Source organism: Crotalus tigris, unplaced genomic scaffold, assembly GCF_016545835.1.
Source record: "Crotalus tigris isolate CLP2741 ecotype Arizona unplaced genomic scaffold, ASM1654583v1 scf7180000024463.87593, whole genome shotgun sequence".
In the NCBI taxonomy this organism is placed as follows: domain Eukaryota; kingdom Metazoa; phylum Chordata; class Lepidosauria; order Squamata; family Viperidae; genus Crotalus; species Crotalus tigris.
The window spans coordinates 11,600-82,638 of record NW_024100634.1 but is presented as its reverse complement, the minus strand read 5'-3'; the positions used below and the strand labels follow the sequence as shown (position 1 = coordinate 82,638).

The window sequence follows — 71,039 nt, the reverse complement described above, 5'->3', positions numbered from 1 at the left end:
CCTCTTATATTCAACTCAAACACTGCAAGGGAAGGAATTTGGGGGAGAGGCATGAGGGCTCTGGGGAGGGGTCTGCCTGCCCCCCAACTCTTATCCTCTGGCATCTCTCAGGCTCCGACTGTCTGGATAGAACTAACCCTTGGATGCTTTTTCCATCCTCTTTGCAGCACGATGGACACTCCCAGCCTTAGGAGTGAGGAAAGAATTGAGGATCAACCTTCTTGTGGATTAGGCCCTTCCAGCATGTTGGGTCCAAGATATATTTGGTGTCTTTCATTTTTGCTTTTATTATAGAATCAGTAACCTTTTTTTACTATGATTGAGGAATGGAGGAAAAAAAATATATGTTACTAATTGTGGAATCAAAAGATTTTAAATGCTTGTGTAGATCATGGGTTTTAATAAGTATTTTGTATAACCCTTCATGGGCTTTTGCTAATTGATCTTAATGGATTGAGATTAGAGGTTAGAGATAAGGTTTCAGAGATGGGTTTATAGGGAATGGGGTGAGGGAGAGGATGAAGAGTTTCTTGGTTTTATTTTAAGAGAGATTTATAAGTTGTTAATTTTCATTATACTTTTTGGGGATAAAGGTGGGTATTTCTTTTTTTCCTTGTGTTAGTTTTATAAGTTTAAATGTTATCTTCTATGAAACTATTACTAAAAGAAGAAGCCTGCATCCTGAGATGTTTGTCACTAAAATCGTTCATGCATTTTAATTGATTATTGCACAGTTAATTGAACATATATTTGATCATTCAAAGTTTGACAGATAATCAGTATAACGAGTGAAACATTCAGACTCTGATTTTTTTTAATAGATTGTCATTTATGGATTTTCATGCTTTAGAAAAACAGAGCATGAGATCCATTGCACAGCCGGGCTGCTGGCTCCTTTAATAATTGCACTTAGATTATAAGTTTGTCAAAGTTGTTTGCTGAAAATAAATGGGTTTTTTCCCCTCTTACCTGAGTTGCTGCCTGTTTGAAGAGATTGGAAATAGGATTTTATTCTCGTTTTGCTCAGAAAAACCAATTTCACTTTGAGTGGGAGGAAGGGGAGGAACCAAGGCAAAACCTGGAAGGAGCAAGAAGTGAGGGGGGGGGCTCCTGTGTGCTCCTTGGGGAGGAGGCAGCCATTTTGCTTCTGGGTCCGGATCTTTCTCCAGCATCTCCAGCTGATCTTCCACAAAATGGCCGCTTGGTCTTGGCTTGGCAGCAACAGAGGCAGCTTTTCCCTCAGATCCACCTTTGCCTCAGGCTGAGGGCCGAGTGGCTGGTCTCTGGGCCTCATCCAGGGGCCCTTTGGGAGACGGGAGCTCAGGGATCGTCTGGAGCCCTCCTGGCCCCCTTGCAGGAGGGCAGCTTCTCCTGCCTGAGAGGTCCTCTCTGGGCTCTTCAGGGGCCCAGTCGGATGCCCCGGCCCAAGAGGGGGGAGAGCCTCGATTGATGGGAAAGACGTTCCCCATATTATAGTGGATGCTTTCTGGCGAGGAGGAGTGGAAAGGATGGGGTCTGTCATCCCCCTCCCTCTGGACTAGCCCTCTTTGAAAGCTTAAAAAGTAAACTTCAAAGCATTTTGCAAGAATTCAGTAGATATTTCAGCCTGTTCTACTGATTCAAAACTTTTAGAAATTTATTTCTTAATTAGAATATATGACCGCCCAGCTCACATAAGCAGCTCTGGCCAGCCAACACAGTAAAAATATCAACGCAAGAACAAAAGACAATAAATATAATGCACAAAAGAAAAATGTCCACCAAGGATAGACCAGTCAGCCGCAAATTCATTCAATTTAGCTTACAGGTAGTCCTCGACTTACAACAGTCCATTTAGTGACCGTAGTTACAACAAGATTGAAAAAAGTGATTTAGGACCATTTTTCACACTTGCGACCGCTGCAGCATTCCTGTGGTCATATGATGAAAATCTGGATGCTTGGCAACCGGTTCATATTTATGACGGTTGCAGTGTCCTGGAGTCACGTGATCACCTTCTGTGTCCTTTTGACAGGCAAAGTCAATGCAGAAGCCTGATTCACTTAACAACCGTGTGACTAACTTAGCAATTTCAATGATTCATTTAACAACCGTGGCAAGAAAAATCGTAAAATGGGGCAAAACCCACTTAACAAATGTTTCACTTAGCGACAAAAATGTTGGGCTTCATTCTGGACATAGGTCGAGGACAACCTGTAGTGGTTAAGGCACCAGGCTAGAAACCAGGAGGCAGTCAGTTCAAGTCCCGCCTCAGGCCCAAGAATCCGCTGTGTGATTTTGGGGCCAGTCATCCTATCCCCACAGGGTTGTTGTGGGGAAAATGGAGGACAAAGAAAGAGCATCTGGTGTGTCCACAGCCTTGAGTTCTTCATGGAAATGATAAAAGTGGGATATGAATGGACAAACTCTCGGCGTAACTCTCTCCCGATCTCAAGGACGTCTGAAAGAAAACAAGGACTTTACTAAAGGCCAGTGGGGTTCAGCCTGACTCTTCTCCAAAATAAAGAATGTCCCAGTGGTGGATAGTAGAGCCTTAGTCACCTCCTTTCTTGGTAACCTTAAGGACTGCGCTTCAAAAACCGGAAAATGATAAGCCAAAAACTAGAGGAAAAAAAAATAAATCAATTGAGTGAAAGCCTTCTTTGCCCTTTTCCTGGACAGGACTTAGGACCCTGGACCTTGCCCTGTGAGCATGCTCTGCGGACTTTTCTTTGTAATATATGGGCTGTTGTTTGGAGGACTGTAGGTGGCTACATTCAGGGTGGCGTGGGGGTGGAGCCTTACCGGTCATTGGAGGGCCATTTGTTGGAACCTTTCTTGAGAGCAATAAAGGACTCTCTAAAGCAGAGCTGTCAAACTCGCAACGTCACGCAACTTTTTTTCCATTGCCAGCAATGGGGTGGGCGCGGTTTTGGCATGACGGATCCGGCCCATGGGCCGGCTGTTTGACATCCCTGCTCTAGAGACCTGCTTTGCCTTGATGTTTGATAGAAAAGAGGTCTACCCTGCAGGGAGGTTGACAAAAGTTAAGGTTGCAGATCAATGGATAGGGAAATGGAGCCCCCATCACCACCGAATAAAAACAAGGCTTTTCAACCAGTGGTACGGATACTACCTGTGGTACATTGGCACCTGGCAGGTGGTACGCAACCATCCTAGAAAAGTGGGAGTGGTGGAGGGGAATGAACTGAAGCAGTGGCAGCACCGCACAAGCCTGAGCGAGAGATGGCTGGAGCTGCAAGGCTGTCAGCGCTCAGCAGAAGCGCCAGGATCAGCGCCAGGGTCCAGCTGGAGCTCAGCGCTGATCCTGGTGCTTCTGCTAAGCCCTGAAGAAGCACCAGTCAGCTGGAAAGCAGCACTGATCCTAGTGCTTCTGCTGAGCCCAGAAGCGCTGATCAGCTGCAATGTTGCAGCATCTCCAGGATCTTTTTATTTACATTCAGATGCTTGGCAACTGATTCAAATTTATGACGGTCACAGTGTCCCAGGGTCATGTGAAGTGACCAAAACTTGCTGCAACCACCCAGTAGATGGGGGGAATAAAAACCAAACACCCCCCCACCCCCACTGCCAATCCTCAACAGAAATGCTCACAACAATAAAAACTTTGGACAGAAGGAAGAGCGCAGCCGGGTGGGCAGGCAGTTGTCTTGCTCGGCTGTGGCTTGAGGGGGCACTTTTTTCAGTGTCATTGTAACTTTGAACAGTCACTAAGCGAACTGTTGTAAGTTTATTTATTTATTTATTTATTTATTTATGAGACTTATATATCGCTTTAAGTGCAAGCACTCTCTAAGCGGTGTACACCAGTAAGCAATGTATATTTACATTGCCCCCAACAATCTGGGTCCTCATTTTACCTACCCCGGAAGGATGGAAGGCTGAGTCAACCTTGAGCCGGTGAGATTTGAACCGCTGACCTGCTGAACACAGTCAGCTAAAGTGGCCTGCAATACTGCACTCTAACTGCTGCGCCACTTTTTTCCTTTTGGGGGGGGGGGTCGTCAAATTTTTGACCCCTTGCTAGGCGACTGGTGGTATTCGGATATTGCCATATCCTAAAAGTGGTACAGTGGGTGAAAAGGTTGAAAAGCCCTGCCATAAAAAAACATCCAGTTGAAACTGCTGAAGATCTCACAATCTTTGATGCATCTGCCACCAGCCTTTTTATATCTTTGGCTGTATGTTGTGTTGAAGAGTAGCCCGTGTCAGTCCCAATCAGTTGTTGTTGTTAATTGCGAAGTCGTGTCTGACCCATCGCGACCCCATGGACAACGTTCCTCCAGGTCTTCCTGTCCTCTACCATCTTCTGGAGTCCATTTAAGTTCACACCTACTGCTTCAGTGACTCCATCCAGCCATCTCATTCTCTGTCATCCTCTTCTTCTATTGCCCTCAATCTTTCCCAACATTAGGCCTTCTCCAGTGAGTCCTTCCTTAGGTGGCCAAAGTATTTGAGTTTCAACTTCAGGATCTGGCCTTCTAAAGAGCAGTCGGGGTTGATCTCTTCTAGGACTGACCGGTTTGAACGCCTTGCAGTCCAAGGACTCGCAGGAGTCTTCTCCAGCACCATAGTTCAAAGGCCTCAATTCTTTTGCGCTCAGCCTTTCTTATGGTCCAACTTTCACAGCCATACATTGCAACTGGGAAAACCATGGCTTGGACTATAAGCACTTTTGTTGGCAGGGTGATGTCTCTGCTTTTTAGTATGCTGCTAGATTTGCCATAGCTTTCCTCCCCAGAAGCAAGTGTCTTTTAATTTCTTGGCTGCAGTTCCCATCTGAGGTGATCTTGGAGCCCAGAAAAATAAAATCTGTCACTACCTCCATTTCTTCCCCAACTATTTGCCAGGAATTGAGAGGGCCGGATGCCATGATTTTGGTTTTCAGTGGTGGGATTCAAATATGTGAACAGCCGATTCTCTGCATGGATGCCACTTCTGGAAGTCTGTTCTGGGCCTGGGCAAGAAAAAAATTAGCTACCGGTTCTGCCGAACTAGTGCGAACCGGCTGAATCCCACCGCTGGTCCCAATCCATTTCATTTCTGGGTTTTCTGTAGAACCTTGTTCTTTGTGTTATTTTGATCTTTTTGAATATTTTTTAGGGAAATGTCCAAGTCACGTTATTTTGACTTGAAAGAATTTAGCAGGGATAGTTGCACTGGCCAATTGTTAAGAAACCCTCCTTCTTTAGTAGGTATTTTGCAGCTGATTTCTGTTTTAAAGTAGCTTTTGTCCCATTCATCAGTAACTTCATGCTTATATTATGGAGTACGCATTTCTAAATACTCCTTAATTAGATTTGTTCCTGTCATTTTTCTCCTGAGGAATAGTGTGGTTAATGATCCCAAAAGATGATCTTTTCATTTCATTTCGTTTTGTGGAATTAACACGCTGTAATAATCACCCTGAGGAATCATCACAGTAGGTCGTAATTAATGTGAGTTTGAATAAAGCAATATTTAGTATGAATTATCGATTGATACTCGATAATTTAATGTGCACCAAAATCTAGTCAGTGCACTCAAGATCCCGATGGAGCTTGACAGACTTGAACACTGGGCCCTACCTAACAAAATGAAATTCAGTATAGAGCAGTGGTTCTCAACCTGTGGGTCGGGACCCCATTTGGGGTCGAATGACCATTTCACGGGGGTCGCCAAACCATGCGGTCCACCATTTTGTTCCCTTTTCCCTAGCTGTCCTACTCCCTCTTATTGGTGGCCACACCCACTTGGGGGGTCACCACAACATGGGGAACTGTATTATGGGGTCACAGCATTAGAAAGGTTGAGAACCACTGGTATAGAGCAAAGGAAGGTTTTACACAGGCAAGAAAAAACAAATGTACAGGTACACAGATTAGGTGAAACTTGACTCAATAGTGGTAACTGTTGAGTCCTTGGCGGGAAGCAGACACGAGAAGCAGTTGAAGTTCTCAGTTTCCTTTATTCAGCATTCAGCTTACAAGTAGATGGCTTCAGCAGCTCCCAAAACCTCCCAGCTTCTTATATAGACGCTTCCCGGGTAAATGTGTTACTTTTCCCGCGCCAGCACCCGCGCATGCGCACAGGGCTGGCGACAGCCTGTCTGGTCCCGGGCAGCTTTGCACCTGCCCGGGACTGCCCGCAAACGCCCGAGCCGTTTGCAAGGCTCGGGACATAACACCCCTTTCCCCCGGGCTAAAACTACTACCAACATATAATCATTTATTTTATGCAGTGTTCTGCTTCTCAGCGCTCCTATCGTTACCTGGCTTTTGTTTAGCCATCAATGTTATGTAATCCTCTAAGTATTTAGGAGACTTCTTTGCTCTCTGTGACCTTCTCGCTCTGGGTTACTAGCATGAGTTCCCTGACTGGAGGGAGATGTGAGCCTGTTCTCCTTATTTTGCCTTGGTGCCTTCCAAGGACTGTGCCCCAATGCCTGGCCTGCTTGCTTGCCCACCGGCCTCGTCAGGCCAGGGCTTCTGTCACTTTGTGACCTGGTTGACCTGCCTAGCTGTAGACCCTCGGGCCCCTTGAAGTGATAGCCACTGCTGGGCGTCTCTGTTGAACCTCCTAGGTCCATCCAAGACCTGTTAGGAGGTTGTCCATTCCCTGAACCCCGTTCTGTGTCCGGGCTTGTGTGGGTTTCTGTACTTTCCCAAAACTCAGTTACTCCCTGATTTGGGCTAGAGGTGTTGTAGTCGGGACTTGGTTCCTCGACCACCTCCCTGTATGTTTGACCCCCTGTAGAATTTGGGGTAAGGCTCTCTTGCGGGGAATGATTTGTTGGGATGCCCCCGGGTATCCTCCGTGACTGGAGTGCTGTGTGATGTGTGTGGAAAGTGAGTATGCCCCCGGGGTGACTCCCTGGCTGGAGTAGGCGTGGATGCCTGGTAGTTAGGTAGGCTCATAGAATTCTTGTTCGGAGCTCTTGCGGAACCCTGGGATGGGCCGTTTGTGGCTCCATCAGTGGAGATGGGCAGCAGCTCGTGCCCTTCCCTTTGCTCCAAAGGGTCCCCCTCCCCCCCTGGAAACGACCCAGGAGTCTCATCTGAAAAGTCCCGCCTAGGGCGGAGTTGGTCGATGTGCCGACGCAGGACACGACCGTTGTCCAGGGCAACCTCGTAGGAGAGAGAACCTGTGACCCTGGAAATAGAAGCGGGGACCCAGGTATGACCAGGCCCGTAATTGCGAGCCCAAACCGGGGCACCCACAAGTAGATGTCTAGGTGCCCTAGGATGTGAGGTAGATGAAGGCAGTCTGTCCGGGTGCAACCGGTCAAGTTTAGTAGTAAGTTGACGCCCCCAGCGAAGTTCAGCTGGGCTTCTCCCAGTAGAAGTGGACGGCGTGGTGCGATAAGAAAGGAGAAAGTCAGCCAACCTGTGATGCCAGTCCCCGTAGGTGAGTCTTTTCAAGGCGTCCTTTGTGATGCGCACCATACGTTCAGCCATACTGTTGGTGGACGGGTGGAAGGGTGCAGACGTGGCATGACAAATCATGTTAGCCTGTAAGAAAGCTTGGAATTCGGAGGAAGTGAATTGAGGGCCGTTGTCAGACACGATGACATCTGGAAGCCCGTGTGCAGCAAAAATCCCCCTCAGTACCTGAATAGTCTTTGCAGTGGTGGTGGAAGAGACAGGTACAACCTCAAGCCATTTTGAATGGCTGTCAACAAGGACCACGAAGAACTGGCCCTGAAAGGGCCCAGCGTAGTCAATGTGCACCCTAGACCATGGGGACTGCGTTTCCTCCCATTTATGCACGGGAGCTTGGGGCATCTCTGGGCGAGATCGTTTGCACAGGTGGCATGCATGCACCTTAGCCTCAATATCCTTATCTAAAACAGGCCACCACAAGTGGCTGCGTGCAAGGGCCTTCATACGAACACTGCCAGGATGACCCTCATGGAGGGATCCTAAGACCCTAGTCCTCATTGAGGTGGGAATGACAACTCTGTTTCCCCAAAGCAGACAACCCTGAGAAAGGGACAACTCATTTCTTTTGGACCAGAAACTCTGAAACTCAGGACTAGGGCAGTGCTCAGGCCAACCGGACAAAACCCAGGAATGGACACGTGAAAGTGTGTGATCTGTACCTGTTTCAGCAGCAACATCCCTGGCACAAAGAGGGAGCTCGGGCAAGGCTTGGATTGATAGAATGTTGACAGCTGGCGCAGGGTCAGCTTCTACTACTGGCAGAGGCAATCTACTGAGGCCATCAGCATGGCCCATTTCTTTCCCAGGCTTGTGGAGTAAAGACAAATCATATGCAGACAGAAAAATAGACCACCTAAGCATTCTAGGGGAAATGATTTGGGGAGTCTGCTTACGTGTGGTAAACAGTCCCAGCAGAGGCTTATGGTCAGTAAAGACCGTGAAATGCCTGCCATATAGAAAATCGTGGAATTTTTTAATTCCAGCAACAACAGCCAAAGCCTCCCTGTCTATCTGAGCGTAGTTGCGCTCAGCAGAAGACAATGTTCTGGAGTAATATGCAACAGGAACCTGAGTTCCATCAGACTGAGGTGGCTCAGGACAGCTCCTACCCCGTAAGGGGACGCATCACATGCGATGCACACAGGAAGAGATTCGTTGAAATGTGCAAGTACACTGTTAGAAGTGAGCAAGGCCTTGACTTCGTTAAAGCAAGCCTCATGTGTTTGTGACCACTGCCACTCTGCTTGTTTGTCTAGTAGCCTGTGAAGAGGCTCAGCTACACTAGCTTTATGTGGAAGAAAAGAATTGTAGAAATTCAGGAGGCCCAGGAAGGCCTGAAGTTCGGCCTTGGACTTTGGCCTAGGTGCTTCTAAAATAGCTGTTAGTTTGGATTCAGCAGGGTGAATCCCAGCAGCATCAATTTTGAACCCCAGAAATTCAGTAGAAGGCACCCCCATCTTGCATTTGTCTTTTTTGAGCTTGAGGCCTGACTTCCTGAATCTTAACAGAACAGCCCTTAGCCTTTCAGCTAGAATGTGTGTGGAGTCTCCTGCAATTAAGACATCATCAAAGTAGGGGCAAACCCCTGGTATACCCCGTAGTGTGTTTTCCATTACGCTTTGGAAATTCCCAGGAGCGACATTCACTCCAAACTGCAGCCTTTTTACCTTAAAGGCTCCCCTGTGGGTCACAATAGTCTGAGCTGTAGCAGCATCATCATCAACAGGCAGCTGTTGATACGCTTGAGCTAGGTCAAGCTTTGCAAAAACGCGCCCCCCCTTGAGGGAGGCCAGAATATGACTGACCACAGGAACAGGATAGGCATGTTGCTGCAAGGCCTTATTCAGAGTGCATTTGTAGTCAGCACACATGCGAATGTCCCCATTTGCCTTTAGAGGCGTGACAATGGGGGTCTCCCAAGGACTGGAATCAACAGGTTCTAGGATTCCCTGTTGAATCAGTTTGTCTAACTCAGTGTCAATTTTACTCTTTAAAGCAAAAGTGACCCTTCTTGCTTTAATTCTAATGGGAGTGACAGTGGGGTCTAGCTTTAAGGACACAGGGGGTCCTTTGAATGTGCCCAGCTGGGGCTGAAAACATCTGCAAATTCTTTGCAGACTTCCTGTAGGTCGAGTGTTTGTAAACTGTTGAGTCCTGTGACATGTATCCCCAGGGCCTCAAACCAATCGAGTCCTATGAGACTCGTTCGTTCACCCCCTACTACTAATAAGTCTAGTGGACCTTCAAAACTCTTGTATTTCACGTTAAGGGTGGCCTCCCCCTTAACACACACTCTTGAATTTTGAAAATCTGTTAACACAATGTCAGAAGGCCTTAACTTGGCCTGAGTTCCACTACCGGAACAAATCTTCCTAAATGTATGCAATGAGATAATTGAAAAGGCAGACCCTGTGTCTAGTTCCATAGATAATGGAACCCCTTGTAGCTTCACCTTGAGTGACAGCTTTTTCTTAATGGGCTTGTGTATGCCTGTCCTAAGGATGCTTCTTCGCGAAGCGCAAAACCCTACCCTATTCTGGCTGGGGAATCTGGTACCTTTCAGGCGCAGTTCTTCCTGAGGTTGTACCTTTCGTCGGCCCAGACACACAGCTGCAATGTGTCCTTGTTTGCCGCATGCCCGGCAGGTAGTGGAGCGGAACTTGCAGTCGGTTCTCCTGTGTTGACCTCCACAGCCGATGCACTTGAGCGGAGCTGAAGAGCTTCCCTTCTGTTTTTCTTCCGTCGTGGGGTGGAGACGGTCGACTTCCTCGTCCGGATCCTCCTCGGAGTTTCTTTGGGCGTCTTCCTGGTGCACGGATGCACCCTCTGGACTGTTTCTGATCGGCCGCATGTTCTTGACAGCGCCGCCTGCTGCTTCTTCTGCAGTGACTTCCCTTAAGGCATCTTGGTAGGACAGTTCTTCTTTAGCGAAAAGTCTCTGTTGTAGATCTCGATGCCTTAACCCGCACACGAATCGGTCCCTCAGTCGTTCTTCGAGGTCTTTGAACTCGCAGTGCTTGGCGGCCTTCCGTAATGCGGCGATGAATTCTTTGGCTGACTCACCGGGCCGTTGATCCCTCTGCTCGAAGGTGTGGCGCCATGCGATGACGGACATCTTGGGGTGGAAGTGCTCCTTCAGTAGCTTCTTCAGATCTGCGTAGCTGACAGACTCTACTGGAACAAGTGCTGCAAGGTTTTCTGCGATGTCGAAGGCGTCTTGACCGCAAACACAAAGCAGGGTGGCAGCCTTCAAGCTCTCTTCCCTCACTTGGTTTGCCTTGAAGTAGTTCTCCACCCTGGCTACGTATGACTCCCACCGCTCTGGATGTGAGATGTCGAATTCCGAAAGCCTTCCGATTTTCGCCATCTTCAGATCTTCAGGAGATGGGTCTATCAGCCAGCCTACCCCCGAATGCGCACCGGATTGGCGGGCAGCTGCCGAGTCGACGCCGTTCCTTTCCGCCGCTCAGGACTCCTTGGGTAAGCTTACACTTCTTTCTTTCCAGGTAGTGCAAGGCATCCCACCTTCGTCGCCAGTGTTGAGTCCTTGGCGGGAAGCAGACACGAGAAGCAGTTGAAGTTCTCAGTTTCCTTTATTCAGCGTTCAGCTTACAAGTAGATGGCTTCAGCAGCTCCCAAAACCTCCCAGCTTCTTATATAGACGCTTCCCGGGTAAATGTGTTACTTTTCCCGCGCCAGCACCCGCGCATGCGCACGGGGCTGGCGACAGCCTGTCTGGTCCCGGGCAGCTTTGCACCTGCCCGGGACTGCCCGCAAACGCCCGAGCCGTTTGCAAGGCTCGGGACATAACAGTAACTGTGAGAGGGATCTTGGAGTCCTAGTGGACAATCACTTAAATATAAGCCAGCCATGAGCAGCAGCCACCAAGCCAATGCAATCCTAGGCTGCATTAACAGAGGGATAGAATCAAGATCACGTGACATTCTAGTACTCCTTTACAGGTAATCCTCGCGGTACGATAGAACATTTAGTGACTGTTCAAAATTACGACAGACCTCCCAAAAGCTACGTATGACCCATTTTCAAAGTTACGAATTTTACAGAAGCCAACCGGTCATTCACACTTAAAAATGATCTGGTGGCTTCTGTAGAATTCGGAAGTTTGCAGAGCTTAGCTATCTCTCCCCCCCCCACATCCTTACACTTCCGGGTCCCCAAAGGCACTGCTTTGCCCCCCGTTCCACCCCTCCCAATCCCTTGCTTACCTTCTGAAGATCTGCAGAACTCAGTGTGGGAAGTCAGCCCCCCCCCGAGAAAGAAATATTTTGGGGACTATTAAAAGGCAGAATATTATATTTCCCCAAAGGAGATTAAAGGCAGAAACACCCGCCCCCCAAGTCTCTCTGCCCCAAATAGAAACCAGGTGGCAGAAATGCAGATGTGATAATCTTGTCAGAAAGATTGGAGCCAGGAAGATGGGATTAGAAAAACAAAGATCTCTAGAATCGACAATCCCTCACTCCCAAAAACATCTAACACAGGACTTAGTCATCAGCCCCAGGAAAGCAAGATATGACCCTTGGGGCATAATAGGATTAACCCACCACCATCAGACTACCAGAAAGGCACGCTCAGATTCGGGTCAAAGTTCATGCCACAGGAACAACCCCAAACAAAAGCTCAAGAAGGTATAAAAACTCACTCCCTACTACATGTGGTCACTTTTTTCCAGCGTCATCTTTCTGTCTGGCTCTCCTCTTCAATAAACTACAATCTTCTTTTAAAGCAGTCTGCATTTTGTTTATTCCCAGCTTGGACTGGACTGATGAAGATTTTACTTTCAACATCAGGATATGGGGGAAGGGAAGGAAAGTACTTGTCCATTCTTGCTGGGTCACACAGAGTGGCTGTTTGAAACCTGACCTGGACTGGTAAAGCAACTCTTCCCCCTCCCTCTGCATCGCCTCTTTAACTCAACACAGCACAATGAGACAAAGTTTGTGCTTTGCAGTTTCTATATTGCTTGGATGAAAAAGCACATTTTAAACCAGAGCTGGAGAAACAGGACTCTACTGACACGGAGAACAGGCAATGAAGGGTTAAAAGTAAAAGAAGCCATTTGAAACCTGATCTGGACTCCTGGGCTGAGTGAGGCAGCTCTTTCCCTTCCCTCTGCATCACCTCCTTAACTCTTTGAACATGCTGCATAGGGTGATCCAGGATGAGGGATCTTTCACTTAATGATTCAATTGACTTGAACACTGGGCACTAACTAACAAAATGAAATTCAATGGTGAAAAAAGCAAGGTTCTACATTTAGGCAAGAAAAACCAAATGCACAAGTACAGCATAGGTGGCACCATGCTCAATAGTAGTAACTGTGAGAGGGACCTCGGAGTCCTAGTAGACAATCACCTAAATATGAGCCAGCAGTGTGCTGCAGCTGCCAAAAAGGCCAACACAGTGCTAGGCTGCATTAACAGAGGGATAGAATCAAGATCACGTGAAGTATTAATACCACTCTTCAATGCCTTGGTAAGGCCACACTTGGAATACTGCATCCAGTTTTGGTCACCACGATGTAAAAAAGATGTTGAGACTCTAGAAAGAGTACAGAGAAGAGCAACAAAGATGATTAGGGGACTGGAGGCTAAAACATATAAGGAACGGTTGCTAGAATTGGGTATGTCTAGTTTAACGAAGAGAAGGACAAGGGGGGACATGATAGCAGTATTCCAATATCTCAGGGGCTGCCATAAAGAAGAGGGAATTAAGCTATTTTCCAAAGCACCTGAAGGCAGGACAAGAAGCAACGGGTGGAAACTAATCAAGGAGAGAAGCAACCTAGAACTAAGGAGAAACTTCCTGACAGTGAGAACAATTAATCAGTGGAACAGCTTGCCTCCAGAAGCAGTAAATGCTCCAACACTGGAAGTTTTTAAGAAGAGACTGGACAGCCATTTGTCCGAAATGGTGTAGGGTTTCCTGCCTGAGCAGGGGGTTGGACTAGATGACCTCCAAGGTCCCTTCCAACTTTACTACTATTATTATTATAATTAACATCCTCCTGCCTTGCGACCAAAATGGGCAGCCTCCATTACTGTCGTAAGTCGAGGATTACCTGTATAAGGCCTTGGTAAGACCATATTTAGAATATTGCATCCAGTTTTGGTTACCACAATATAAAAAAGACGAGACTCTAGAACAGTGGTTCTCAACCTGTGGGTCGGGACCCCATTTGGGGTCGAACGACCATTTCACGGGGGTCGCCAAACAATGCAGTCCGCCATTTTTTCCCCCTTTTCCTTATCTGTGCTACTCCCTTTTATTCTATTGGCTTTTGAAAGCCAATAGAATAGACTCTCTTGAATAGAGTCTAATTCTATTGGCTTTCAAAAGCCAATAGGAATTGTCCAGGCTGTCTCTGCCCTGCTGAGCCCGCCAAAAGCCCCAGTCTGCAAACGGTGCTGCAAGTTGTCTGCAGCGAAGGTGAGCTGTCTGGAAGTTTCCACTCCTCCCTGCTGAGCAACTACTAAAAATGTAAGTAAAAGAGGGCCAGGCGTGGGAGGTGGGAAGCCGGTGGGTGCAGGGAGGGTTGCTGGCGCGCCTGGGGCCCGGCGGGTGCTTTACCTCCCTTGGGCTGGGCCAACTGGTGGCCCAGCCGGTGGTCGGCCTGCACCATCTCTGCCGCTTGCCAGCTACGCTTCGGCTGGCGCAGGGGGCGGCACCACGCATGCGTGGCACTCCCGGGCAGGGAAAGTCCTCAACGTACGACCAGTTGGGTAGTCCTCGACGTACAACCGGTTGGGTAGTCCTCGACTTACGACTGGTTGGGGTCACGGCATTAAAAAGGTTGAGAACCATTGCTCTAGAAAGAGTACAGAGAAGGGCAATAAAGATAATTAGAGGGCTGGAGGCTAAAACATATGAAGAATGGCTCCAAGAATTGGGGTGACATGATAGCAGTGTTCCAATATTTGAGGGCTGCCACAAAGAAGAGGGGGGGAATCAAACTATTTTCCAAAACACCTGAAGGCAGGACAAGAAGCAATGGATGGAAACTAATCAAGGAGAGAAGCAACCTAGAACTAAGGAGAGACTTCCTGACAGAATAAACCAGCGGAACGACTTACTTCCAGAAGTTGTGGGTGCTCTGTTACTGGAGGCTTTTAAAAAAGAGACTGGACAACTATTTGTCTGAAATACTGTACGGTCTTCTGCTTGAGCAGGAGGTTGGACTAGAACAGTGATTCTCAACCTATGGGTCAGGACCCCATTTGGGGTCGATCGACCATTTCACAGGGGTCGCCAAGCAGGGCTGTCCGCCATTTTTTCCCCTTTTCCGGCGGGTGCCTTACCTCCCTTGGGCTGGGCCAGCTGGTGGCCCAGCTGGTGGTCGGCCTGCTCCGTCTCTGCTGCTTGCCAGCTACGCCTCGGCCGGCACAAGGGGTGGCACCATGCATGCGCGGCGCTCCTGGGCAGGGAAAGTCCTCAACTTACAACCGGTTGGGTAGTCCTCGACTTATGACTGGTTTAGTCCTCGACGTACGACCGGTTGGGGATCACGGCATTAAAAAAGGTTGAGAACCACTGGACTAGAAGATCTCCAAGGTTTCTTCAAACTCTGTTATTCTGTTAATTCTGAACAGTTGCCATTGGGGCTATAGATACAAATTGTTATATGTGCAAAATGCAGAAATGGAAGGTTCCATTCCAGGGAAGCTCAAAACAAGAAGAGGCTGATTTTGAAGAAGTACAGCAAAGAACAGGAGATAGACAAATATATTCTTTCAATCTTTTGTTACATTTTATTAATAAAATTTAAAAACATACATTTTTTCATTGCCTACTTCCATTGGACTAAAAGCCATTATGCTGTTTCCCATAGAAATATCACTTTCAGTTATACAAATTTGAATGAAGCAACCATTTTGTGGGATTCTGTAACTAAATTAAACAAGACCTATCTGTATGACTTCTATCCAAATACAGATTTGCTAGCACTAAAAGGGATCACCCCAAGCCTGGAAATAAAATGGGGGCTACTTAGGAAAGAAGGTTTATTAATGAGCAGAACAAGTAACAGCATGCAGTTCTGGGACAGCTGACAAAATGGCTGAGTGAGTGGATGGATCTTTATTAAGGCTCTGATTGAGATGCTCCAAGGAGTTGTGCAATGCAGTGAGCCTTGTGTCAATGGTGGTGGGTTAATCCTATTATGTCCTAAAGACCTATGGAAAGAATCCAGAAAAAGAAATATTTTGGGAAATATTAAAAAGGCAGAATATATTTCCTCATAGGATCTTAAAGGCATAATTCCTCCCCCAAGTCTCTCTGCCCCAAACAGAAACCAGGTCTGCAGAAATGCAGATGTGATAATCTTGTCAGAAAGATTGGAGCCAGGAAGATTGGAACTGATGAGATTAGAAAGACAAAGATCCCTAGAATCAACAATCCCTCACATCAAAAAAATCTAACATAGGACATAGTCATCAGCCACAGCCCCAGGGGAGCAGGATATGACCTTTGGGACATAATAGGATTAATCCATCACTATTAGAATACCAGAAGGGCACACTCAGACTCAGGTCAAAGTTCATGCCATAGGAACAACTCCAAACAAAAGCTCAAGAAGGTATAAAAACCCACCACTCCCTACTACATGTGGTCAATTTTCTCAGAGCCATCTTTCTGTCTGGCTCTCCTTTTCAATAAACTGCAACCTTCTTTCTAAAGGAGTCTCCATTTTGTTTATTCACAGCTTGGACTGGACTCTGATGAAGATTTTTCCTTCAACAAATCATATCCTGCCCTTAGAATTTGGGTGGAGGAATGTAATTTTTTAACCCCATCAGCTGTGGGGGCTGAAGGTGTTTTGTTTACGATTAGATTAGCCCAGTCTTTCTTAATAGGTACAAAATATCCATCTCTAAAGACTTGAGGCTTCTACTTGAGGCCTATTAAGAAAGACTGGGGCTGTTTTCTATCTTTCTTAAGATTTTTCTCCATTTCTCCTCTGGGAAAATATAATATCCTGCCTCTTTTAATATTAAGAATAAAGAATATTTTAATCTGGGGAGTCGGGGCTTCCTACACAGTGATACTTTATTTAACAAAACAAAAGAGGAAGCCAAGATGCTGCAACCAATATTAAAAAGGTGTAATAAAAGAGTAAGTTCTATAAAAAGTTATCCCGTGCCAAATTTAAACAAAGGAAAAATTGGCACATTGGTGTGTTTACTAAACAAGACAGTTGCTTGAAAACAGGATTCTGCATTTTCCACAGTGGAGTTTCCAGGGTCCAGGTTGCTACTTAACACAATACAAGAATTGTGCCCAGATAAGAAAAGCAACATCTCCTAGCACAGTGGTGGCGAACCTATGGCATGCGTGCCAGAGGCGGCACTTGAAGCTCTCTCTGTGGGCACACACACCGTCGTCCCATCCCTGCCTCCTCCCATGGCCCTCTCCTCACCAGCAGCCCCACCGGAGGAGAGTCGCCCTTGGGCACAGCCCACGCAAAGCAGCGTAGCCAAGGACATGGTAGCCGGGCAGTGGGGATAAGACTCCGCCCTTGTGCCCCATCGCACGCAGATGATGCTGCAGGGCACAGGCCTAGGGTGTGGCCACCATGGCGCTACTGGGCTGCCTGGGTGATCTGTGGCAGGCCGTGGAGGTGGTGGATGGTCCAGCAGACAGAGCGGGGCCAGGGGTGGGGGGCAGGTTTTGGGTACTTGGTCTCTAAAAGGTTTGCCATCACTGTCCTAGCAAATGGCTGCAATTCAGCCACCCTTGACTAGCCAAGAGCTGACGAACAGTCTACTTTGTCCTTCTGGGTCATTCTCTTCCCATAGGAGAGTGCTGTTGTCTATCTCCGCCACCCATCATGCATTTGCCATCTACAAAATCAGTGGATCCTGTGGCTGCACATCTCCATTGCAACTCCAGAGGTCACTCTGCCTGGGTCCTTTCCACAAGTCTGTAGTAGGGGCCTCTCCAGCCCATCAGCTCCGTGTGAGTCCCCTCCTCCACAACCTCTCCTTCTTCCAGTACCACAATCTTGTCTGCGTTCTCCACCGTTTGCATCCGGTGAGCAATCACCAGCACCGTCAGGGCTCCACGAGTCTGCACAGAATGCTGGATCTGGAGAAGCAATAGCATTTAGACGTATATACCGCTTCACAGTGCTTTACGGCCCTCTCTAAGCAGTTTATAGAGTCAGCATATTTGCCCCCAGCAATCTGGGTCCTCATTTTACTGACCGTAAAAGGATGGAAGGCTGAGTCAATCTTGAGCTGGTGAGGATCGAACTGCTGGCAGTCGGCAGAATTTGCTTGCAATACTGCATTCTAACCACTGCACCACCACGGCTCAAGTGTTAAGAATTATTTCCCATGTTTCTTAGCTAAAACAGTTTTGTTCAAACTCTTTGGGTGCATTTTGTGTGTGCGTGTCTGTGTGTGAGTGTTTGAGGAAGGAGCTGGAGTCAGAAAGTCCTCAGTGTACAAGTATAGAACAGGTCAGGGGTAGACAACCTCGGCTCTTTTATGACTCATGGACTTCAACTCCCAAAATTCCTGAGTCAGCTATGCTGGGAGTTGAAGTCCATGAGTCATAAAAGAGCTGAGGTTGCCTACCCCTGAAATAGGTGGTACCTGGCTCAATGGTAGCAATTGTGAGGGATTTAGGTGACCTCGGAGACAACCACTTAGGTATATGTGGGCAGTGTGATGCACCTTCCAAAAAAGCTAATGCAGTCCCAGAGGGATAGTATCAAGATCACTGAGGTGATAGCAGTGCTTTATACTGCATTGGTGAGACCACATTTGGAATACTGCATCCAGTTCTGGTCAACATGATACAAAGAAGACATTGAAGCTCTTAGAAAGAGTGCAGAGAAAGATGATCAGGGGACTGGAGGCTAAACTTTATGATGAACGATTGAGGGAACCAGATATGTCTGGTCTAACAAAGAGAATAGCAACAGCAATAGCACTTAGACTTATATACCGCTTCACAGTGCTTTACAGCCCTCTCTAAGCAGTTTACAGAGTCAGCCTATTGCCCCCAACAATCTGGGTTGTCATTTTACCGACCGTGGAAGGATGGAAGGCTGAGTCAATCTTGAACCGGTGAGAATCGAACTGCTGGCAGTCGGCAGAATTAGCCTGCAATACTGCTTTCTAACCACTGCGCCACCACAGCTCATCAACAATGATCCACAGTTCATAAGCAATGATACAGAAGAGATCCTGGGTGGATTCCTTAAAACAGCGGTTCTCAACCTATGGGTCGCGACCCCATTTGGGGTCGAACGACCATTTTACGGGGGTCGCCAAACAACGCGATCTGCCATTTTTCCCCCTCAGGGGGCGGCACCGCGCATGCGCACCGCGCATGGGGGCGCGTCTGTATGACTGGGAGTCGCCATATAAAAAGGTTGAGAACTGCTGCCTTAGAAGCACCAGAGAGAAGTTCCTTCTGATTTCCACGAAAAGGTGCTTCTCCAGCTCTGCCGTAGAACCCACAGTTCCACAGACAGATTTGGCCTCAAGTGTTTTTGCAGTCTGGCAAACAATAAAAGCCGCCCCTACATTCATGGTCCTAAAACAGACCAAGTACAGGCAGCCCTCAACTTACCACAGTTCATTTAGTGACCGTTTAAAGTTACAACGGCACTAGAAAAAAAGCGACTTATGCCCATTTTTCAGAGTTACGACCTTTGCAGCATCCCCAGGATCACGTGATCAAAATTCAGATGCTTGGCAACTGTCTCCTACTTATGCTGTGTCCCAGGGTCATGTGATCACTTTTTGCGACCTTCTGACAGGCAAAATCGATGGGGAAAGCCCAGATTCACTTAACAACTGGGTCAGTAGCGTATCAGCCGCAGTGATTTACTTAATGACTGTGGCAAGAAAGGCCGTACAATTGGGCAAAACTCACTTTAACAACTGTCTCACTTAATGACAGAAATTTGGGGCTCAGTTGTGGTCGTAAGTTGAGGTCAACCGGCACTGGTTGTCTTCGATTACAACCATTCGTTTAGCACAGTGGTTCTCAACCTGTGGGTCGGGACCCCATTTGGGGTCGAACGACCATTTCACGGGGGTCGCCAAACAACGCAGTCCGACATTTTTTCCCCCTTTTCCTTAGCTGTGCTACTCCCTTTTATTCTATGGGCTTTTGAAAGCCAATAGAACAGACTCTCTTGAATAGAGTCTAATTCTATTGGCTTTCAAAAGCCAATAGGAATTGTCCAGGCTGTCTCTGCCCTGCTGAGCCCGCCGAAAGTCCCATTCTGCAAACGGTGCTGCACCAGTTGAGTAGTCCTCGACTTACGACCGGTTGAGTAGTCCTCGACTAACGACCGATTGGGGGTCGCGGCATTAAAAAGGTTGAGAACCACTGGTTTAGCAATTGAAGTTATGACAGCCCTGAAAAAAAAGGGATTAATGGCTGGTCCTGAAACCTCACAAAATTTCTCGAAAAGGAAGGAGGCAGAGATGAGAAGGGAAGGCAGTTCATGTCCATCATCTGCAATCTATAATCTGTAACCAGCACAAAGGAGAAGTTGAGCTGCCCGCCATTTTCATCTCCCTTCCCAGCACCACAATCATGTGGGCATCATTGACACAGGAATACTATCCAAATGGCTGGCTCAGGAATTCTGGGAGTTGAAGTCCTCGAGTCATAAAAGAGCCAAGGTTGCCTAGCCCTGCTATATCCAAATGGCTATTTCAGGAATTCTGGGAGTTGAAGTCCTCGAGTCATAAAAGAGCCAAGGTTGCCTAGCCCTGCTGTATCCAAATCTTTGATTTCTTCCTATAACACTGTTTTGTAGGCTACATTTTAGGCTACAATTAGTTTGATCCAGCAGTCAAGGCAACAGGCTAAAATGGAGAAGACTGTGATACTTAGTCCATAAAAGCCGGTGACTTGACTTTGGGCCAGTCACTTTCTCTCCGCCCAGCCCACCTCACAGGGTTGTTGTTGTGGGGAAAATAAGAAGAGGAAAGTGTATTATCTCTGTTCGCTGCCATGAGTTACTTACAAAGTTACAGGAGAAGGAAGGAAGGAAGGAAGGAAGGAAGGAAGGAAGGAAGGAAGGAAGGAAGGAAGGAAGGAAGGAAGGAAGGAAGGAAGGAAGGAAGGAAGGGAGAGAAGGAGGGAGGGAGGGAGGAAGGAAGGAAGGAAGGAAGGAAAAAAAAGAAAGGAGGAAGGAAGGGAGGGAGGGAGGAAAGGAGGGAGGGAGGAAGGAAGGAAGGAAGGAAGGAAAGAAGGAAGGAATATAAAAACAAATAAATAAATAAATACATTTGCTGTTTTAATTTTATGTATGGTAGGCTTGTCAGTTGCTCAGTCAGTTGATGACCAGAATGGCAAGTCAGGCTGGTGAAAGCAACACAGGTAGTCCTTAACTTACGACCGTTGAGGACAACCTGTAAATATATTTGTAACTGCCTTCTTCTTTACTTCCTCTTTTGCCGCTTCGGGTCTTGAGGGATTTATAATAATAAAATACAAATATATAAATAAATTTATTTATTATCAATCAATCAATCAATAAATCAATCTTGTTTTTATATACTATTTTATAAAATATATTTTATATTATTGTATAATATGCATTATTATAAATAAATACATTTATTTATTTATTTATATGTATAATATATAATAATATAAAATATATTTTATAAAATAGCATATGAAAATAACATATAAAAAATAAAAGAAAAATACACACTTTTTGTGGAAATAGGCACGATGTTCTCTTAGATCAGTGGTTCTCAACCTGTGGGTCGGGATCCCATTTGGGGTCGAATGACCATTTCACGGGGGTCGCCAAACAAGGCTGTCTGCCATTTTCCCCCCTTTTCTTTGGCCATGCCCCTGGCACCCGGTTATGTATAAGTGGTTGGGGGTCACCACACATGGGGAACTGTATTATGGGGTCGCGGCATTAGAAAGGTTGAGAACCACTGTCTTAGATCCATATTATCTGGCCACGGAGGGGCTACTATTATTAAACGTAATTTTCACTGTTCATAAGCCAGTAGTCCTCTAAGACAGTGTCCCCCAACGTTTTGGGCACCAGGGACCAGTTCCATGGAGAGATTTTTCCGTGGACTGGAGAGGTATGTTTTTGCGTGCTGCCTACATCCCGCGGATGGGGCTTCACTTGTTTGTGCGGACCACTTGCTGGCATGCTGCAGCCCGATACCATTCCACGGACCAGGAGTTGGGGACTCCTGCTCTAAGGAACCGAGAGGCAGATCATAATAACCCCCAGAAGACAAGCAGATAAAAGATAAATCAACATAAGAACTCTAAATTTATCATATCAGGGGATGGCACCAGATTTTAAAGCAGTGGTTCTCAACCTGTGGGTCGGGACCCCATTTGGGGTCGAACGACCATTTCACGGGGGTCGCCAAACAACGCAGTCCGACATTTTTTTTCCCCTTTTCCTTAGCTGTACTACTCCCTTTTATTCTATTGGCTTTTGAAAGCCAATAGAATAGACTCTCTTGAATAGAGTCTAATTCTATTGGCTTTCGAAAGCCAGTAGGAATTGTCCAGACTGTCTCTGCCCTGCTGAGCCCGCTAAAAGTCCCATTCTGCAAACAGTGCTGCACCAGTTGAGTAGTCCTCGACTTACAACCGGTTGGGTGTCGTGGCATTAAAAAGGTTGAGAACCACTGTTTTAAAGTCTATTTATCCCCAACATCAACTTGGAAGAAATTATGCCGTTTCCAGTTGAATAAACCCAGTTTTTCCTGCTCCGTTACCTCACAGAAATCCAGATTAAGTCCAGAGCCCCTGAACCAGCTCAGCCAGGGTCCACCCCCAAATCCCCTCACAAGTCCCCAGCACATACTGCAGCTTCGCTCTCGGGGTCCAGGGCGCTCGTGGCTTCATCCAGCACCAACACTTTGGGGTCACGGATCAGGGCCCGGGCGATGGCCAGCCGTTGCTTCTGCCCCACGGACAGCTGGCCCCCTTTCTCCCCCACCTCTGCAGGAAGATAAGCAAGATAAGATGGAGGGGAGATAAGCAAGAAAGATGGAGGGGAGCAAGACAAATCCATCCCTTAAATCTTGTTGCCCCAAAGAGATAGCAAAGCCATCAGCTTTGGGATTGACAAATCAATGAACACCCCTACTTTACAAAGCAGGAGAACAAGGAGAATAAGGACTTGAAAAGGAAACTGTAGTATTAGATCACAAGCAAAATGTAGGCCAATTACAATGAAACAAAGTGAAAATTATGATCAGCTACGGCAATACAGCACATTTCCCCTTTATCAGAGGATGTCACAGGACTGCATTGCTTATTGATGGCAATCCAAGGGCTGTCTTTAACTGAATCTCACTGATCATTAGGTGAGGACTTCCTCACCAGTTCCTGATGGCTTCTCACAGCCAAAGTTCGTGGGGAACACAGCAGGAATTTGCAGTTTGGGTGTCTCGCAGGCAGGCAGGCAATTAAGTAGTTGCTGCTGGGTGGGGTGTATTTGTGTGTAGCTTCAGCAGTGTGAGTGAGGGATAGGACTGGCCCCTGCTAGATGGGGGAGGGAGGGTGTGTGTGTGTGGGTGGCCACAGCAGTACATGCTACATTTTCTGGTTCCTAGGATGGCTTATGCCAGGTGGAGGAGACTTATCTCTGACTTGTAACCTTTCCTACTGGCTTCCCCATTGCCTTTGCATGTGGGAAGGCGGCAAATGGTGATGATTTGATTGTGGAGTTTGGAAAGGCCAGGGGCTGAGGACAATGCTGTCCCAGGCCCCTCAGGCATTGGGGAAGGATGTCGACCGGACGAAGAGCTGCCTGCGTTCAGATACACGGAAGATCGGCTGCTGACAGACACTGGTGCCAATAGGCAGCAGATCCCCTCTGATGAAGAACAGCTGCCTCCCCCGCTCGATCCAAGGGCACGGAGAGTGGACCTTAGGAAAACTCAGGGAAGGGCTGCGAGGTTAACTCAAGAGAAGGTCACTCACAAGGAACACCTGGAGTGGATTGACTTAAAAAGAAGTGGTGGGGAGTTAACCTTTGACAGGAACAATTGTTTGCTTTGGCTTACACTCCTCCGACTTTGACTCGTGACTTGCCTGGAGAACTGCCTTCTGCCTTGTGCCTTGCCTTTGCCCTGAGGACCGCCTTTCGTTTTGTGTCTTGCCCTTGCCTTGTGGACTACAGTTTGCCTCATGGGTGCGCTTAACCGGTGGACTGAACTTAGGACCCTGGACTTTGCCCTGTGAGCATGCTCCTACTCTGCGGACTTTTCTTTGTAATATACAGGCTGTTGTTTGCGGGACTGTGGATATGGTGATTTTGGGTATGGTGTAACAACCGGAACTTCAAGGACTAGTTGTAACCACCATTTGTTTAGTGCCATCATAATCTGAAACGATGGACTGAACGAAGGAATAAGCGTAACTCAAGAGCCACCTTTCTACATTGTAACAATGCAAGCAGGATTTCACTTCGGGGGAGCCAAGAATCAGGACTGGTGGGTTTTCCAGGGGGAAAATGGACCTTTAAAGGATGAATCGAAGGGAGGGAAATGGATTTTGCCCACCTGCAGTGAAGCCTCCTTCCAGCTCACGGATGAATCCCAGGGCATCAGCTTCTTTCGCTGCTTTGCTCACGTCTTGCTCACTGCAGCCTTGCAGGCCGTAGGTGATATTGTCCCAAATGGACCCGGAGAAAAGGACGGGCTCCTGGCCCACTAGGGCCACCTGCAATTGGACAGGGAGGCCTATCAGGACAAGGCTGTGCTGAGGGAGAAACTCCATTGATCTTCCTCATCAAGCACCTTTCCAGGGTGGAGCTGGTTAATGCTCAAGGTTGATGCTCAGAATGTGCAGAATTCAGAATAACAGAGTTGGAAGGGACCGTGGAGGTCTTCTTGTCCAACCCCTTGCTCAGGCAGAAGGCCCTATTACCATTTCAGACAAACAGTTTCCCAATCTCTTTCTAAAAACTTCCAGTGTTGGAACATGCACAACTTCTGGAGGCAAGTTGTTCCACTGATTAATTGTTCTCACTGTCAGGAAATTTCTCCTCAATTCTAGGTTGGTTCTCTCCTTGATAATAATAATAATAATAATAGTAGTAGTAGTAAAGTTGGAAGGGACCTTGGAGGTCATCTAGTCCAACCCCCTGCTCAGGCATGAAACCCTACACCATTTCGGACAAGTGGCTGTCCAGTCTCTTCTTAAAAACTTCCAGTGTTGGAGCATTTACTGCTTCTGTAGGCAGGCTGTTCCACTGATTAATTGTTCTGACTGTCAGGAAGTTTCTCCTTAGTTCTAGGTTGCTTCTCTCCTTGATTAGTTTCCACCCGTTGCTTCTTGTCCTGCCTTCAGGTGATTTGGAAAATAGATTAATTCCCTCTTCTTTATGGCAGCCCCTGAGATATTGGAATACTGCTATCATGTCCCCCCTTGTCCTTCTCTTCGTTAAACTAGACATGCCCAATTCTAGCAACCGTTCCTTATATGTTTTAGCCTCCAGTCCCCTAATCATCTTTGTTGCTCTTCTCTGTACTCTTTCTAGACTCTCAACATCTTTTTTACATCATGATGACCAAAACTGGATGCCGTATTTCAAGTGTGGCCTTACCAAGGCATTGAAGAGTGGTATTAATACTTCACGTGATCTTGATTCTATCCCTCTGTTAATGCAGAACAGATTAGTTTCCAATGGATTAGTTTCCATCCATTGTTTCTTGTCCTGCCTTCAGATGCTTTGGAGAAAAGCTTGACCACCTTTTCTTTGTGGCAGCCCCTGAGGTATTGGAACACTGCTATCCTGTCACCTCTAGTCCTCCTTGTAGTGAATCTTACGTGCAGATATACGATTCACTACATCTCCCAACTGTAGACCTTGAGCTGTTATCTGCTCTTCTTTGGAGACAAAGTGGCAATACCCAGCCAACCTCGCCTGATTTTGAAAGCTAAGTAGGATCATGCTTTGTTGGCACCTGGATGAACTCCAGGTCCGTGGCTAGACTAGGAAGGTCACCAAAACAAATCACATCAGGGGATAACATTTACACTGTTGCCAGAGAAACGGTGCAGCCACAGTCCTAGATCACAAGAGATTCTCATCTTTTATATGAACCAAGTGTGCAGAATTTCCTGAATGCCGCACCTTTTTACTTATCAAGCAACACAACGAATCCAAAGCCTTTGATTCTAGGCATCTTTTACTACCTTCTGCACCAGAGCAGATCTGAGCAACTTTGGAGATTTCAAGCATCAAATTGGTGGTTCACAAAGTTGCCTCAATGGCATTGCGTTCACCATTCACTGGGGCATTTTTGGATGTCAATAACCCAATTTCTGAAAGCCAGAGGCTCTTACCCTTTTTTTTTTGAGACAGGAAATGCATTGAAAGCACACTGTAGGCCAGTGATGGCGAATCTTTTAGAGACCGAGTGCCCAAACTGCAACCCAAAACCCACTTATGTATCGTCGAGTGCCGGGTAGGTGTGGCCCATCGGCTGGGTGTGGCCCATTGGCTGGATGTGGCCAATTGGGTGGGCGTGGCTGCGGTGGTAACAGCAGACTGGGTGGGACTAAAAAGTTCAATCAATCAATTCCAACTTTGCAAGATCTTTTTTTCCCCGCGAGAAGTTGAAATTGACTGATTGAACCTTTTTTTTTTGTACATGGCGGCAGAGGCCTAAAGCGAAAAGGTTTTATAAAACCCAGCTGAAGGCCTAGGACTCGGGTGACGGTGCGCGTGCCCACAGAGAGGGCTCTGAGTGCCGCCTCTGGCACCCGTGCCATAGGTTCGCCACCACTGGTGTAGGCCATAACAATTAGAATTTTAAAGCACAAGCACAAAAAAATACCCAGTCAGTTCCAGCCAACTCCTTCTAATATCATGTGGTCCTGCCTACTCTGCATCACCCCCCCCCCTCTGAAAACATCACCAAGTGTTGCCCATCAACCACCCAAGGAGACCCAGGCCTCATCCTGCAGGCAATGGGGCTGGTCTCATCCAAACTGTGTGGCCTAACATTTCTTCACTCTCCATCTTCCTTGCTGAATGAACCCCCATTCTAGTGCCAAGAGACCCAAATGTTTCAGTCAAAGCCAAAAGCTGCCTTCACCCACTGCTGCTCCCAACCAGGCTGGCCCCTCCCTCACCTGCCTATGGAGATACTTGTGTTCATATTTCCCAACTGGGACTCCGTCCAGCAGGACCTCCCCAGACTGGGGTTCGTAGAAGTGCTCCAGGAGGGCGACGCAGCTGCTTTTCCCGCTGCCGTTCAGGCCTACCAACGCCGTCACTTCCCCAGGGCGAAGCTCAAAGGAGACATTCTAGGGCACAAGGAGATGCAAATGCATGCAAAATGTAGCAGGGATATTCAGTGTGGATGAATGCACATGAAAGGCAGACATCAGCAACGCGATCCACATCTAAAAAAGCCACACATAACGGGTACCCTATAAATACCACATACAGCCCAAAGGACACACTCTGCTAGAGAGATGTTCCTTGAGGATGGGCTCCAGTAAGAGTCCAAAAACTCGGAAGACGAAACCTCTGGTCCCGGTGACCGACCCAGATTTGATCCTACATATCTAGATCCTACAATCTGAGTCTCCTACAGCAGTGTTCCCCAACCTTTCCAGGTTGGCAATGGGGGGGGGAAGAGGAAATGGTTTGTGGGAGGGGCAGGCACATGTGCGTGAGTGGGGCTACTAGCGCATGTCACTCATGCAAGTGGGGCTCTGAGCACCTGCCATTCATGCAAGTGGGGCTGTGAGCATCTGCCACTCGTGCAAGTATGGCTGCGAGCACCAGCGCCTGCCACTCATGTGAGTGGGGCATGTGTGTGTGTGTGTGTGTGTGTGTGTGTGTGGCCATTCATACAGCCCAGTTGTAAATAGGCCACAGCCCAGAAGTGGGCCGCAGCCCACAGGTTGAGCACCCCGTCTCACAGTATAGAAACTTATTTTGTCTTTCTAAACACCTTTAACATCTCAACATTCTTCCTTCCAATGTTCTTTAATGAAAGTGAAAGGATGCTGGTCAACCCACTTGACTAAGTTACTTAAAGCTTTAGCAACTGCATTTGAGTGATGCACTGGTGGCATGGTGGCGCAGTAGTTAGAATGCAGTATTGCAGGCTAGTTTTGCCGACTGCCATCAGTTCGATTCTCATCAGCTCAAGGCTGACTCAGCCTTCCATCCTTCCAAAATTGGTAAAATGAGGACCCAGGTTGTTGGAGGCAAAATGCTAAGTCGGTAAACCTCTTAGAGAGGGCTGTAAAGCATTGTGAAGCAGTATATTAAGTCTGTGACTGAGTGCCCCAAAACTGCTCTGCCCCCCTGCCCTGCCCCGCTCTGCCCCCTGCCCTGTCCACTCTGCCCTTGTCCTGCCCCACCGCCATTCTGCCCCCCCACTCTGCCCCAACCCCGCCCGCCCATAGGGCCACCCACTGCCTCCATAGCCCTCCACAGCAGATCGCCCAGGTGGCCCTGTAGCGCCATGGTGGCCACACCCTCTGCCCATGCCCCGCAGCATCATCTGTGTGTGATGGGGCATGAGGGCGGTCCCTGCTGCCCAGCTGCCATATCCTTGGCTGCGCTGCTCCACGCTCAGGGGAGGCTGCTGGTGAGGAGGGGGCTGCGGGGGAAGTGGGACTGGGGCAACGGTGCACGTGCCCACAGAGAGGGCTCTGAGTGCTGCCTCTGGCACGCGAGCCATAGGTCTAGGTGCTATTACTATTGCTCTCCCATACGGTACCTTCAGGACCTGGATCTCGGGGCGGGAGGGATAGCAGAAGGAAACATTTTGGAAGGAGATGCATCCGGAGAGGGATTTTGGAGACAACGTCCCTTCTGTGCTGACAGAAGGTTTCCGGTCAAGATATTCAAATACTTTTTCTGCTGCGGCCACATTGCTCAGGGCATCCCCGTAAGCGTAAATCAGGCCCTGTGGGAGGAAAAGGAAAGGGCAGCAATGTGCAATTTGCAATTTCAGCCAAGTTTGTCTGCAACTTTGAACTTGCAGCTTGGTGCAAATTGCTGGTTTCTGTTCACAAATGGCCACATTTCTTTCAAAAACAGAAAACTCACAGGAATTTGATTTGAAATCTGGAACGTCTTCCAATTCCTTAAAAAAAAAAAAAACACCTTGCAAATGCCCTCAAAGTTTTATTTTTGGAAAACAACATTTCTGTGGGAAAATAACTTAGAAGGAAGAAACAATTTGGACAAAACCAGAAGCACCAACCAAACTGATAATGTACGCAGTCATTTCCTCAAAGCAGCAGCATTTTTTTTAAAAAAAGTGTTTCTAAAGAAGTTTTGTTCTTTTGTTTCCGCTTGTTTGCTACTTGTTGAGTTGCGTGTAATGCCTATCTTTCTGCAGAAAAAGAAATCCAGTGTTCCTTTATCCAAAACCAAAACCATTTTTTAAAAAATCTATAAAGGGAGAGACAATTTGGTGTTCATCAGCAGCTCCATCTCTATCCCTTCTTGCCACTTGGAACCTGCAGCAGCTTCTCAGCTCCAAGTCACTCAAATGTTCTCCAAATGTCATTTCATGTCAGACCTGCCCCAGCCTGATCCCTTAGGGAAGAAAAACCCTCGACTCCATTTAGCTGAAGTGAAAGGTACTTTTACTAAGAGATGCTGCTTGCAGTAAAGTCAGGAAGAATCTGAGTTTCCTGTGCAACAAGACAAAGCTATTTCCTTCAGTCCCCCTCACGCCATGACCAATCCAAATGTCGCCAGCCAATGCAATGTCGCCGGGATGTTTTGGGAACACTGAGGTTTTTGGGCTGGTAACTTTCCATACTGAGGGCAAATGGCCTTGAAGACACCTAGGCACGAACTGTCTCATGGTGATCTGCTTTTCTTCAGCTGTCAAGCCCCTCCCAAATTCCAACACAAAAATGCATACAGGTTTATTGCCCATTTGTCCCCCCCACATGCCTTTGATGGCAGGACGCCAGCGCAGCACCAAGCTGAAGATGATGGACCTGACATTTCAAAACAATCATTACATACAGTCCAACATATGTCGCACAGGCCTACACAAACATCAGTAACTCCCACAAAATGAAATTGGTCTTAAACAGACCCAGAACTGAAGCCTAGATCTATAAGTAAAATTAAATATAGTTCAACACTAAAATTTGACCACCTCATAGTGAATGGAATTGCTGGAAGGAAATGTATTTTAGTTCTTAAAAAAGAGAGTAAAAAAGAAAGAAACAAAGCAAGAATCCAACTGTAGGGTGTGATGAAGGGTCAAATGAACAGAGGTATGAGGACCCGAAGTGCCAATAAACAAGAATATTTGTAGCTCAGGGTTGACACGAGGAGTCCTTGGGGCTCTCTGAACTTGCTTGTTTTCTTGCAGACGTTTCATTACCCAAACTAGGTTACATCATCAGTGCTGTTACCTAGTCTGGGTAATGAAATGTCTATGAGAAAACAAGGAAACTGAGAGAGCCCCAAGGACCCCTCAGGTTGAAATGCTACAGAAGAAAACATTTTCAAATCTAAGCGTTCACTAACCTGTACACACTGCCCTATGTGTGTCTGGTAGAGGATGAAGGAGACCAAGTTTCCTTCGGTCATGAAGCCAGTGAGGATCTGCTGGTAACCACAGTAAAGCAGGATCAACTTCATGCTCAATCGGAGGACCTGGAGTGGGAGAAAAATGGTAGGTCATGGCTGAGAATCCTGCTTCTCTCTCACGCCATGGCGTCTTCTTACTTCTTTTGGGTGGGGCTATGAAACATGTTTTTAAATTCCATTCTGCAGACATTTTTTGGCAGGGTTCCGATTTCTGGGCAACAACCAGGCCTTTAGTGCCATACAAAAGGCCAACAGGGTTAGGACCATCCTAATTTCCAAAAGGTGAACGTTTCATAGGGTGGGCAATACAGCAGAAAAGGTATATCTTCTGGGCCCTACCAAATGGCATTCCCTAGCTATTCTGTTCCAAACTGAACAGGTTGCTTTCTGTACAATGCAAACAGATAGATAAGTCAGAAGAATAAATAGAAATATAGCTTTTATTCTGGGAATTCTAGACAATGACTTACAGTCACGTGGAGATGCATCCAGAAGTACATGTTTGCAATATTGGTTTATTCCCCAGGTAAATTGACATTGGATTTTCCCCTCTTCTCTTCCTGAGCGTCACATGTTGGCGAGGATCTCCTAACCGTGTGGCTAGGAACCATGCGGCTGGTGAACAAAGGATCCAATCTGGCTTGTGTCTAGGAAGTCTCTCAATGACCTTTGATACTCCTCCCACTGACCCATCAACATACGTAGCATTTAACCCAATAACTGCCAGACACTCCAACACACTGATACCTGCTCTCTAGTTAGGGCTACATAGAGCTATACAGTCCATGGAGCTATACGTTCCAGAATACTAGCGTACGAGTCCCCAACCCCCGGGCCATGGCCCACTACTGGGCCACGGCCTAGTCGAAACCGAGCTGTGGGAGAATGGGCAAGTGCACGCATGTGAAGCTCCATTCACGCGAGCGATGGGCAAGTGCACGCATGCGCGCAGAGCTCCACTCACATGAGCTGAGGGCACTTGCGCTCGTGCGCAAAGCTCCACTCACATGAGCAGAGGAATAAACAGCCAATACAGGTAGTTCTTGACGTACGACCGCAACTGAGCCCAAATTTTTTGTTCCTATGTGAAACATTGGTTAAGTGAATTTTACCCCATTTTATGACCTTTTGTACCGCTGTTGTTAAGTGGATCACTGCAGTTATTAAGTTAGTGACGCGGTTGTTAAGCGAATCTGGCTTCCCCATTGATTTTGCTTATAAGAAAGTGATAAAAGGGACCCCAGGCCACTGCAACTATCATAAATATGAGTCAGTTGCTAAGCATCTGAATTTTGATCACGTGACTATGGAGATACTGTAATGGTCATAAGTGTGAAAAGCAATCGTAAGTCACTTTTCTCAATGCTATTGTAACTTTGAACAGTCACTAAATGAACTACCTGTATACACTCCAGACTAGAACTGGTAGATCAGTCATGAATTTAACAGGTAGTCAAATCCCATGACAAAGGTCAGAATTGTGCAAATCATGGAATTCCCCGTGGTTTTCTATGAAAGTGAAAGTTGGACTTTAAAGAAGCAGGATAGGAAGTATATTGATGTTTTTACACTTTGATGTCAGAGAAGACTCCTGATAGCCAAGAAAACAAGCCGATGGGTCATTCAACAAATTAAACAGAGTTCTCACTCAAGGCATGTGTCAAGGAACTGCGAAGCAGCTGTCCAGATGAAATTGGAGACACTGACACAAACTTGTAGCCTTTTATATAAATATAAATATATTTAACATTCAAATCTACAGCAATCTTTGTCATCAACCAGGAAAGGAAGAACATAAAGATAGTCGGGAACACAGGAATATCCTGAGGTAAAACTAAAACAGTATACAGAACACACAGATGAAAAAGGCGGGAAAAAAGAGAAACTCCCCCTTTGTACTTATCACAGTGTAGATTGCCTCATGCATGAATCAGCACTCTCTAATTAATCAATTACAGCTGTGTGTTCTGGCCTATTGTATACTTCCAGAAGCTCTCAGGGAGCACCTAGCCATCCAGGGGAGCAAAAGGGTTGATTTCTAGAGCTTCCCCCTTCCTAGGCAAGTTTCTTCTGACTTAGAAAACATTCTAAATACAAAACTGTGGAGAATCTGTAGCAGACCAAAAAAGTAATGCTACAAGTAAGACGCCATTTTTCCGCCGGAAGTCTATTTTACTGTTCCAGCTATTAAATTCAATATCCTAACACATGAACTGTATAGTCAAGACTATGGTTTTCCCAGTTGCAATGTACGGCTCTGAGAGTTGGACCATAAGAAAGGCTGAGTGCAAAAGAATTGAGGCCTTGGAACTATGGTGCTGGAGAAGACTCCTGCGAGTCCCCTGGATTGCAAAGCGATCAAACCGGTCAATCTCAGAGGAGATCAACCCTGACTGCATTTTAGAAGGCCAGATCCTGAAGTTGAAACTCAAGTACTTTGGCCATCTAACGAGAAGGAAGGACTCGCTGGAGAAGAGCCTAATGCTGTGAAAGATTGAGGGCAATAGAAGAAGGGGACGACAGAGAATGAGGTGGCTAGATGTAATCACTGAAGCAGTTAGGCGTGAACTCAAATGGACTGCAGAAGATGGTAGAGGACAGGAAGGCCTGGAGGAACGTTGTCCATGGGGTCGCGGTGGGTCGGACATGACTTCACAACTAACAACAACAACACATTAACGACCAGGCTCAAATTATCCTACTTCCGAAACATTTTGCAAAGACCCAGCTTTCTGGAAGAGGCTCCAGGTGGACAGATTCACTTACAGAGATGATGAGTGCACCATTGGGAGACTTGAAAGAACATGATAGATCAGTGATGGCGAACCTTTTAGAGACCGAGTGCCCAAAAACTGGCCCCGCCCCTGCTTCACACCCTGCCCCACCCCCGCTCCGCCTCACCCTGCCTGCCCGCAGGGCCACTCACCACCTCCAGGGCCCACTGCAGATTGCCCAGGTAGCCCAGCAGCACCACAGCAGCCACGCCTTCTGCCCACGCCCTGCAGCATCAACTGTATGTGATTGGGCGTGAGGGCAGAGTCTTGTCTATACTGCCTGGCTGCCATATCCTTGGCTGCGCTGCTCCGCATGGGCCACACTCAGGGCGACTCCCCTCCAGGTAGGCTGCTGGTGAGGAGGGGGTCGTGGGCGGAGGCAAGGCTGGGACAATGGCATGTGTGCCCACAGAGAGGGCTCTGAGTGCCGCCTCTGGCACCCATGCCATAGGTTCGCCACCACTGTGATAGATCATTCTGAAGAAACTCTGTGTGGTAATTAGGATTTAAAGACCATTTGATGACACATAATCAATCAGTTTTGGTTATTGATGATTCAAAGAAAAAACCCGTGACAGACTTAAACTGGAATTTTACTGGGTTGCATGTCCACTTGTTGTCTGACCTTTGGCAGTTAAGATTTTAATTGAAAAAAACATTCTTGATCGGCAAATCAGTGCTAAGAATTATGATACAGCATACCTAAAATCTTATAAGATTGGGGACAAAAAGACAAATTTCCAAAACTTTTCATACAAAGTAAGAAAAGCTTGCAAGACTTGGCAATCTCTTAAAATCTGAGCCATATTTTGAAATTATTTTACTTAGACACCTACAACACTCACTTAGAGGACCTAGGTCATGGATCGCCAACCTTGGCAACTTGTGGACTGCAACTCCCAGAATTCTTCGGCCAGCCACGCAGTCCACAAGTCTTAAAGTCGCCACGGTTGGAGACCTCTGAGTCCTAGAGGACTTACCCGGGCAACGAATACGTAAACAATCCTTTCCACGTCCCTTTGCTTCTTCAGCTGGCAGGTGTCCTCCAAGGACGCCTCGTAGCGCTGCGACTCCTTCTCCTCAGTGGCAAAGCTGTGCACAGTCTGCACGGACGAGATTACCTCATACACCACCTCCTCTGAGCGGGCCACCGAGTCCTGGATCGCCTTCAGTAAAGCCTGGATGGACCATGAAAGAAGCGGCAAAGTGAGCCTCCTGAAAACTACCTTGGACCAGGCATCCTGCTGGTGGTGGCATACCCAAACCAAAGTTCAGTGGCCTCATTCTGAGGAGGAGACCCCAAAAATGCTTCATTCCACTCCATCCCATTTTATTTCATTTATTTCTCACATGTGACCAACCGGATGCCAGAGTACAAGCTAAAGAGGTAGATGTACTCTCCCACTATTATGCGTCCTTCCCACAGCCCCCTGGATAATTTCCTCTCCGTGCACAGAGGGAGCTGAAATCCTTCAGAAAGCGGCAGCAACACTTGAGAGCAAAAGAGCTGCCTGCTGGTAGCTGAAATCTGTTAAAATCTTCTTGGTAGGTAGCACTTTTGCTCCACTGTATAATGATCTGGGAGACTGCAATTGGGAGTTCCAGCATGGCAGACATTGGGCAAAACAGTTGTGTAGGTATCTTGCTTAATAACCGCTTTACTCAGCGACCAAGATTTTAGTCTCAACTGTGATCATAACTCGAGGACAAGTTGTAGGATGCCCATCTGCTTTTTCACTATATTTCTATTTGTCTTTGCCTTCAAACTGGCTTCTTCATTCTTTTTTTTCCCAGCTCCTTCTCTGTCTCTCCTTGTAGTTGTCCAGCAAGTGGGGCCCTCATCCTCCTTTTCCTCTTTTCACTTGAGGAAAGAGACAAGGATGCAAACACACAATCCCTTTTCTTCAGCCCAGGAAAAAGGGGAAACCAGGCTACACAACCCACAACCCATCCTTTTGTACAAGCCACACAGACAAAGAAGTGGGTTTTGATCACACGGCTGCCATCTTTCCTTTTCTGACTTTCTGGAGATGGCACTGCATTCTGCGCTGCTCAGCTCCCTTGAAGTTTCTTTTTTCTTCCCCTCTCTGGCTTGCTTTTCCTTTCCCTCAGCTGGCCCAGTTCCTCACTCACCATGCTGGTGTTCCTCCCTCTCACACAATTGGTCTCAGAAACCCAGAAGTGACCACCATTCCCTCTAAGCCGCGATCTGCCTCCATGATCCGTACCTGATGACGGACATCGTAGACCTTCTGAACGGCCATCATGAGTGGGGTCTCGATCAGCATTAGCAGCGTCAGGCGCCAGGACAGGCCAATCATGAATACGTAGAGCCCAACGGCCTTGATCAGGGTGCGCAGGAAGACATTGGTGTTGAGTGGCACCGAGTGGCTCATCATAGTTGTGTCTTTGGAAAGGCGGGAGGCCAGCGCTCCTGTGGGCAAAGAGGTATCACTTGACAAACGCCACACTGGCAACACAGGGAGGGAGATTATAGGGAACAATTCCCCCAGGAAAGAGAAGACCAAGTCCTTGACACGATATCCAAGGATAGAAAAGAGTATCCTCTTTGCTATATTCTAACAGTGAGGACAATTAACAGTGGAACAGTTTGCCTTCAGAAGTTGTAGGTGCTTCATCACTGGAGGTTTTTAAGAAGAGAATGGACAGCCACCTGTCTGAGATGGTATAGAGCAGGGGGTCTTCAAACTTGGTCCTTTAATGACTTGTGGACTTCAATTCCCAGAATTCCTCAGCCAGCATGCCTGGCTGAGGAATTGTGGGAGTTGAAGTCCACAAGTCATAAAAGGGCCAAGTTTGAAGACCCCTGGTATAGGGTCTCCTGCTTGAGCGGGGGGTTGGACTAGAACAGGGGTTTTCAACCAGTGGTGTGGTACATTGGCACCTGGCAGGTGGTATGCGACCATCCTAGAAAAGTGGTAGCGGGGGAGGGGAATGAGCTGAACCGGTGGCAGCACCGCACAAGCCTGAGCGAGAGATGGCTGGAGCTGCAGGGCTGTCAGGGCTCAGCGGAAGCGCCAGGATCAGAGCTTCTTCGGGGCTGTCAGGGCTCAGTGGAAGCGCCAGGATCAGCGCTGGGCTCCAGCTGAGCCCTGAAGAAGCACAAATCAGCTGGAATGTTGCAGCCTCTCCAGGGTCTTATGATTTACATTCAGATGCTTGGCCACTGATTCATATTTATGAGGGTCACAGCATCCCAGGGTCATGTGAAGTGACCAAAACTTGCTGCAACCACCCAGCAGACGGGGGGAATAAAAACCAAACACCCCCCCCACCCCCGCTGCCAATCCTCAACAGAAATGCTCACAACAATGAAAACCTCGGACAGGAGGAAGAGTGCGGCTGGGCGGGCAGGCAGGTGTCTTGCTCGGCTGTGGCTTGGGGGGCACTTTTTTCAATGCCATTGTAACTTTGAACAGTCACTAAGCGAACTGTTGTAAGTCGAGGACTACGTGTACTTTATCACTTTTTTCCGGGGTTTTTTTGGGGGGGTCATCTAGTTTTTGACCCATTGCTAGGTGACTGGTGGTCCTCGGATGTTGCCATATCCTAAAAGTGGTACAATGGGTGAAAAGGTTGTAAAGCCCTGGACTAGATGACCTCCAAGGTCCCTTCCAGCTCTATTCTGATTGCTATTCTTATTGCAAATCTAGATAGCATACTTAAAAGCAGAGACATCACCCTGCCAACAAAAGTGCGTATATTAAAGGCCATGGTTTTCCCAGTTGCAATGTATGGCTGTGAAAGTTGGAGCATAAGAAAGGCTGAGCGCCAAAGAATTCAGGCCTTTGAACTATGGTGCTGGAGAAGATTCCTGCGAGTCCCTTGGACTGCAAGGCCTTCAAACCGGTCAGTCCTAGAAGAGATCAACCCCGACTGCTCTTTAGAAGGCCAGATCTTGAAGCTGAAACTCAAATACTTTGGCCACTTAATAAGAAGGAAGGACTCCCTGGAGAAGGGCCTAATGCTGGGAAAGATGGAAGGCAATAGAAGAAGGGGACGACAGAGAATGAGATGCTGGATGGAGTCACTGAAGCAGGAGGTGTGAACTTAAATGGACTCCAGAAGATGGTAGAGGACAGGAAGACCTGGAGGAACGTTGTCCATGGGGTTGCGATGGGTCGGACACGACTTCGCAATTAACAACAACAACATTCTGATTGCTCTTTGTCATGAGCAATGACATGACATTCCCACCTAAGTCCAGGCTACTTCCCCATGGATTTGGGGGTAGCCTCCTATCCAAGGAACATCTGAGCTTCTTTCTCTGAAGTCAACCCAGGGCTTCCTTCTCTTGAGCAGGTAAAGATTCTCTCTCCAGCCAATTTCTGCCAATCATGAAAAAGCCGAACAAGCGTAGGTTTGGCGAATACTTAGATGGCAGACATCTTAGTAGCAGGAGAGCTCAGAACTGCAGACTGGATTAAAAAAAATAGGGGGAAAAATCCAATGGAAATCATTGCTGAGCCGAGGTGGCGCAGCAGTTAGAGTGCAGTACTGCAGGCCACTTTAGCTGACTGTGTTCAGCAGGTCAGCGGTTCAAATCTCACCGGCTCAAGGTTGACTCAGCCTTCCATCCTTCCGAGGTAGGTAAAATGAGGACCCAGATTGTTGGGGGCAATATAAATATATATATACATTGCTTACTGGTGTACACCGCTTAGAGAGTGCTTGCACTTAAAGCGGTATATAAGTCTCATAAATAAACAAATAAATAAATAAATTTCTTTATGGCCTGCAAGGGAAAAACACGGTTGCAACCATGTTGTCCCCGGGAGCAGAGTTTATCCCAAAGCAAAGCCCAGCTATGGCATTAGTTCTGCTTGAAAGGCTAAGATGAGACCTGACTGATACATGGATGGGAGGCCACCAGGAAATCCCAAGTAAGAGAGTGTGTGTGAGAGAGAGGGGGGGAGGGAGAGAGGGGAGAGAGGGAGGGAGGGAAGAGAGGGAGAGGGAGAGAGAGCAGAAAGTGGCACTGGTAAAGCACTTCCATCTTCCCCCCCCCCCCAAAATAGTAAATGAATGGTCTGCCTAGTCATCAGTCAAGCTTCATTTAAGAGACTCTTTTCCTTTAGACAGTTCCAGAAACAGCAGCTGCCTGTTTGGGCCCTCACCTGTTTTCACCTCCTGGAAGAAGGCCAGGTCTTGCCTCACCAGAGAAGAGAAGAGTAAGTTGCGAGTCCGGATAACCATCCGTGAGATCGTGAACATGAAGAGTCCCCCACGACAGCTGGCAAACACGGAGCTAGAAAAGAAAAACAGCAAGAGGGGTGGGTGGGTTGGTTCCTGCTTCATCAATGGAAACTGAGTCACAGATCCATATATGAGCACGTACAGGATTTGACCCGGGTGCAAAGAGAACAAAATGTTCATATGGATAGGTCTATCCCACCATTTGAGATTAAGTTACTTCTGATGCTCTTCCCTCCATTTTGAAACTGCTTTCATTTTCACGTTGAATTTAAATCAGCAACAATCTCCCTGGTACCAGCCAAGAACGGATGTTCCTTTAGAAAGCTTTTTTTTTTTTTTTTTTCAGATTTGCATTCAAGTGAAAGCTAGGGATAGACCACAAGTTTTAACTGGTTAGAATTCTGCCAGGTTGCAAAACAAGCAGCTAAGGATGTCCCAAAGGTGCTTTTTTCAGGAGCCAACTGGACTATATTGTTTTCTTTTTGACGCTTCTTCAGCTCTGGATGAGAAGCAAAACGTCTTTAAAGAAAAACAAGGAAATCCACCTTTGGGACACAAGGCAGAAAACATACTGAGCCAAGAAGACTCCACACACTTCTGTACTGCTCACGTGACCTTGAGGACACAGATAAACCTCCAAGTGGCCTCAACAATTCTCTGAAAGAATGCAAATTACTATTATTATTATAGATCATCGCACAGTCAGCCAGATGTTCAGACTGGATTTGGCATTTTGTCTACCTATCGAGTCATTATTATTATTATTATTATTATTATTATTATTATTATTATAGATCATCGCAGTCAGCCAGATGTTCAGACTGGATTTGGCATTTTGTCTACCTATCGAGTCCTTACCCAGGACCTGGGATAGGCAGATGTGGATGTTTGATGGTATTACAGATATCGTCGCAGGATGGAAGCAGTTCCTAATAAGGCTGCCTTTTGCAATTGACTAATGGCAAATTTGCCAATGCAATGGTGTTCAAGTGGTGCTCCAGTTGTTTTGGGATTGCACCAAGGCACCTATTACTATTGGTACTACCCTTGCTTGTTTTTGCCACAGTCTTTCTATTTCTATTTGTAGGTCTTTGTATTTTGTTATCTTCTCCAGCTCTTTCTCTTCTATTCTGCTGTCTCCAGGCACTGCCACATCCACTATCCAGACTTTTTTGTCTTTTCTTATCGACAATTGTTAAGTCTGGGGTGTTATGTTGCAGGTGCTTGTCTGTTTGAATTCTGAAGTCCCAGAGCAGTTTAACTTTATCATTTTCTATGACTTTCTCTATTTTATGATCCCACCAGTTCTTGCTTACAGGCAAATGATATTTCTTGCAGATCTTCCAATGCACCATTGTTGCTACTTTGTCATGCCGCTGCTTGTAGTCAGTCTGGGTGATTTTCTTGCAGCAGCTTACCAGGTAGTCCACTGTTTCTTCAGCTTCTTTGCATAGGCGGCACTTACTGTCTGTTGCCGTCTTCTCAATTTTGACTTTATATGCATTTGTTCTTAAGGCCTGCAGCCAGAATTAGTCCCTCAGTCTCTTTCTTCAATTTTCCTGCTCTTGGCCATTGACAGGTCTTTTTATTATCTGTTTTCCCAGCTATTTTTTTAATGTACTGGCCATGTAGTGCTTTGTCTTTCCATTGTCTTCATTTGGTCTTTCTTGTAGGCCAGTTTGGTCTGTCCGGTAGTCAGTAAGCCTTCCTGATATACTAATTTCAGTGCATCTTCATCATTGTTCTTCAGATATTCTTCCAAAGCCATTTTTTCTTCTTCAACCATCTGACGTACTTGCAGCATTCCGCCTATTTGCCTTGGTAGATAAAGTCTGTCAATGTCACTACTATTATTATTATTTTAAAAAAAGATGGAAGGGACCTTGGAGGTCATCTAGTCCAACCCCCTGCTCAGGCAGGAAACCCTACACCATTTCGGACAAATGGCTGTCCAGTCGCTTCTTAAAAACTTCCAGTGTCGGAGCATTCACTGCTTCTGGAGGCAGGTTGTTCCACTGGTTAATTGTTCTGTCAGGAAGTTTCTCCTTAGTTCTATGTTGCTTCTCTCCTTGATTAGTTTCCACCCATTGCTTCTTGTCCTGCTTTCAGGTGCCTTGGAGAATAGTTTGACTCCCTCTTCTCTGTGGCAGCCCTGAGATATTGGAACACAGCTATCATGTCCCCCCTCGTCCTTCTCTTCGTTAAACTAGACATACCCAATTCCAAACGACAGCTGCCTTCAAGGAATATAAATCCTTCCATTCCCCCAGCATCTAGTCAGAGCTGAAGAAGCTTCTTGGATCAGAAGCGAAACGTCCTCAAAAAACAACAACATGGAAATCCAGTTGCCTCCTGAAAAAAAATCATCTTTGGGACAACCATGTCCTGGATGACTTGAGAGTCTCCACAGATAAGCAGCTAAGAAGAAAGCAAGGGCTAAGATTTGCTTCAGGAGGACTCCAGAGAACAAACTGATTTTCAGACCTTTCTTGAAGTTCCTGCTTCATCAATGGAAACTGAGTCACAGATCCATATATGAGCACGTACCAGATTTGACCCGGGTGCAAAGAGAACGAAATGTTCATATGGACAGATCTATCCCACCATTTGAGATTAAGTTACTTCTGATGCTCTTCCCTCCATTTTGAAACGGCTTTCATTTTCAGGTTGAATTTAAATCAGCAACAAGATCCCCGATATCAGCCAAGAACGCATGTTCCTTTAGAACAGTGGTTCTCAACCTGTGGGTCGGGACCCCATTTGGGGTCGAACGACCATTTCACGGGGGTCGCCAAACAACAAGGCTGTCTGCCATTTTCCCCCCTTTTCTTTGGCCACGCCCCTGGCACCCGGTGATGTATAAGTGGTTGGGGGTCACCACAACATGGGGAACTGTATTATGGGGTTGCGGCATTAGAAAGGTTGAGAACCACTGCTTTAGAAAGCTTTTTTTTTTTTTTCCAGATTTGCATTCAAGTGAAAACTAGGGATAGACCACAAGTTTTAACTGGCTAGACTTCTGCCAGGTTGCAAAACAAGCAGCTAAGAAGAAAGCAAGGGCTAAGGTTTGCTTCAGGAGGATTCCAGAAAACAACCTCATTTTCAGATCTTTCTTGAAGTCTTAAAACATCAGGCGGGGGCCGTGTCTTTTAGGCCTCACTCGGCCTTTCACTGGCAGGCCAGAAGGGAAAAGGCACCTCCTCTGGAGTAAGCAGTTCTAATGTGGAATAATGAACAATCCCTAGAATAATGATGTGTCTCCATAATTACTGAAATAGTGCTGTGTCAGTAGTATGTGACTAACCTAATGCGCATTACACTTGGATACAATGTATGTAGCAAACTCTCCATTGTAGACCCGTGAGAAACGAACCTAATGTATTACAATGCGTGTTCCTTTGTTCCTGAGAAAAGGAAAGTATAAAACTGAAGTCTGAACCCGCCCTCGGGGTTCAGAATTGCTTGTTGTTTTTTGCTTCTGAACCTGCGCAATAAATCTCTCTGCTAAAACCCTCTGGAATTCGTAAGAGTCCTTTCGTTTTCCACAAGATTTCTGCAACCAAAAAATTGGTGAAGCCAAGATCAAAACCACATTTGCCACAGGGATCTGGCTGAGCTGAGTTGACCTCAAAAAGAGAAGCGGCATCTGGCATTGGGACAGGAGGCCACTAGGAAATCCCAGAGCAGAAGTTACACTAGGAAGTAAAAAACAAAAAACCATCCCCAAAGAAGGCAACAGTCAATAGCTCCCTTACAGCTGGCAAGGGGGGAAAAAATGTCCCAGTATCTCCATGAAGGCAACTTCATCCAACGTGATCACCCCTTGTACTGCCTTGTGAACAAGATGCCGGGCGACAACAGAACCGTAATCCTGGGTGTGCATTTAAAGGCAGCTGCAGCAAAAGTGCTGGGGGGGGGGCTGGAATAAGCTCACCTTGCAAATGAGATCAGGAAGAGTAGAGAGATGGCTGTGGAAAAGGCTTCTGCATCGTATTTGGTGCCCAGGATGTCAATCAAACGCCCGATGTAATAGGGCAGGAATGTTTCACCTGCAAAGGGAGGGGGGAAGAACAGAGGAGGTGATGTAGGATCTTTATCAGGAAAGACAGCTTAATCCACACACACAAACACAAACACATACAAACACTGCAAATTGTACGTCTTGTTCTGTGTAATGGAAGGAAACCATGAGCTTTTTGCTCCAGGGTTCCCGCCCCAACTATGGAAAGAATGGGGCAGCCCCTCAAAATGGGAGAAAAGATGCTCGAATTGGACACTGAATGGGCCGAATGGAGAGTTTGGAAAACAGGACGCACCCTGGTGAAAGCGAGTTCAGAGCCAACGGCCAAAGCCTCCGGAATTCCACATTTTATCTGGGCAGGAACTGCTCCGTGGCAGGAGGCAACCAAGAAGGGAATCAGAGGGGATTCAGGGAGAACGTCAAAAGGAGCAGCAGAATTTCAAAGACTGAGGTCAGGTCTCTTAAAGACCTTTTGGTGACCTTTTGGTGCGACTGAATTATTTTATTTTCTTTAGTGTAGGGCAGCGGTTCTCAACCTGTGGGTCGGGACCCCATTTGGGTTCGAACGACCATTTCACGGGGGTCGCCAAACAACGCAGTCCGCCATTTTTTTCCCCTTTTCCTTAGCTGTGCTACTCCCTTTTATTCTACTGGCTTTTGAAAGCCAATAGAATAGACTCTCTTGAATAGAGTCTAATTCTATTGGCTTTCAAAAGCCAGTAGGAATTGTCCAGGCTGTCTCTGCCCTGCTGAGCCAGCCAAAAGTCCCATTCTGCAAACGGTGCTGCACCAGTTGAGTAGTCCTCGACTTATGACCGGTTGAGTAGTCCTCGACTTACGACCGGTTGGGGGTCGCGGCATTAAAAAGGTTGAGAACCACTGGTGTAGGGTGTGATTGCAGCCCTGGTGATTATTTGTGGTTCTCACAAGATTCGCGTTTCTCGCCATGCACACGTATGCATAACCCGAACTAGGCTGTTGTTTCTCTGTGTCATATAATATATGTAGGTCTATGCGTAATTCTGTATTTATTTATTTATTGATTGATTGATTTTATTGATTTATGGCATATTTATGTAGTGTTTATCGGAGATGGTGACTCTTTGAGAGCTGTACGCAATGACATTTCATTTTAATGTATGCCGATTAGTGTACGTTCAAGGTGACAATAAAGTTATTATTCTATTCTCTTCACTTATCCTGCGACACAGAGAATGATTTAATCCACCACCAACTCACCAATCACCGCCAGGACGAGGAACAAGAAAGCGCCAGTGAGATACAGCTTGTCTGGACGGAAAAGATGGAGCATCTTCCAAAGGGTGGCTTTGTCTTCTTTCCGGGACTCCTTTGGGCTTCGCCCTTCTGCCAGGATCCCCCAGAGGAGCTGGGAGAAGCCCACCGCCCCGTAGATTGCCAGCCACCAAGACCACGCGGCCGAAGAGACCAGGAGGGGAGGGTCCCCAAGCCAGTGTCCCACCAACAGGTAGAAAGGGGGCACGATGCTGACTGCAGCCACCGTGGAGAAGGACATCGGGGAGGTTCGACCCATGGAGAACAGACCCCTGACCCCGAAGAGAACCAGCAGTCGGAGAGCGGCCTCCAGCCAAGCTGCTGAGACCCCCAGTGGGACCAGGGAGGGGCTCCATCCATTCAGCAAGGAGAGCAGGATTCGGTCACAGAGAATCAGGGGAATTGCCTGAAACACGACAGGGACCAGCATCTTTCTGATGGGCTCTGGGGAGAAAGACGGAGGGATTACTGTTTATGGGAATCTGGGGGTTACGGATTTAAGAGGATCCCTGTATGAGATAGAATCAAGATCACATGAAGTATTAATACCACTTTACAATGCCTTGGTAAGGCCACACTTGGAATACTGCATCCAGTTATAGTCACCACGACGTAAAAAAAAGATGTTGAGACTCTAGAAAGAGTACAGAGAAGAGCAACAAAGATGATTAGGGGACTGGAGGCTAAAACATAAGAAACGGTGGCAGGAATGGGTATGTCTAGTTTAACGAAGAGAAGGACGAGGGGGGACATGATAGCAGTGTTCCACTATCTCAGGGGCTGCCACAAAGTGGAGGGAGTCAAGCTATTTTCAAAAGCGCCTGAGGGCAGGACAAGAAGCAACGGATGGAAACTAATCCAGGAGAGAAGCAACCTAGAACTAAGGAGAAACTTCCTGACAGTTAGAACAATTAACCAGTGGAACAACCTGCCTCCAGAAGCGGTGAATGCTCCAACACTGGAAGTTTTTAAGAAGAGACTGGACAGCCATTTGTCCGAAATGGTATAGGGTTACCACCTGAGCAGGGGGTTGGACTAGATGACCTCCAAGGTCCCTTCCAACTTTACTATTATTATTATATTTGGTTCCTCAAGTCAACTAAACTGCCTCCCAATTCTCTACCCTCCAAGATCCTGCATCTAATCAGAAAACTTCTCAGCAAAGGATTCCTGTGGCTGCAGCCTCAATATCCATTCTGAGTGCAGCAAATCTTGTGGCAATTTCGGGAAAGGTCACATTTACACTAATTTTGGCTTCTTTGGTTACAGCAGTGTTTCTCAACCTTGACAATTTTAAGGCATGTTGACTTCAACTCCCAGAATTCCACAGCCAGCAATGCTGGCTGTGAAATTCTGGGAGTTGAAGTCCACATGCCTTAAAATTGTCAAGGTTGAGAAACACTGGGTTACAGGCACCTTTCTGCGTATTTTAATTTGCGACACGTTCTCCGGTCCTAGGGGCACCCCAGCACTGCTCGTGAAGGCTGAAATCAGAATAACAAGCGTTGGAAGGGACCTCAGAGGTCATCTAGTCCAACCCCCTGCTCCAGCAGGACACCCTATATACCATTCCAGACAAGTGACTGTCCCGTCTCTTCTTTAAAAACCTCCTGTGATGGAGCACCCACAACTTCCGAAGGCAAGCCCTTCCACTGTTTCAGGGGTAGGCAACCTTGGCTCTTTTATGACTGGTGGACTTCAATTCCCAGAATTCCTGAGCCAGCCATGCTGAGGGGAAAGGGAGAAGTTTCCAAGCTGAGCCATGCTGGCTCAGGAATTCTGGGAGTTGAAGTCCACGAGTCATAAAAGAGCCAAGGTTGCCTACCCCTGCGTGACTGGTTAATTGTTCTCACTGTGAGGAAATGTCTCCTTAACTCTAGACCAGTGTTTCTCAACCTTGACAATTTTAAGGCATGTGGACTTCAACTCCCAGAATTCCACAGCCAGCATTGCTGGCTATGGAATTCTGGGAGTTGAAGTCCACATGCCTTAAAATTGTCAAGGTTAAGAAACACTACTCTAGATTGCTTCTTCGTTCAGTTTCCTTGGCAACAAACCCCAAAACTGTGAAAGAAGCATCTGAATATCCAGGTCGGTTCTTTCAGGCTAGTAAGGATTTGAACCCCGCTCCCATCCTCCGGAGTAGAGGCGCGACGCAAAACAGGAGCCCCAAAGTTTAGATCCCGCGCAAAGTAGAAAGAAACACGCCAGGGTTAGTTTTTAAGAAGGCAGGAAATCGGGGATCACTACCCAGCTACTTAAGGAGCAGGTGGACTGCGCTCCCCTCGTCCGCAGCCAGCATGAGCAGCCGTGCTGGATGGGAATGATGGAGAGTGGAGTCCCTCGCACCCCCTCGGAGCCGCTCAATCATCCAGATTAGTGCAACCCTCCGCTCTTTTTCCAGCCTCTCACCTTCCAGCAGCGGCCAGGAAAGTCCTTCCATGCCGGGCTTTTGATCCTTCTGGATCCGATGCCTCACTTCAGCCGTGCCGGGCTGGGTTTTCCCTCTCTTGTACACAAGGCTCACAGCACAGAGCCGAAAAAATCCCCCAACAAGTTGCTTTCGCTTTCGGTTTCAGCTTCTCGTTATGTCCCTGCGTCGTTGCTTTTTTCTGAGCTGCATTAGTTGCTAATAGTAATAGTAATAGTAGTAAAGTTGGAAGGGACCTTGGAGGTCATCTAGTCCAACCCCCTGCTCACGCAGGAAACCCTACACCATTTCGGACAAATGGCTGTCCGGTCTCTTCTTAAAAACTTCCAGTGTTGGAGCATTTACTGCTTCTGGAGGCAGGTTGTTCCACTGGTTAATTGTTCTCACTGTCAGGAAGTTTCTCCCTTAGTTCTAGGTTGCTTCTCTCCTTGATTAGTTTCCACCCGTTAGCTTCTTGTCGGCCTTCTGGTGCTTGAAATAGCTTGACTTCCCCTCTTCTTTATGGCAGCCCCGTGAGATATTGGAACACTGCTATCATTTCCCTCCCTTGTCCTTCTCTTCGTTAAACTAGACCATACCCCAATTCCAGCAACTGTTTCCTTATATGTTTTAGCTCCAGTCCCCTGATCATCTTTGTTTGCTCTCTCTGTGCTCTTTTCTAGAGTCTCAACATCTTTTTTACATTGTGGTGACCAAAACTGGATGCAGTATTCCAAGTATGGCCTTACCAAGGCATTGAAGAGTGGTATTAACACTTCACGTGATCTTGCCTCCTTGGAGCAATTCCAAGTGGCTGAAGGCCTGGCTCTTTGAGGAGCCCAATCTCCGGTTGTCTCTGCCCATCGCGAAGAGCGGATGCACCCCACATCCCATCAAATCCTAGTGCTAGTGGACAATCCCATACCATTTCAGACAAACGGCTGTCCAATCTCTTCTTAAAAACTTCCAGAGCTGGAGGATTCACAACTTCTGGTGGCAGGTTGTCCCACTGGTTAATGGTTCTAACGGTCAGGACATTTCTCCTTAGTTCACCAAAGCTCCAGAGGGCGGGACAAGAAACAATGGTTGGAAACTGATCAAAGAGAGAGAAGCAACCTTGAATTAAGGAGAAACTTCCCGACAGTGAGGACAATTAACCAGTGGAACAGCTTGCCTCCAAAAAAACCTTGGGCGCTCCATCGCCGGAGATTTTTAAGAAGACAAGTCACTTGTCTGAGATGGTATAGTCCTCCTGCTTGAACAGGGGGCTGGACTAGAAGACCTTGTAAGGTTTTCCACTTAGACTCACAATTGCCCCAGCATTACTCGGGAATTTAAAAGAGCCAAAGAAACTCCTGAGCCGAGGTTTCAGCAAGCAAACAACGTTTATTTTGATCAAAACAGAGCTGGGTGACCCCATCTCTCTTCGTGGCTGGTAGAGAGATGAAAGCAACAACCAGAAAAGATGTCTTCCACCTTTTATACCAGTGGTTCTCAACCTGTGGGTTGGGACCCCATTTGGGGTCGAACGACCATTTCACGGGGGTCGCCAAACAACGCAGTCCGCCATTTTTTTCCCCTTTTCCTTAGCTGTGCTACTCCCCTTTATTCTATTGGCTTTTGAAAGCCAATAGAATAGACTCTCTTGAATAGAGTCTAATTCTATTGCTTTCAAAAGCCAATAGGAATTGTCCAGGCTGTCTCTGCCCTGCTGAGCCCGCCAAAAGTCCCATTCTGCAAACGGTGCTGCACCAGTTGAGTAGTCCTCGACTTACGACCGGTTGGGGGTCGCGGCATTAAAAAGGTTGAGAACCACTGTTTTATACCTTTTCAGAACAAAGAGATCAGGTCTTGGTACCAGGCATAAGATGGCACAAAAAAACAATTTCTAGATGATGACTCATACACAGCAACCCAGGCTCCATCCGTAACCCCTTCCCCCCTCCCCTTACTGTGCTCTTTTCATAGAAGCAATCACCTATACCTAAAGCATGAAGCCCTTACTTTTCCTATATATATATAAAGCAGTGGTTCTCAACCTTTCTAATGCCGCGACCCCATAATACAGTTCCCCATGTTGTGGTTACTCCCAACCACTTATACATCACCGGGTGCCAGGGGCGTGGCGACCCCCGTGAAATGGTCATTCGACCCCAAATGGGGTCCCGACCCACAGGTTGAGAACCACTGATATAAAGCATCTGATCAAGCAATTAACTACAAAATAATGATTACAAAATAACAAAACAATGATTACAGCAGTTAAGAGTGCAGTACTGCAGGCCACTTTAGCTGACTGTGTTCAGCAGGTCAGCGGTTCAAATCTCACCGGCTCAAGGTTGACTCAGCCTTCCATCCTTCCGGGGTAGGTAAAATGAGGACCCAGATTGTTGGGGGCAATGTAAATATATATATACATTGCTTACTGGTGTACACCGCTTAGAGAGTGCTTGCACTTAAAGTGGTATATAAGTCTCACAAACAAACAAACAAACAAACATGATAACACTATAAGTATCAATATAAAATGGTTACTATATATAAAATAAATGCTAATGTCAGACTTAAACATACTAAAATCATAAGCACAATAAAATCCTTTCAACCTCCAAGGTCCCTTCCAGCTCTATTCTATTCTACCTAGTTCCAGGTTGCTTCTCTCCTTGATTAGTTTCCATCCGTTGCTTCTTGTCTTGCCTTCAGGTGCTTTGGAGAATAGCTTGACTCCCTCTTCTTTGTGGCAACCCCTGAGATATTGGAAGACTGCTGTCATGTCCCCCCTTGTCCTTCTCTTCGTTAAACTAGACATACCCAATTCCAGCAACCATTCCTTATATGCTTTAGCCTCCAGTCCCCTAATCATCTTTGTTGCTCTTCTCTGCACTCTTTCTAGAGCAGTGTTTCTCAACCTTGACAATTTTAAGGCATGTGGACTTCAACTCCCAAAATTCCACAGCCAGCGTTGCTGACTATGGAATTCTGGGAGTTGAAGTCCACATGCCTTAAAATTGTCAAGGTTGAGAAACACTGTTCTAGAGTCTCAACATCTTTTTTACATCGTGGTGACCAAAACTGGATGCAGTCATAATCCATGTCATAATCCAAAGTGACGGTTTCCCAGGTCTGCAGTTGAAATTCCTCGAACGGTGTTGCAGAATTTGGGACGGAAGCCCTAACCGTTCTCTTCAATGAAAGCAGCCCTTGAATCCTCTGTGGGACGGGAACTAATGAACAAATTATATACAATTAAAAAAAACATCATGATTATAATCATGATTCTCCAGGGATCCACATTCTCCCCAAAGAGGGATTCCTGCTCTCTGCTTCTTGTTCTTCGATCGCTTGCCAGTACCCTCCCCTCGTCTTCTGACTGCCAACACCCTGCAAACCTGGATTCAATTTTTAAACATGGATTATTTTAAGTTGCGGTCGAGCATTTCCTCGCGTGTTTGAATTCATCAAGAGCAGTGGTTCTCAACCTGTGGGTCGGGACCCCACTTGGGGTCCATCGACCATTTCACGGGGGTCGCCAAACAACACAGTCCGCCATTTTTTTCCCCTTTTCCTTAGCTGTGCTACTCCCTTTTATACTATTGCTTTTGAAAGCCAATAGAATAGACTCTCTTGAATAGAGTCTAATTCTATTGGCTTTCAAAAGCCAGTAGGAATTGTCCAGGCTGTCTCTGCCCTGCTGAGCCCGCCAAAAGTCCCATTCTGCAAACGGTGCTGCACCAGTTGAGTAGTCCTCGACTTACGACCGGTTGGGGGTCGCGGCATTAAAAAGGTTGAGAACCACTGATCAAGAGTGACGCTTGAGCAACCTGTCAGAAAATCCTCGTTAGTAGAAACTGTGAAGAAATTTCCCTGTTTAGTGAACGTGGGAATGGGGAGGTGTGGGGTTTGGCAAGGATAAAAACGTGAGTTGCGTGTATTTCCAGATAAAGTGGGGAAACCGACACAAGATTTAGCTTATGAACGAAGAGAGACCTGTGGCCCTTGCCAGAAGATCCTCAGAAAATTCCTCCAAAATTCTCTCTGAGGATTCAAAACAGGAATCGTGATTAATATCCATTTTATTTTCCACCATCAAAGGGATGTATTCTCCTTCAGACATCCAGACAACTTTTAAGTTACAAATCAGAGTCAAAAAAAAAAAAACGAACTCAAAAGCGGTTTACTGTTGCCCTGTAAAACAGTGGTTCTCAACCTTTCTAATGCCGCGACCCCATAATACAGTTCCCCATGTTGTGGTGACCCCCAACCACTTATACATCACCAGGTGCCAGGGGCATGGCCAAAGAAAAGGGGAAAAAAATGGCAGACAGACTTGTTTGGCGACCCCCGTGAAATGGTCGTTCGACCCCAAATGGGGTCCCGACCCACAGGTTGAGAACCACTGCTGTAAAAGGACAGTGGGAACGGTCCCCCATCCCTTTCCTCTCTGCCAGCCCTGACTGTCAGAAGATCTCCGTGCTTGTGGACATCAGCCCATCTCATTTCTTCTCCTCCAAATACTGGTGGAGCAGGTCACTAACATCCGTCCGTCCGACACGGATCCAGCCGCCCTCCTTCATGAGATACGCTGGAGGGCCGAGACACCGGCAGAAGGTCAGTAAGGGACAGTGCAAAACGAGGCTAGTCTAGTGAAGAGAAGGACCGGGGGAGACATGATAGCAGTCTTCCAATATTTGAGGGGCTGCCACAGAGAGGAGGGGGTCAACCTATTTTCCAAAGCACCTGAAGGCCAGACAAGGAACAACGGATGGAAACTGATCAAGGAGAGATTCAACCTAGAAATAAGGATAAATTTTCTGACAGTGAGAACAATCAACCAATGGAACAGAAGTTGCCTTCAGAAGTTGTGGGTGCTCCATCAATGGAGGCTTTCAAGAAGAGACTGGACTGCCATTTCTGTCACAAATGGTGTAGGGTCTTCTGTTTAGGTGGGGGGGGGGTTGGACTAGATGACCTGCAAGGTCCCTTCCAACTCTGTTATTCTATTCTATTCTGTTCTGTTCTGCTATTCTATTTTATTATTCTATTCTATTCTGATCTGTTCTGATCTGATCTCTTCTAATTTTATTCTATGCTATTCTATTTTCTATTCTATTCTATTTTATTCTGTTCTGTTCTGTTCTGTTCTATTATTCTATTTTATTATTCTATTCTGATCTGATCTGTTCTGATCTGATCTCTTCTAATTCTATTCTATTCTATTCTATTTTCTATTATATTCTATTATATTCTATTCTTATTCTGTTCTCTTATATTATTCTATTTTATTATTCTATTTTGTTCTGTTCTGATCTGATCTTATTCTATTCTATTCTATTATTCTATTTTATTATTCTATTCTATTCTGATCTATTCTGATCTGATCTCTTCTAATTCTATTCTATTCTATTCTATTCTATTTTCTATTATATTTCATTCTTATTCTGTTCTGTTATATTATTCTATTTTATTATTCTATTTTGTTCTGTTCTGTTCTGATCTTATTCTATTCTATTCTGTTCTGTTCTGTTCTAGTCTATTATTCTATTTTATTATTCTATTCTATTCTATTCTATTCTATTCTATTCTATTCTATTCTATTCTATTCTATTCTATTCTATTCTTGTTCCATTCCATTCCATTCCATTCTATTCTTATTCTGTTCTATTATTCTATTCTGTTCTAATTCTAATTCTAATTCTATTCCATTCCATTCTGCCTCTGCTCCTCACCCCGTGCTCAGGGTCAAAGGGTGCCCAAAGAACCCAGTGGTACTGTACTGTTTACTGTTTACCACCCTGTCCAAGTAGGATGGCATAGCAGATGGCCCTTCGGCCGAGGTCCTAGGCCTCCTCCACACTAAGGTGGAGCCGGTGGCCACTGTCCAGGATTCCATAGGCATACGTGTTTCCACTTCCCATGGAAAAAAGGGGGCCGTCCTCCGTCATCAATGTAGTAGAGACCCGGGCCCTGAAAAGGGAGGAAATTGTGACTCTCTGCAGCTCTGCCTTCGTTTACCTTCCCTGTGGGATTGTGCCGCCCAGCCCTGTCCAGAGCGCAGCAGCCTCACTCCTTGCTCCAGGGTGTGGTTGTGGGCTACACTCCAGACATGGGCAGGTCACAACTCAGTTTAACAGTAACCCATCGCAATGCCTGGTCAATCTAGCAATGCTGGCTGTGGAATTCTGGGAGTTGAAGTCCACATGCCTTAAAATTGTCAAGGTTGAGAAACACTGATCTAGGCTGATGCAGTTCAATCCGATTAGTTGTGGGTGGGAGACCACCAAGAAATTCCCCGGCTAGTCTAAGAAGTAAAAGTGAAAGCGGAGCCAGTTTGATCTAGTGGCGAAGACCCCAGGCTGGAAACCAGGAGACGGTGAGTTCTAGTCCCGCCTTAGCCATGAAAGCCAGCTGGGTGACTTTGGGCCGGTCACTTTCTCTCAACCGGACCCACCTCACAGGGTTGTTGTTGTGAGGAAAATAGGAGAAGAAAGGAATATTAGGTATGTTTGCCACCTTACGTTATCTATAAAAATAATAAAGGTGGGATAAAACATTCTAAAAAAGGAAAAACAGTCCAGAAAAAAACCACAGCAAACCGTTTCTGTACTGCTGCCAAGACAGCTACTTGGACAAGCCATTTAAAAAAAAAAACCTGTAACCCTCCCCCCTCCTAAAACTGAAAAGGCTCACCGTTTCACTCCAGGGCCCCTAAGGGAGGATCAGTCTTAGGCTATATGTGGGCCACACTCTGGGCAACTCTGCCCTACCAGATAACCCTCAACCCACCCTTCCAAAGCTGACGCCTAAACATAAAGGTGACCAACTTTTTTGCAATGAAAAGGAGGACACAAATAAATTGAAGAAAAAAATATCGTAAATATAAGAAACATGTTATTCATTTCAACAATAATACAGACAACTTGCATGTGCAAAGTTTGCTGGCCAGGTGTTTTGGTGCGCCCAGCAGCAATTCCTATTGGCTTTCGAAAGCCAATAGGGGGAGTAGCATAGCTCATGCAAAAGTTGAAAAAAAAAAAACCCATCAAAAAAAGGTGCCGGAAGGCCGTTCTGAGCGTTCTATGAGGGGAAAAAAAAGCCCTGCAGATTAGTCTTCAAATATCGAAAAGGAGGACATGAAGGAGAACACTTTTCGAGGGAGGACAGAACTTACGAAAGGAGAACTGTCCTCCCTAAAGGAGGACGGTTGGTCACCTTACTTAAACACCCAGCCTTCCTCTTTTTGATTTTCTGCTAGAATAGCCATGCTTCTCTTCTGCCCCTTTCCCCCTCCCCGCCTCTCCCCCCTCCCCCTCCTCTCTTGTTCTGTCTTGCCCTCCCCTTCTTCTCTTCTCTCCTCCTCCCCTCTCCTCTCCTTCCCTGCCTTGCCCTCCCTTCTTCTCTTCTCCCCTCCCCCTGCCTTGCCCTCCCTCTTCTGTTCTCTTCTCCCCTCCCTCTGCCTTGCCCTTCCTCTTCTGTTCTCCTCCCTCCCCTCCTCCTCTCCTCCCCTGCCTTGCCCTCCCTTCTTCTCTTCTCCCCTCCCCCTGCCTTGCCCTCCCTCTTCTGTTCTCTTCTCTTCTCCCCTCCCCCTGCCTTGCCCTCCCTCTTCTGTTCTCCTCTCTCCTTCCCTGCCTTGCCCTCCCTTTTTTCTCTTCTCTTCTCCCCTCCCTCTGCCTTGCCCTTCCTCTTCTGTTCTCCTCCTCTCTCTCCCCTCTACTCCCCTGCCTTGCCCTCCCTTCTTCTCTTCTCTTCTCCCCTCCCCCTGCCTTGCCCTCCCTCTTCTGTTCTCTTCTCTTCTCCCCTCCCCCTGCCTTGCCCTCCCTCTTCTGTTCTCCTCCTCTCCCTTCCCTGCCTTGCCCTCCTTTTTTCTCTTCTCTTCTCCCCTCCCTCCTTGCCCTCCCTTCTTCTCTTCTCCCCTCCCCTGCCTTGCCCTCCCTCTTCTGTTCTCCTCCTCTCTCCCCTCCTCCCCTGCCTTGCCCTCCCTTCTTCTGCCTTGCCTCCCTCTTCTGTTCTCCTCTCTCCTTCCCTGCCTTGCCCTCCCTTTTTCTCTTCTCTTCTCCCCTCCCTCTGCCTTGCCCTTCCTCTTCTGTTCTCCTCCTCTCTCTCCCCTCTACTCCCCTGCCTTGCCCTCCCTTCTTCTCTTCTCCCCTCCCCGTCTTGCCCTCCCTCTTCTGTGCTCCTCTCCCTCCTCTCCTTCCCCTGCTCCTCTTCCCTTGCCTTGCCCTCCCTTCTTCTCTTTTCTTTTCTCCTCTTCCCCTTCTCCCCCTCTTGCCCTGCCTTGTCCTCCCCTTTCTCTTGTTTTCCTCTCTTCTCTCCTCTTGCTCTGCCTTGCCCTTCTCTTCTCTCCCCTCCCCCTGCTTTGCCCTCCCCTCTTCTGTTCTCCTCCTCTCTTCCTCCCCTCCTCCTCTCCTCTCCTCCCTGCCTTGCCCTCCCTCTTCTCCTCTCCCTCCCTCCTCCTCTCCTCCCTCCCCTCTTGTCCTGCCTTGCCCTCCCTTTTCTCTTCTCTTCTTTCCCTTCCCTCCTCCCCTCCCCCTCCTCTCTTGCCCTGCCTTGCCCTACCCTTCTTCCCTTCTTCTGTCCTCTCCCTTCCCCTCTCCTTCTTGCTCTGCCCTGCCTTGCTAGTTATCTGGCCCATCTGTTCTCCCTCCCTCCCCCCCCCTTCCTGTACTTTCTTGTCCCATCCCCCTATTCTGCCAGCATAGCGGCCAAGACTCGGATCCGTCCCTTGTTCCGAAGGAAGCACAGAGTGCACTGGAAAGGCGGAAAGTGGGCAGTTTTAGAGGGATAGAGAGATTTCCATCTCTCCCCAGTTCTTCAGCGTGTTGTGGTCCTACTTTAGGGAAGGGAAAAACAGGTGGGTGAGTTTGGGCTGGTTCCCCTCCCCCAGCCCAACCTGAGGAATTCTGAGACTTGTATGTACAACAGGGGTCTTCAAACGTGGCTCTTTTATGACTTGTGGACTTCAGCTCCCAGAATTCTGGCTGAGGAATTCTGGGAGTTGAAGTCCACAAGTCATAAAAGGGCCAGGTTTGAAGACCCCTGATCTACAAGGAAACCCGGTATCTGCCAAAGCTCTAAAAGTCTTTGTCTCTAAACAAGGAAAAAAACATGCCTCAGACATGGAAACTAATCAAGGAGAGAAGCAACCGAGAACTAAAGAGAAACTTCTTGACAGCTAGATCAATTATCTCAGGGGCTGCCACAAAGAAGAGGGAGTCAAGTGATTCTCCAAAGTGTCTGAAGGCAGGGCAAGAAGCAACGGATGGAAAGTAATCAAGGAGAGAAACAACCTAGAACTAAGGAGAAACTTCCTGACAGCTAGACCAATTAACCAGTGGAACCACCTGCCTCCAGAAGCAGTGAATGCTCCAACACTGGAAGTTTTTAAGAAGAGACTGGACAGCCATTTGTCCAAAATGGTATAGGGTTTCCTGCCTGAGCAGGGGGTTGGACTAGATGACCTCCAAGGTCCCTTCCAACTTATTATTATTATGGATCATCGCACAGTCAGCCAGATGTTCAGACTGGATTTGGCATTTTGTCTACCTATCGAGTCCTTACCCAGGACCTGGGATAGGCAGATGTGGATGTTTGATGGTAATACAGATATTATTATTATTATTATTATTATTATATTATCATTATTATTATCAATCCTTCCATTGTTAAACCCAGTCAATTCCTTTTTTTAAAGTTTTTATTATTTTTTTCCCCACACACTTAGTAAAAAATTTTTAACCAATGTGCTGCCTGAGTTTACATGCTCTAAAACGTATTTAATTCCTAATCCTTTACTCTTTCCTCTAGCCATCCATAAAATAAGTCCCAAGTTTGATAACATTCCGTTTCTTCTCTTTCTTTCTGTCTCATAGTCAGTCTGTCCATCTCTGCTCAGTCTAGTATTTTTTTTTAAATTATTTCTTCATCTGATGATATTCCTTCATTTTTCCAATGTTGCGAATATAATTCTTGCCGCTGTTGTGACATACAAAATCAAATATAAGCTTTGTTTGTTAGTCTTTTCTGGCATTGTACCTAATCAAAAAAAAGGTCAGGTTTGAAATCTACGCGTTCTCCCAACATTTTTTCCAGCCAGGTATGTATCTTTTTCCAATAATTCTTTGCTTTGTCACATTGTCCACCAAACATGATAATACATGCCTGACTTATGTTTATATTTCCATCGTCTCTCTGGCATGTTTTAAAACATTTTTGCTAATCTTGCTGGTGGCAAGTGTCATGTATAGAACGTTTTATATAAGTTTTCTTTGTAGGAAGTTGACATTGTCCATTTATAATCATCTATCATCTATCATCAATTTATAACAATCCTTCCATCCTTAGTATTTTTTTTAATTATTGCGTGAATATAATTCTTGCCGCTGTTGTGACATGCAAAATCAAATATAAGCTTTGTTTGTTAGTCTTTTCTGGCATTGTACCTAATAAAAAAAAAGGTCAGATTTGAAATCTACACGATCTCCCAACATTTTTTCCAGCCAAGTATGTATCTTTTTCCAATAATTCTTTGCTTTGTCACATTGTCCACCAAACATGATAATACACGCCTGACTTATGTTTATATTTCCATCATCTCTCTGGCACGTTTTAAAACATTTTTGCTAATCTTGCTGGCAAGTGTCATGTATAGAACGTTGTATATAAGTTTTCTTTGTAGGAAGTTGACATTGTCCATTTATAATCATCTATCATCAATTTATAACGATCCTTCCATCCTTAAACCCAGTCAATTCCTTCACTCGGTTGTCCCTGCAGAGAGTAAAACTTTCCACCCAACCTTGTCGGTGGAAAGTTTTATTGGTGTTGCAGCGCCCCCCAGGCCATTGTAAAAACAGCGCTTCTTTTTTACCACTTGATTTCCCAGAAAAGGCAAGGGCCAATCTGCAGAGCTCATTGGCCCCAATCCGGGGATCGCACGCTTGCGGTGGGCGGACTCGGAAAGTCCCCGCACTGGAAGCCAAAAAGAATCTTGTGACTGTTATGGGTGTCGCCCACAACCCTTTCTGTTCCAAACTCTGCTACTTCTTTTTTCTAATTTGCATTTGCAAGGCAGGGCTGTGAGCGCCTACTCTGGAGTAAGCCTTCCTGAGGTCAGTGGGCTTTACTACCAGAGGAATAGGTAAAACAATTGCAGCCGGAATTGCTTTGTCTTGTCAGAGGGGAACTTAAACAGACATAGTGTAACTTAATAGTGACGATTATACCCATTTTACAGATGGGGAAGACCGAGAACCTGACCTCATCCTTTGTCTACAGTACACTTTCCTCCTCCTCCCTAGCCAACAGTTTCTTAATCCTATTAAATGTGATTAAAAATCCATTCCCCCCCCCCACATATTCGGTTCATTTTTTATTAATTCAGAAGAGCCAACAATAGTGTAATAATTATTCTCCAAAGCACCAGAGGGCAGGACAAGAAACAACGGATGGAAACTAATCAAGGAGAGAAGCAACCTGGAATGAAGGAGAAACTGGACAATTAACCAGTGGAACAGCTTGCCTCCAGACATGCTCCAACCCTAGAAGTTTTTAAGAAGGGATTGGGCAGCCATTTGTCTGAAATGGTATAGGTTTCCTGCCTGAGCAGGGGGTTGGACTAGAAGACCTCCAAGGTCCCTTCCAACTATTCTATTCTGTTCTGTTCTGTTCTATTCTGTTCTATTTCCTATTCTATTCTATTCTATTCTATTCTACTATTCTATTCTATTCTATTCTATTCTATTCTATTCTATTCTATTCTATTCTATTCTGTTCTATTCTATGCTTATTCTATTCTGTTCTGTTCTATTTTCTATTCTATTCCATTCTATTCTATTCTATTCTTGTTCTGTTTTATTCTATTCTATGCTTGTTCTATTCTATTCTATTCTTATTCTATTCTATTCTTAGTCTACTCTTATTCTATTCTATTCTTATTCTACTTTAATTCTATTCTATTCTATTCTTATTCTACTCTAATTCTATTCTATTCTTATTCTACTCTAATTCTATTCTATTCTTATTCTACTATTCTATTCTATTTCTATTCTATTCTATTTCTATTCTATTCTATTATTATTCTACTCTAATGCTATTCTATTCTATTCTATTCTATTCTATTCTATTCTATTCTATTCTATTCTATTCTATTCTTTTTCCTATTCCTATTCCTACTCTCATCTTCATGGTCCCCAGTTTCATCTACCTACACCGTACAAAGCAGACTTTTACTTCGAGGAATTACTTCCGAGTAATTTTTGAGCCATTTGTCTGAAATGGCACAGCGTTTCCGGCTTGAGCAGGGGGTTGGTCTAGAAGACCTCGGAGATCCCTTCCCATTCGTTTATTCCGTTATTTTCAGTCATCGGGACAACAAATGGAAAGACGCCACAAATTACCTGAGTAGTGCAGATGGGACGGGTCTAGCCGAGCCACCTCGGTGGGGGACAGGTGGCAGCAGCCCCGGTTCTTCCCCGCGGGCGCCGGGAAGGGCGGTCGGCTCCGACGGGCGGCGGGAGCAGCCGGTGCAGCGGCTGAAAGCCGAAAAGGAGGACCCAGCAACGGGAGCGCGAGCGGACCCTGCAGAGCAGGGGGTCTTCAAGCCTGGCCCTTTTGTGACGTGTGGACTTCAACTCCCAGAATTCCTCAGCCAGGCGTGCCTGGCTGAGGAATTCTGGGAGTTGAAGTCCACACGTCATAAAAGGGCCAGGCTTGAAGACCTCTGTTGCAGAGGATCGGGAACGACTGCAAAACCGGACCAGGGCGATGTTTCGGCCCGTCCCGACCCCCGCGCCGCCAGACGGGACGGGATCCTGTCTCTCTGCGCAGGAGCTTCCGGGACGAGCATCCCAGCGGCTCCTCTTGTGGTGGCATCCGGAGGTCTCGCCCGCCTGCTCGTTCCTGCAGGGCTTCCCCAAGCGCAGCCTGGACCCCGGGGCCGCCCTCTGCGTTGTCGATTCGGAGGGCGCCGCCTGCCCCGCCAGCCCTCTGGGAACCCCTCTGGATGGGGGGGGGGTTTCTCAGTGGTCTCTGAGTTGGCTGGTTTTCTTGCAGGTCTTTCGTTACCCAACTAGGGAACATCATAGTTTAATGAAGAGAAGGATTCTAGTTTAATGAAGAGAAGGACGGGGGGGGGGGGGGACAGGATAGCCGTCTTCCAGTATCTCAGGGGCTGCCCCAAAGAAGAGGGAGTCAAGCTCTTCTCCAAAGCGCCTGAAGGCAGGACAAGAAGCAACGGATGGAAAGTAACCAAAGAGAGAAGCAACCTAGAACTAAGGAGAAACTTCCTGACAGTTAGAACAATTAACCAGTGGAACAACCTGCCTCCAGAAGCGGTGAATGCTCCAACACTGGAAGTTTTTAAGAAGAGTCTGGACAGACATTTGTTTGAAGTGGTATAGGGCAGTGGTTCTCAACCTTTTTAATGCCGCAACCCCCAACCGGTCGTAAGTCGAGGACTACTCAACCGGTCGTAAGTCGAGGACTACTCAACTGGTGCAGCACCGTTTGCAGAATGGGCCTTTTGGCGGGCTCAGCAGGGCAGAGACAGCCTGGACAATTCCTATTGGCTTTTGAAAGCCAATAGAATTAGACTCTATTCAAGAGAGTCTATTCTATTGGCTTTCAAAAGCCAATAGAACAGTGGTTCTCAACCTTTTTGATGCCGCGACCCCCAACCGGTCGTAAGTCGAGGACTACTCAACCGGTCGTAAGTCGAGGACTACTCAACTGGTGCAGCACCATTTGCAGAATGGGACTTTTGGCGGGCTCAGCAGGGCAGAGACAGCCTGGACAATTCCTATTGGCTTTTGAAAGCCAATAGAATTAGACTCTGTTCAAGAGAGTCTATTCTATTGGCTTTCAAAAGCCAATAGAACAGTGGTTCTCAACTTTTTGATGCCGCGACACCCACCGGTCGTAAGTCGAGGACTACTCACTGGTCGTAAGTCGAGGACTACTCAACTGGTGCAGCACCGTTTGCAGAATGGGACTTTTGGCGGGCTCAGCAGGGCAGAGACAGCCTGGACAATTCCTATGGGCTTTTGAAAGCCAATAGAATTAGACTCTATTCAAGAGAGCCTATTCTATTGGCTTTCAAAAGCCAATAGAATAAAAGGGAGTAGCACAGCTAAGGAAAAGGGGGGGGGGGGAAATGGTGGACTGCGTTGTTTGGCGACCTCCGTGAAATGGTCATTCGACCCCACAGGTTGAGAACCGCTGGTATAGGGTTTCCTACCTGAGCAGGGGGTTGCACTAGAAGATGACCTCTAAGGTCCCTTCCATCATCATCATCATAATCATTATTATTATTATTATTGCTAGAGGGGAGTAGGGTTTGTGAAGAGGAGGAGGAGGACTATGGAGTCCTTGGTGCTCTCTGAGCTGGCCTGTTTTCTTGCAGACATTTCGTTACCAAACTAGGGAACATCATCAGTGCTAGAGGGGAGTGGGGTTTATGGAGAGGAGAAGGAGGACCATGGGGTCCTCTGTGCTCTCTGAGCTGGCTGGTTTTCTTGCAGACCTTTCATTACCCATCTAAGGAACATCATCAGTGCTACGGTAGAAGGGAGTGGGGTTTGCTGTCATTTTATATTCTGGTGTTCTATGTGGGGATGGAGAAAGTCTTTGGTCGGGCTATTTACTGATGGCGCTTCGGCAGCCATCCGAATTTTGATCACATGACCCTAGGGGTACTGCAATAATGGTCATAGGTGCAAAAACTGGTCCTAAGTCATTTTTTTTCTGTGCCTGCCGTTGTAACTTTGAATTGTCACTAAATGAGCTGTTTTGTAAGTCGAGGACTTCCTGTACTTGAAGCAAAGGTGATGTTTACAGGCAGTTAATAATAATAATAGTAGTAAAGTTGGAAGGGACCTTGGAGGTCATCTAGTCCAACCCCCTGCTCGGGCAGGAAACCCTACACCATTTCGGACAAATGGCTGTCCAGTCTCTTCTTAAAAACTTCCAGTGTTGGAGCATTTACTGCTTCTGGAGGCAGGCTGTTCCACTGGTTAATTGTTCTCACTGTCAGGAAGTTTCTCCTTAGTTCTAGGTTGCTTCTCTTCCTTGATTAGTTTCCACCCGTTGCTTCTTGTCCTGCCTTCAGGTGCTTTGGAGAATAGCTTGACTCCCTCTTCTTTGGGGCAGCCCCTGAGATACTGGAAGACTGCTATCATGTCCCCCCTTGTCCTTCTCTTCGTTAAACTAGACATACCCAATTCTAGCAACCGTTCCTTATATGTTTTAGCCTCCAGTCCCCTGATCATCTTTGTTGTTCTCGATTTACAATGGTTCATTTGGTGACCAAAGTTACAACGGCATGAAAAAAGTGACTTAGGACTGTTTTTCGCACTTATGACCATTATTGCAGCATCCCCACGGTCCCATGATCAAAATTCAGATGACTGCCGAAAAGCCATTAATAAATGCGACCAAACGTGATCAAAATCTGGACACTTGGCAACTGGTTCATATTTATGACGGTTGCTGTGTCCTCGGGTCACGTGATTGCCTTTTACACTCTTCTGACAAGCAAAGTCAATGGGGAAGGCAAATTCGCTTAACAAATTTGCTTTTTAAGAAGAGACTGGACAGCCATTTGTCTGAAATGGTATACGGTTTCCTGCCTGAGCAGGGGGTTAGACTAGATGACCTCCAAGGTCCCTTCCAACATTATTATTATTATTATTATTATTATTATTATTATAACAACAATTGGGTTACTAACTTAACAGCTGCAGTGATTCACTTAACAACGGTGGCCATAAAGGTCGTAACATGGGTCAACATTCACTTAACGAATGCCTCGCTTAGCAATGGAGGTTTTGGACACGATTGTGGTTGTAAGTCAAGAACTACCTGTATTTGAGAGCAAGACACTGGCATTGACAGCTGCCGAAGGTAGTGACTTCAGACCTGTTCTGGAGTGGTTTCTTATATGGAAAAAGTGCCTCTATTGTTCCTAAACGTGTGTGTACTCAGCCTGCTTTCTGGGGATTACTGGAGAGCACACCGGATCCCTTGGAGGGAAAATGCAGCTTAGCACCTTGTAGGGAAAATAAACACATTTATTTTCAGCAAACCATTGTGGTAAACTACCATGTATACGCAACCCACAATATATGTTGGTTATGTGGGAAAGTTTGGATGGTCAAATATATGTGAACTACCTGTGCAATAATCAACCTACAGCAACTACTTTAGTGTCAGAAATCTCACCCTTTTTTGATAATAATTCCACTGAAGTTTATATTGTATAGATAAAACTAATAAAACTAATACAAAGGAAAAAGAGAAAGAAGAAATCTCTCTCTTCATCCCCAAATATTGTCAATATTGTCTCAACTCTCTTCATTTAACTCTGAGGGTTTGAGTTGCTGGTGATTGCACGCTGGCTGGAGAATTCTGAAAGTTGCCAAATTTGAAAAAAATCTGGACATAACAGAGATATTCTAAATTCTGAAGGGAATTTAAAATCTAAACAAGAAATGGAAAATCAGGGCATCAACCTATCACGGTGGGCACATTTACAGATGCAAAGTAGATATGATAAAGACGTTAAACTGTATGGATTTTGTAAGGAACAAACTGTTTGATAAGACATTGTTAACTTCGGATGAGAAATTAATTAAGAAAATGTATAATTTTCTGTTAACTTTGGAAATGGAAAGCGAACAAGTTAAAGAAACAACAATAAGATGGGCGAAAATTTTTGGATCTAATATAGAATTAGAAAAATGGCAAAATTTATGGGAAAGAAATTATAAACTGACAATGTCGACTTCTTATAAAGAAAAATTATATAAAATGTTCTATAGATGGCACTTGGCACCAGCAACATTAGCAGAGATGTTTAAAAATATGTCAGATAGATGTTGGAAATGTAAACATAAGTCAAGCACGTATTATCTTGTTCGGTGGACATGTGATAAAGAATTATTGGAAAAAGATACATAATTGGCTAGAAAAGATGCCGAGAGAACATGTAGATTTCAAACCTGAACTTTTTTTATTAGGTATAATGCCAGAAAAGACCAACAAACAAAGCTTATATTTGACCCTTGCACAACAACGGCAATAATTATATATGTGCAATATTGGAAAAATGAAGGAATACTGTAGATGAAGAAATAATTAAAAAAATACTACAATGCGCAGAGATGGACAGATTGACTATGAGATTGAAAGAAAAAGAAGAAACAATATTATCAAACTTGGGACTTGTCCTATCGATGGCTAGAAGAAAAAATAAAGGATTAGGAATTAAATATGTATTAGAGCATGTAAACTCAGGCAGCACGTTGGTTGAAAAATTTTGGCAACAGCCTGGCTGTTCCATTTTTTTAAATCATGAAAATCCATAAATGGCAATTTAGAAAAAAATAGTGCATCTGAATGCCACACTTGATATACTGATTATTTGTCAAACTTTGGATTATCAAATATATGGTCAAATAACTCTACAATAATTGTTTAAAATGAAATTAGTTACTTTAGTGCAGTGGTTCTCAACCTGTGGGTCGGGACCCCATTTGGGGTCGAACGACCATTTCACGGGGGTCGCCAAACAATGCAGTCCGCCATTTTTTCCCCCTTTTCCTTAGCTGTGCTACTCCCTTTTATTCTATTGGCTTTTGAAAGCCAATAGAATAGACTCTCTTGAATAGAGTCTAATTCTATTGGCTTTCAAAAGCCAATAGGAATTGTCCAGGCTGTCTCTGCCCTGCTGAGCCCGCCAAAAGTCCCATTCTGCAAACGGTGCTGCACCAGTTGAGTAGTCCTCGACTTACGACCGGTTGAGTAGTCCTCGACTTACGAGCAGTTGGGGGTCACGGCATTAAAAAGATTGAGAACCACTGCTTTAGTGGCAGAAATCTCAGAATGCACATTGCTTTTAGTAATAGTTTCATCAAAGATTACGTTAAACAGATAAAACTAACACAAGGAAAAAAAGAGAAAAAAAAGAAACGCTCATCTTTATCCCCAGAGAGTATAATGAAGATTAATTTCAGTTATAAATCTCTCTTAAAGTAAAACCAAGAAACTCTTCATCCTCTTCCTCATCCCATTCTCTATAAACCCATCTCTAAAACCACATCTTTAACCTCTAATCTCAATTCACTAAGATTAACCAGCAAAAGCTCATTAAGGGTGTTATGCAGGCTATCTACTAGAATTATACCCAGTAAATTCAGTTTGAATCCTGTAGATTTCACAATTATAAGCTCATAAGATTTTTTTTTTCTCCTCCATTCCTCAAGCAAAATAAAAAAAAAGGTTGCTGATTCGGTGACAAAAGTGATGAGAAAAGACACAAAATATATTGTGGTTCAGGCATGTTGTGGAAGGGTCCGGCCTAGCTCAGAAAAGGGCCCATCCCCTCTTCTTTCTTCTCTCCTTTATGCTGCAAGCTTGGCAGTCCAAGGTTGTGCTGCAAGGAAAGTGGAAAATGCAGGGATGGTTAATTTGAGAGGAAGGTAAGGTGAGGAAGCCCAGAGTCCAGACTGAATCAGCCAAGTAAAGAAGGAGAAACAAGAGGAATCAGCTGAGTGAGATTTACAAGAGAAGATGGACGGAGTAAGGACTGGCTGCTGAGATGGGCAAGAACCTGCTCCACAAAGTATAACAAGCATCGATGCCTCCCCTCAAATACACAGATCCAGCTCTAGTCCAGAGGTCTTCAAACTTGGCCCTTTTATGGCTTGTGGACTTCAATTCCCAGAATTCCTCAGCCAGGCACGCGTGCCTGGCTGAGGAATTCTGGGAGTTGAAGTCCACAAGTCATAAAAGGGCCAAGTTTGAAGACCTCTGCTCTAGCCCATTTCTCCCCCCCCCATCCCCGAGTTTCCTGGGATCTCTAGAGTAGTGGTTCTCAACCTGTGGGTCGGGACCCCATTTGGGGTCGAACGACCATTTCACGGGGGTCACCAAATAACGCAGTCCGCCATTTCCCCCCCCCCCTTTTCCTTAGCTGTGCTACTCCCTTTTATTCTATTGGCTTTTGAAAGCCAATAGAATACACTCTCTTGAATAGAGTCTAATTCTATTGGCTTTCCAAAGCCAATAGGAATTGTCCAGGCTGTCTCTGCCCTGCTGAGCCCACCAAAAGTCCCATTCTGCAAACGGTGCTGCACCAGTTGAGTAGTCCTCGACTTATGACCAGTTGAGTAGTCCTTGACTTACGACCGGTTGGGGGTCACGGCATTAAAAAGGTTGAGAACCACTGCTCTAGAGGGAGGGATTCCCAGATGGACTCAAGGAGGGGACAGAAGCCCCTGCTCCATCCATGACCGCAGGACCCTCAGGAAGTGCCTCATTTGCTCCCTCCATACCCCTTGCATTGGGGAATGCTCTGATCTCCTCTTTGCAGAATAATAACAACTATATTTCTACCACTACTACTACTACTACTACTAATACTAATAATAATAGAGTTGGACGGGACCTTGGAGGTCTCCAAGTCCAACCCTATAGGCAGGAAACCCTATACCATTTCAGACAAATGGCTGTCCAGACTCTTCTTAACAACTTCCAGTGTTGGAGCATTCACCGCTTCTGGAGGCAGGTTGTTCCACTGGTTCATTGTTCTAACTGTCAGGAAATTCCTCCTTAGTTCTAGGTTGCTTCTCTCCTTGATTAGTTTCCATCCGTTGCTTCTTGTCCTGCCTTCAGGCCCTTTGGAGAATAGATTGATCCCCCTTTTCTTTGTGGCAGCCCCTGAGATATTGGAACACGGCTATCATGTCACCCCCTCATCCTTATCTTCATTAAACTAGACATACCAATTCCAATTCCATACCAATTCCAGCAACTGTTCCTTATATATTTTAGCCTCTAGTCTCCTAATCATCTTTGTTGCTCTTCTCTGCACTATTTCTAGAGTAGGGGTGTCAAACTGCCAGCCCGCGGGACGGACGCGTCATCCGGAAGCTGCGCCCACCCCATTGCTGGCAATGGCAAAACCATCCTGAAACGTTGCGTGATGTCACGTGACGTCACGAGTTTGATATGTCTGTCAAAGCATCTTCACCATCAATTGGTCCTTGGACCTCACATCCCTTACCTCCCTCTCTCCCCCCCACACAGCCCCCACCAGAGCCACTCACCTGCAAGGGGGCTGTCAAATGGCCTGCATTCTTTTCTGCATTGGGGAGAAAGACACAGAGTGAGTCTCTGCCTTGTTCTGATCCTCTCTCTCTGTTCACCATGCTATCATGTCACCTCTCGTCCTTCTCTTCATTAAACTAGACATGCCTAATTTAGCTTTCAACGCTGTGAAAAACTGAATTGAAGCCATTTTCATTTTGTCTCCGTTGCCAATTTTTAGTTAGGGGAGGAAGGGGGTGAATTTCTCAGTTAGCCAAAACCGAGGGTAGGCAACTTTGGCTCTTTTATGATTCATGGACTTCAACTCCCAGAATTCCTGAGCCAGCATGGCTCAGCTTGGAAACCTCCCCCTTTCCCCTCAGCATGGCTGGCTCAGGAATTCTGGGAGTTGAAGTCCACGAGTCATAAAAGAACCAAGGTTGCCTACCCCTGGGCCCAAAACAATTCACATGTATGGGAACCAAGGTCATTGCTGATAACATTTTCGAGGGCTGGAGCAGCTGGGAGGAGTGCCCGCCTTTTCTAACAATTGGTGAATGTGATTGAAGACAGCAATTTGGGGGTGGGTGGGAAATGTAACTTGCAACTTTGTCACCTAGGCCAGGGCTTTTCCACCTTTTCACCCATTGTACCACTTTTAGGATATGGAAATATCCAAGTACCACCAGTCGCCTAGCAAGGGATCAAAAACATGATGACCAAAAAAAAAAAAAAAAAGGCATCTGAATGTAAATCACAAGACCCTGGAGAGGCTGCAACATTCCAGCTGATCGATGCTTCTTCTGGGCTCAGCAGAAGGGCCAGGATCAGTGCTGCTTTCCAGCTGATTGATGCTTCTTCAGAGCTCAGCAGAAGCACCAGGATCAGTGCCGAGCTCCAGCTGGAGCCTGGTGCTGATCTTGGCGCTTCCGCTGAGCCCTGACAGCCCCGAAGCGCCGATCAGCTGGAAAGCGGCATTGATCCTGGTGCTTCCACTGAGCCCTGACAGCCCTGCAGCTCCAGCCATCTCTTGCTCAGGCTTGTGCGGTGCTGCCACTGGTTCAGCTCATTCCCCTCCCCTGCTACCACTTTTCTAGGATGGCCTCGTTACCACCTGCCAGGTGCCAATGTACCACAGATGCTACCCGTACCACTGGTTGAAAAACCCTGACCCAGGAAAGGGGAATTTAGTCTTGGGTTCACCTTTGTACATGCCGTTATCTTGTTTCCAAAATAAAACATTCTTTAAGGAAGAAATCCTTGCCTTGAAGTTCTTTTAAATGGTTTCATCTGTCGCAGGGGGCTTCGAACTTGGCCCTTTTACGACTTGTGAAGTTCAACTCCCAGAATTCCTCAGCCAGCCTGCCTGGCTGAAGAATTCTGGGAGTTGAAGTCCCCAAGTCATAAAAGGGCCAGGTTTGAAGACCCCTGATCTATTGGAACCATGACATTAGCCTCCAGTCCCCTGATCATTTTTGTGCCTCTTCTCTGCACTCTTTCTAGAGTCTCAACATCTTTTTTATATCGTGGTGACCAAAACTGAGCCTCCTGATCCAAGACAGTTAGATCCTGAAGGGGGCCAGAGTCTGGCCTTGCAGGATAAGACTTTGGGGGCAGGCAAACATCCTCCCCCAGAGTCCCACTGCCTCTCCCCCCAAATAGCTTACCTTGCAGCATTTGAGATGACTAGCAGAGAGAAGAGGGATTTCCCAAGGTACCTTCACCATCAGTTGATCCTTGGACCTCACATCCCTTACCTCCCTTCCTCCCTCTTTCCCCCCTACAGCCCTCACCAGAGCCACTCACCTGCCAGGGGCCTACAAAAGGGACAGATTGGTGCCTGCATTGGGGAAAAAGACACAGAGTGAGTCTCTGCCTTGTCCTGATCCTCTCTCTCTCTCTCCACCATTCAACCTCTGCAGCTTCTCAGCAGAGACCAGAATACGCCACCAGAATGGTCTCTTAACCACCGGAGCTCATGGCGTTTCTGGTGAAGTCCCTACTCCAGGGGTGTCAAACTCAATTTCACTGAGGGCCGCATCAGCATTGTGGTTGCCCTCGAGGGGCTGAGTGGGTGTGGCCAGGGTGGGTGCGGCCTACTGGGTGGGCGTGGATGGAGTGGGTGTGGCCTACTGGGTGGGCGTGGCCAGCTCTACACCCTGCGTCAAGGGTGCCTGTGGAGGCCTGGGCAGGAGTGGGAGAGATCTGAGGGTCTCTGGCAGAAGGGGGGTGGGACCGGGGCAAGCGCCAAGGCATGGTCCATTTCTTCATTCCTCACAAAGGGTGACACCTCCCCAACATGCACCCAGGGGGCGGGGGCAACGTGGCAGAGGCTGGTTCCTCACTGTTTCTAGACGGCCTTGTGGAGCTAAGACTGAATGAGTTTCGGCATAGATGGCCACCACAAAATTGTACATTGTCTCCCGGCTGGCGTGGGCCAGGGCCAAGGCAGCGGGGGCTGTTCCCTCACTGTTTCCAGGATGGCTTCGCGGGCCACATGAAACCACTTCGCGGGCCGCATCCGGCCCCCGGGCCTTGTGTTTGACATGTCTGCCCTATTCCCTCTCCCTCCCCCCATCTCCAGACTCATTGCTTCAAAGAGGGCCAGGCTCTGCCAAGCAGGCTCTGGAGCTTCCTTCCCTGTCTGAAGGAAGGAGTGAGACCGAAACATCTAACAGAGATCCAAGTGAATTTTTTGACTGTCAGAAACCAAGGAAAAGAGAAGAGGTGAGAAAAAAAAGAGGAACACTTATTTTGTACAAGAGTAAAAGGAGAAGCAAGAAAAAAAAGAGAACTAAGAGAACAAAATGTCCTCGGAATAAATAAAAAAAACCCACAATTGTCCCACCCACTGCTCTTCTTTACTCAGGAGTGGCTCCTTCCAGCTTACCTGAAGTCTCCTTTATCAGATTCTGGAAAAGAATGAAAAGAGGGGTCTGTGTCAGTCTCTTGGTTGATAGGAAGAGATGGAGAAACTCAGATTTTTCCGATTCCAGCTCCTCCCTCCCACCCACAGACACAATCAAACACACACAAATGCACCCAAAGGGTTTCAATTAATTTAGCTTGAGTTTGCATATTTAGAATACCCCCTGCTCAAGCAGAAACCCTACACCATTTCAGACAAATGGCTGTCCAGTCTCTTCTTAAAAACTTCCAGTGTTGGAGCATTCACGGCTTCTGGAGGCAGGTTGTTCCACTGGTTAATTCTAACCGTCAGGAAGTTTCTCCTTAGTTCTGGGTTGCTTCTCTCCTTGATTAGTTTCCATCCATTGCTTCTTGTCCTGCCTTCTGGTGCTTTGGAGAATAGCTTGACTCCCCCGTCTTTGGGGCAGCCCCTGAGATATTGGAAGACTGCTATCATGTCACCCCTGGGGGCGGGGCTAGGGCCTGCGCGATGCTAGGGGCAGGGCTAGCATCTGCACAGTGACAGCAGCCCGAGCGCGAGTGCGCGCGCACACGTGCTTGCACTGACCAGCCATTCATGTAGCCCGGTGGCCAACAGGCCACGGCCGAGTAGTGAACCATGGCCTACAGGTTGGGACCCCTGCTTTATATGTTTTAGCTTCCAGTCCCGTAATCATCTTTGCTGCTCTTCTCTGCACTCTTTGTAGAGCAGAGGTCTTCAAACGTGGCCCTTTTATGACTTGTGGACTTCAACTCCCAGAATTCCTGAGTCAGCTGGGAGTTGAAGTCCACAAGTCATAAAAGAGCCAAGTTTGAAGAACCCTGCTTTAGAGTCTCATCTTTTTTATGTCGTGGTGACCAAAACTGGCTGCAGTATTCCAAGTGTGGCCTTACCAAGGCATTGTGAAGTGGTATCAGTTAAGAGACATAGGAAAGAATTCTTAACATTTATATATCTCTATACAGAACGATATTTCGGCAATTCTTGAACCAGAGGGCAGAGCTGACAAGAAAATACAGAGGGCTGCAAAGCGTCTTTTCCCAATCAGCTCATAATTGGAGAGTCTTGTGGAGGGAGACCAAGAGGAGATCTAGCTGGCATCCCCCAAAGCTCCTTTTCTCTCAAAATGCCTCCTTTTCATCACCACTTTTACGGAGTTTCCTGACTATGTTATGGCCAGGCCTTTCCTTTCCACCTTCATGGAAAACAGAGCAGCTTTTCAATCAGAGGGATCTTCTACCCGGCTGGGTCTTCTCATCCTCTTGAGCAGCCATGTCAAACCCGTGCCATCACGTGATGTCATGCGACGTATAACAGCAATGGGGTGGGCGAGGTTTCAGCATGACGCATCCGGCCCGTGGGCCGGGAGTTTGACATGCCTGCTCTTGAGGGTTCCTTGTCCCAGATGTTTCTCCTTGGGGTCTCCACTCCCAAGAACAGCCTGGCTGTTATGAGAAGGGGGCCTCCTTCCCCAACCTAGTTTTTAGGAGGAAATAGAACAACTCTGCAGTTTCATGAGATTCTTTTGTGTTTAAACACACATAAACACACACATACACACACACTCAAGTGATGTTGCCTCTGGTCCCTGCTCTAAGTTGGAGATTATACTGTATGTAAAGAGGACAAGTCACTCACTTGGTGCTTTTTTGTAGCCATGGCATCTCTCTGCAAAGACAAAAATCAGTGAAAGCTCAAAAGAATCCACCAGAGACCATCCAGTCTCTCCCTCTCTGGGAGGAATACCTTCAGGAGATATTTCACAGTCACTTTGCCTCATTAATAAAGATAGATTTTCAAAAACCAAACGTATCTCCAGATTTGCCCCAAGGGAGACCTGCTGCCTCCGAGATGGAGGGAGGGAAAGGGGGGAAGCAGCAGCAGCAGCTGGGAGGGGAGGAAGATTCTCATGGAAATCCTTCTCTGCTGCTCTTCCACCGAAGCCTTTGAAAGGGACAGAACTTGGATGCTTCTTCCCAACGCAGAAGGCAGGATTGTCCCACCCTCAGACTCAGCCAAGTCAAGACTGGAGTCCCAGTAAGAGGCCGAGATCTCAGAGGCTCCCCAAGAGGGCTGGGAAAGCAGGACAGGAGGAAGCCCTGAAGAAGCTCCCCAAAGAGAGAGACTTGGGAGGAACCTCCTCATCTTCCTTCCACCACCCAGAAAAGGATACTTACTGAAAAACCAGATCCCAACAATCACACCCAGCAGGACAAGACCAGCCACAACGCAGCTGATGATGAGCCCCAGGTTGGATTCTGGAACTGAATTGGGAGAAAAAGCAGATCATTGAAGGAGAGCCCAAAACAATCATCCCAAGTCATGAGTCCGAAG

General features: G+C 46.6%; 1 protein-coding gene, 1 long non-coding RNA gene and 1 pseudogene across 3 annotated transcripts in view; 1 reads left to right on the top strand and 2 right to left on the bottom strand.

The window, feature by feature from the left end:
• The window catches only part of LOC120303325, a 1,095-nt gene extending 127 nt beyond the window's left edge, over nucleotides 1–968 (top strand). The window contains exon 2 of the long non-coding RNA XR_005555405.1: nucleotides 168–968. This is a non-coding gene — a long non-coding RNA (uncharacterized LOC120303325). The remainder of the gene's footprint in view (nucleotides 1–167) is intronic.
• A 15,121-nt stretch (nucleotides 969–16,089) lies between these two features.
• LOC120303324 (antigen peptide transporter 2-like) lies at nucleotides 16,090–58,326 on the bottom strand. 2 transcript variants are annotated; one of them, XM_039332766.1, is made up of 12 exons: nucleotides 58,111–58,326; nucleotides 43,255–43,752; nucleotides 41,929–42,043; nucleotides 37,916–38,046; nucleotides 35,006–35,211; nucleotides 33,758–33,955; nucleotides 29,941–30,069; nucleotides 28,160–28,348; nucleotides 26,553–26,726; nucleotides 23,972–24,131; nucleotides 22,267–22,403; nucleotides 16,090–17,525 (listed from the first exon to the last, which is right to left on the bottom strand). In XM_039332766.1, the coding sequence occupies exons 2-12, from the start codon at nucleotides 43,736–43,738 to the stop codon at nucleotides 17,334–17,336; spliced, it is 2,115 nt and encodes a 704-aa protein (XP_039188700.1). In that variant the 5' UTR covers nucleotides 43,739–43,752; nucleotides 58,111–58,326; the 3' UTR covers nucleotides 16,090–17,333. The 2 variants fall into 2 exon arrangements, with proteins under 2 accessions (XP_039188700.1, XP_039188699.1); XM_039332765.1 differs by lacking the exon at nucleotides 58,111–58,326 and adding an exon at nucleotides 45,721–45,980.
• A 5,125-nt stretch (nucleotides 58,327–63,451) lies between these two features.
• LOC120303323 overlaps nucleotides 63,452–71,039 on the bottom strand; it is a 15,479-nt pseudogene continuing 7,891 nt past the window's right edge.

Excerpts from the sequence above, each read along its gene's own strand:
- LOC120303324 (XM_039332765.1), bottom strand. The coding sequence starts at position 45,751 with ATGGAAGGACTTTCCTGGCCGCTGCTGGAAG. Across the intron at positions 33,956-35,005 it reads TCTACGATGTCCGTCATCAG|GCTTTACTGAAGGCGATCCA; the intron begins GTACGGATCATG and ends TGGTCCATCCAG. Across the intron at positions 17,526-22,266 it reads ACCCCGAGAGCGAAGCTGCA|ATCCAGCATTCTGTGCAGAC; the intron begins GTATGTGCTGGG and ends TTGCTTCTCCAG.